The 70,766-nt window shown below is 50.5% G+C and overlaps 1 protein-coding gene across 1 annotated transcript; it reads right to left on the reverse strand.

Annotated features, from left to right (window-relative positions):
• Nucleotides 1-4,395: 4,395 nt before the first annotated feature.
• Nucleotides 4,396-41,547, reverse strand: MYT1 (myelin transcription factor 1). Its single transcript, XM_067307457.1, has 21 exons — nt 41,493-41,547; nt 39,668-39,698; nt 36,336-36,398; nt 35,262-35,509; nt 33,638-34,507; nt 32,900-33,034; nt 31,481-31,571; nt 29,924-30,037; nt 28,010-28,224; nt 25,160-25,365; nt 24,089-24,358; nt 23,241-23,395; nt 20,321-20,383; nt 20,044-20,112; nt 14,206-14,268; nt 13,573-13,656; nt 8,515-8,736; nt 7,828-7,919; nt 6,696-6,799; nt 6,434-6,577; nt 4,396-4,955 (listed from the first exon to the last, which is right to left on the reverse strand). Exons 1-21 carry the CDS (start codon nt 41,545-41,547, stop codon nt 4,815-4,817), a joined length of 3,435 nt encoding a protein of 1,144 aa, XP_067163558.1. The 3' UTR covers nt 4,396-4,814.
• Between the last annotated feature and the right edge of the window lie 29,219 nt (nt 41,548-70,766).

The raw sequence follows: 70,766 nt of genomic DNA on the forward strand, positions 1-70,766 counted from the left end.
TTGAGCAATTAACAGTGGCATCAGGGAGGCCAAATAATGCTCTCCTTGGTCAGTGGTTTATTGACGTGTTTAGAAACAACCGTACACTGACAATTATCTTCTCCCTTTCATGCTTGAAGCGAAAGACCTGCTCTTCTCTACCGTTCAGCTCTCTCACCCTAAGCATGCTGGAGGAGACTTAAGAGCTCTCCTAAGCACACCTATAAACTTACAGTGTACCATCTTAAACCAATTCAATTCCCTTCCCTGCGATAAAGGATGCCAGTTCAGGGAAGATAACATCTCACAGTGATGGCTCCCAAAGCTGCAATTTAACACAAATCTAACCGCTCTGTTATGCAGCACAGCCAATTCGTTAAGAAAGGACAAGCGAGCATGTCTATTAGCTCCATCATCATAATCAAATATTGGCACAACGAACTGCTTGGCGGTGCAAAGTCTATCTAAAAAACTCCTGAAACAATTAGGTGCCCTTCAGAATAAAAAAAGCATGCCAGCCCGTTTTAGATCGCGCGAGGGTCTGCCCGCTCCCCCTTGGAAGATCTGCGGCCCTTCGCTGCTCCAGCGAAGCCACGGAGCGCCCTTCCCCAGGAGGCTTCGGGAACCCGCTCCGCAGCTGCGGGTGGAAGCGCAGGAGAGGCGAGCCCAGGTTTTTCAGCTGGTGAATGGCAGCGTTTGGGGCCTGCAGACACTCTTGAGTTTGTAGCTAGAGTGGCTTTCACGCCCTGAAACTATGGACAGGTTTTACAGCCTCATTTTTCTGGAGCAACTCCGGCCACTCTGCTTGCGTGGTTGAGCACGGTAGCCCAGGGACCTTTTAGTCTCAGGTTTCTGGCTCTGGAGGCTCCCAGCTCAGTCCCCAGGCCAGTCACTGCAGTCGCCCTCGGTTCCCAAGGCAGCTGGGCTGGGATCCCGCAGTCCTCGCTCCTGAGCCTATTTCTGCTGACACATTTGGGCCTATTTGGCCAAGGGATCCAGGTCAGGTCCTAAATCTGACAGATCAGAGGGAGTAAAGCCAAAGATGCTGGTAGAAGAGACTGGAGCAAGAGACGGGGCAGGGACAGGGGGAGCGTGTGCTTTGGGCAGAGCTGAGCAGCCCTGGAGCAACCATCTCAGGCTGGTCTACACGTGAAAATAAACTGGGACGGCGAATATGCTCATTTCCTCCTCTGCATGCGCGTCTTCCACTAGAAGTCTGGCTTTGTCCACTGTGAAAGTGGGTTAAAAGCAAACTACAGAAGTGGCTTCCTTGTGGACAGTGGTGCCCGATAGCTGCTGAGCTTTGCCCTCACCCCTCCGCTCACGGTGCGGTAAATCCACGCTTCCCATGACCCGGCGAACAGGGCAGAGAGGCCGGAGGAAAAGAGCTGCCAGGCTCCAAACCAAGGGGTTAAGCAGCCATTCATGCATCGACCAAATAAGCCCTGTGATTCTTCTGCTGAGGGAGCTGCTGTCCCCGTACCAGGCGGTGGGCTTTGACCCAGTGGCCGAGGTTCCCTCACCCTCTCCTGCCTCGAGTGATGTGGGACAAGCCTCCGTTTCTTCCCATCTCCTGCCCTGGCAGCACTCCTGCCCCTTGCACGGGGACATTCGGGGAAGTTCAGGGGGTTGATAAGGGAAGTGAAGCTCCGGGTGAGGGAGCTGCCCAAAATTCCTGTTTGACCCAACTTACTCAACTCCAACTGGCCTCAATACAATTTCCCTTATTTCACCTTGGAAGCTGCAACTACAGCAAAGCTAAACTGAGTTTAGCCTACTTCGGAAACGATACCTTCAATGCAACGGACTAGAATAATTTCTCTTCATTGCCACAGCTTCGAAACACAAGCTGTTCTGCCGGGGAAGAAGCTCAGGTCCGCCAGGAAGCTCATGTGTGAACGTCACGGCCGGGCGGGCGCGAGTGAGGACGCCGCGTCAAGGGAAAGCAGCCCTCCCGGCGCCCAAAGCTGAACCTCGGGGATCGGCCGGGCAAAGCGGCTCCGTAAACCCAGAAGGTGCCGTTGCCTCCTCTTGCCCCCTCCCGGGTCCCACCAGCCGTATTTCTCGGCACCGGTGCAGTTTCCACTCCCCGCGGACGGTGAGCAGCCCGCCGAGCCCGCGCCGGCGCTTCCCGCCGCAAGAAAGACCATGGGAACTCCAGGCACAAACAGAACCGGGCGTTTATTACAAAAGGACCCTGCCGGTACATGAGGAAGTTCTGTCTGCAAAATACATTTCCTGAGGAAAGTAGATCACAGTATTCGTTTTCACAGAATAACATGTAGCCCGCTATAACTTTCAATGCGCCTCTTTATTATTTAAATATGAACAGTATTCCTGCACATGAACAAGTACTCAGTCATCACGTAACCGACACACAAACGACAAAATAAATATACAACAAGAGCACAGTTCATTTTGGACTTAAATATTAAATAAATAATAAATACAGAATTTTCATTTCCTGTTATCAGTGCCTGAAACCATACGAATGAAAAAGAAAAGAAAAACCGAAAAAGTCTCTCTTCCCCCCGGTACCCCTGCCCCCTCAAAAAAACAAACCAAAAAATTATCAAAAAGTCTCAGTTATAAAATATCTTTAAAAAAATTCCCATCGTTAAAAGAATAAATAACAAAATATATAAAAAATAACTTGGTTGCATCAAAATTACAAGTAGGAGTTGTAGATAGGGGGTTTTCTTTTTTTTTCTTTTTTTTGGAATATCGTTTTTTATGGTCAAAAGTTTTAATTTTTAATTTTTTTTTTGCTTCTTTTATCTTCTTTTCTATGGTGCGGTGTCCAGTTTAAAATAAGTATAAAATTAATAAATAAAAAGTTAAATAAATAGCAAAAAGTTAACATAAGGTGTTGTAAATATAAATTACATATATCTTGCCAAAATTAAATAATTTACAGGATAATTAAACTAACTACTTTTTTTTTTTCTCCTCTCTTTCTTCCAGGAAGTGCAATTTCTCTACTTTTAAATACTAACTGAATTGCAGTCACAATCAATTTGGACTCTATTTACATGTTAAGAACATTGTGTTTTTAACACCTCAAAAAAATTTTTTTTTCCCCCTTTCTTTTGTAGTTTTGCACTTGGAATGGGTTCTAAAATAAGTGAACTCATGGAGTCTGATCCTGCAAACACTTAAGCATGTGAGTAAATTTCCTCACGGGAGCTGCCCCGTTGACTGCAACAGGGGGACCTACGCGAGTCGAGTTGCTCATGAGCTTAAAGGCCGGATCCAGTGTCCGCTGGAAGCAGCGGGAATCTTTCCACTGACTTCTCTGAATTTGGGATTATGCCCTAGATATCTGCAGGATTGGGCTCAAAATGACACCGACAGTCTCGCCTTTAGTGTTGGTCAGCAGACTCCACCCGGGGCTCTGCCTCCCGGCGCCAGCACCAGCTCGGGGACGAGCCGGGACGAGAGCGGCCGCGCGGGACCCGCGGGACAAGCCGATGGCCCAGGCCCGCGGGACTCGCAGCGGCGGGGAGCGTGCTCCGTACCTGCCGGCACCCCGTCCCACCTCGGCTCACCTGCTCTTCGGAGACCTTTGGAAATGCCCCCGCCGCTGGGCTGGCCAAGGTGCTGCAGATCAGCTTAGCAAAGACATTCGTGTAGTTGTTCTTTAAGTGCACAGTGGGCTGCGTGTACCGAACTGCTTACAAAATGCTTCTTTGGAAGAATACCCAATACCTGAATACTCTTTTTTTTTCTTTTTTTTTTCTTTTTTCCCAGAATGGCTCTTGCTCTGTAATTTTGCACAAAATCTAGAAAACCAAACCAAGAAAACCCATTACCATGTGGATATCTCTAGGAAATCAACTGATTCACGTTGGGTAAGCACTTTGCTGGCCATCAATTAACATCTCTCTTTTTGTTGTTTTTTTTTTTTCTTTTTTTTTTTTTGTGTTCATCACAATCTCAAACGTTCTCCGGCATTGGTGTATGATCTCTGGACTGGCAGTACTGCGCCACTGTTAGGATGATCACAATAATGAAAAGAACCAGAACTGTCATCAAATAGACTTCCAAAAAATCATATACACTGGACCATGACACATTTAGAATTCTTCTGTATGAAATATCTGGTATTGGCCTATTCATAATAGCTATTCTCATATTTAAGACAGACAAAGGAATACTGTAGTTGCAAACTCCAAAAGCTTCCCTGAGAACCTTTTTTCCATTGCGCTTTCCACTGGAGATCCAGAACTGCTCTTCAGATTTCTTTCAGAAAATAAAAATAAGCTACTTTATAATACTTAAGAGTTCCCATGCCCAGTGGATATCTGAACACCTTGGGTTGGGAGGCCCAGCACAGGTTCAGATTTACAGGTAGCTTGCAGCTCCAGCGCTTATAGCAACATATAACATAATTCATGTGTGAGTAGGTGATCTGGACATACGATCATAGACAACATGAGGGTTTAAGCCAGTCACACGCTAGTCTCAGATCAGACAAAACCTGTTCTTGCAACGTTCTAACCCTTGGATCAGCTCTGCAAAAGCATGGCAACTCATGAAAGACGCCTGCTCTTCACCAGCTACCAAGCCCCACAGCCTACTGGAGAATTTAACCTTCCATCGTGATCTACCTTATGGTCCAGGTAGAAAAATCCCACTTTTCTCAAGAAGGTCCAAAGTTAAGTAAACGAGAACATTGAGTTCGATCAGTTCCACGTCTCATAAATGGCCTCTTGGTTACGTTTTGGTCCTTTTTTTTCATTCATTAAACAAGTTTTCTAACTTGTAAACCTGAATACTTGGAGTGAAAGTTCCCTCTTACAGTTCGTTCGCTCACTCGACTCTGTCCCGCGGCACTAAACCTGGATGCCCTTTACAGCTTGCTTGATGCTCTCCAGCAGGTCCTTGTTCTCGGGGTTCTGGTAGCACTCCTGGTTGGTGTACATGTCCGTCAGCGTGTTCACGTACGCCTCGAAGTTCTGCTCGCTAATCGGCTCCTGCAACCGACACAGCAAAGCGAAAGCGGTGTTATTAGCCCGCGCGGGAAGAGGCTGAGATGCCACTCTGCGACTAATTGCCCGGGCGTAGAGCAGCATCTAAAGGTCTCAACGTCGGAGCCTTTTAGTGCAAGGCACTGTACACATTCAGTGACTTATTCCCCACAATATTGGTGTCTGGTCTCTGATCCGGCAAGATTTTATGCGGGCGCTTGGTTTTACGCATTGGTCTGGTGGAACTATTAATAGAGCATCAGTGTGTGCAGACGGTTTGACAGGCTTGAGGCTGAATTAAGCCAGGGAAATGAAAGCCTGGGGGAAGAGAGGAGGCACGGACTGCTGAGGCATCACGCTGGGAGTCAAAGGCAAAGCGAGGACAGGCACCCAGTCACCTCGGTGCTGTGCTTTGCCCACCCCAACGCGCTGCTGCAACGCAGCGGGTGCTTCGGAGGGGCATCATGGAAACCCTGCAAATAGCTAACTCAGAGTAAACGGGGGAAAAAGAAAGAGAGAGAGGAAGAAAAAGAACAGGAATAAAATGAGCATACATGTCTCGTGGGCATTATTTAATTGGAGTTGCCTGAAACCTTGAAAAAATATTTGCTGAACAGTTTATTTGACCTTTATGTGTCAAATGCTTTACAGAAAAGCACTCAGTGAGTGGTTTTCTGCCAGTTAGGCAGCTGGGTGAATACCATCCAAAAATGCTCTGCTGGAGAACGGCTTGTCTCCAACAAGCCTGAATTTAAATGCAAACCCCAATGAAAAGGATTCCCAAAAAATGATGGCAGGAAAATAAATCAAAAGCTCATTCCTCTGATCATCCTGACGGTCTTTATTATTTGTAAGAGGACAGCTTCCACAACAACACACGGACCCCCATACACACACCTGTTTTTGACAACAGTAATTACATTCCTGGGAATAGAGAGAAGGTAATTAATAGCCTTTTGTGGTTTTACTATTTTAATGCAGTCTTTTCATTTTGTAGTAACTCTATGGTAACATGCTGTGGGCTGTTAGACCTTGTTAAATTAAACAAAATACATTCTCTTTAAGAATGCTATTCTTTGGCTGCCAGCTATTCAGAACGGAATTGAAACTACCTGCATTATAATAGGAGCTGTAAGATCTTTCTGACGTTGAAATCCAATCCCTCCTGATCTCTGCTTGTGCTGTCTTAGCCTAAAAGGCGCTGGGTGCCCTTGATAAAGTTTCCTATTTTGTGATAATGCTCCCAGATGTAATGAGACAGAACAATAGATACAAAGGGAGATCAGCAGAAAATGACAACAAAAGGGAGATACAATGCAAGCTTCAGAGATAAGGCAAAAGAACTGATCTTATAAAGGAGAGGTAGGTGCATAAAGAGAAATTCTCCCACTCTTTAATTGTACATAAGCCTTATCGTGAAATTGGATTTCACCTGGCTCACTCGATCGCGCCGATTAGAAGCCAGAGCTGCGGCAGTGTCTTACCATGTGTGGAAGGCGGATATTGGCAAGACTTTGGATTAGAGCCTGGCTCAACCCTGAGAGCTCCAAGAACAGGGCTTCGTTTTGCTCCTCGATGATTTTGTTTTCCTCCTCGATGTTCTTCAGGTTCTTCTCCATGGTGGATATCTGCAGAGCAAGGAGCCCCGGAGAGTTACGCGCCGTGGTCGAGAGTGCCCAGGGCCGCGACGCAGCGAGCCCGGCGCCTCCCCGGGCTCCGCACCGGCACGTGTCCCCGCACACCCACCTGCGACTGCAGCTTCACCATGGCTGCCTCCATCTCCGAGTTGGACTCGTTCAGCTCGCTGATCTCCTTGTTTAGCTGCTTGATCTCCTCGTCGTTCTCCAGAACTGCAGGGGGGAAAGTCGCAGACGGTCAGCTAACGCTCTCGGTCGAGAAGAGGAAAAGCAGAAAGGCCGGGCTGTCCGCCGACCTCCTTGGGCCCGTGCGAGCCTCTTCTTTGGCGCGGACATCGCAACTCACAAAATCGTTGCCTTTCCTTTGACATCTTCTAAAGGGGATGCACGTTTTGTGAGTTGCGATGTCTGCACCAAAAAAGAAAAAAAAACAAAGAAAAGGACTATTTGTGATGAGTAATAATTAAGAGTAATAATTAATGTGCGAGATAGATACATTCCCTTCATTTTTCCCTCCACAGTTAGGGGGGAAAAAAAATCGTTAAATAAGGATTGAATATTTATTCAAAGCAATATTTATGATCTTGAACTCTGTAGGCAAAATACTTCTATGAAAACATGAAAAACAAGATATTGAGAGAAAAATTAATTTTCAAGTACATAAAAAGCATGACTGCAGAAAGACACAAGAGTATAGGGAATAGACTGTGCAACCCATATTCACGGTGGGCAAGATTTTACTTCCAAAGACGTAAATGTGCCCTCTTCGGCACCACAAAACGCGCACAGCCGGGCACCGTAGTGGGCAAGCAGGCACGGTTATTACGTGGCTACGCTTTTGTTAGGTGTCCGCTGAGTCCTCGAGTTCACATTTGGGTGAGAAAGGCTGATAATTAATGAAATGTTAATCAGCACATGAGGAAATAGCCAAATTTATTAAACATTTCTATGTCTATATCAATGGCCTGATTCTGTTACCCTCATTCATATAAGTATTCCCAGGGATGTCAACTTACAGGAGAAAGCGTGATCCAGTCTAGACAAGGAGGCAAGAGAGGGCCTCAGGTATGTTTTTGGGTGTTCAATGACAGCTTAAACATGACTATTCCCTTCCTCATTTCAATCAAGAACAAGCATATCTCATCCATTTGGTTTCCGTGATAACACACTCTAGATAAAATATATAATAAATATTCCACTTCCTGCCACATCTGCAAGATAAAAGGAGTGAAAACCCTTACCATCGCTGGTCTTGAATTTTGTGTTGAGAATTTCGTCCCCTGAGAGTTTTCCTTTCTTCCCAGCAAAAGTAGCTCTTGGGCACCCTGACAAACTGAAAGGCAAGTAAAAATGGTTTTCATAAACTCTCGGTATTTATAGGTGCTTATGTTCCCAACAAGAGTTCATACCATTTGGTGGAGTTCATGCTGTGAGACAGTTCTTCTAAAAGCTTTTTATGGCACAGAGGAAATTGCTTTATGAATAATGCCACAAAAGTCCTCATTTATAAAGTAAGAGCAATTTTCTCCGAGCAAAAATAAGAAATGCAATGTTTCCTAAAAGAGAAGGCATGACAACCTAGGAAAGTGAAACTAATCTGGCTGCTTTTGGTGCCAAACCCTTGTTTTGGATGCCAAAGTCTTGTTCTGGCATGCTAATAGAAGAACGTTAAATTATCACTTTTCGTGATTTTTGCCCAGTTCACATCTCACCATTTCAAAGTAAGAAAGTCTATGCACTTTTTCTGTGCAGAAAACTCCAAGCTTACAGGAGCCTGACTGAGCGCAGCATCAAAAGCAGCAATTACCATGCCTTTCATGTTCCTGAAGATCGGGATGATGTTAAAGCAGGTAGGCAGTCCAGAAAACCCCACCAAGTTGCCATGGCAATGCTGTCACGCTCCAGGGGGTTTGAATTTTCTTATTTACCTTCTGTGAGTGAGGAAGCTCCCGTTGGCGTGCCCTGAGCCGTCACAGCCTGGGGTAGGGCAGGTCGGGCCTTCATTCTTCAATGACTTCCAGGAAAATGAGGAGCCATTGAGTGATCCTTCTTTCTGCCTGCGGGCTGCGAGAGGGCACCCCGATGCGCTCCGATGAGAGGCATATTTGCCGCTGATGTGGCCAAGCCCAACGCAGCCAGGAACCGGACACCTAGGCATGGAGAATTACCAAAAATTACAAGATGGGAATGAAGAGAGACATAAGGAAGCTTGAAAACAAAATTAAGGATGAGCAGAAGCAAGGAAATCTTGGAAGTGAGCCTGGACATTTGGGCTTTTCAGCTGGCCTTTACGTGGGAGAAGCTTGGTTGATGTGAACAGTCACAGCTCCATGGCCCTTTCACATCAGCTGAGCATCTCTCCTTCTGTGTGTTTTAAGACTCCACATACTGAAGGAAAGTGGTGCAGAGGAAGATGTTGATGTTCTCCAATTTGACAACTATTGGAGAGGCAGCGGAAGAATATCTCCAACTAGGTTATTTTCAAATACTGGCAATAACTTTGCTTTTAGGTTCCCTTACTGAGAGCTTCAAGCTTTTTTTTCCATAATCCTCTGGGCTGGAAAGTTGCTTCTGAGCAAATGAATAAAGAAACAGAAACTGAGATCCCGTCCAAAACATGGCATCCAGGACATGGGTCTCTGGACAGGGCTTTTAGTGCTTATTCCATGTGCTGGCTGGGCACAGGTGCTTTTCCGAGTGAAGGCTTGAATGCTTTTAGCATTAGGGCTTTACAGACTTCTGAGGACCAGTCCTGAAACAGCCAGCAGTCACCCGAGCTGCACACTGCAGCTTTCCGAATGCCGTCCTGGCACAGAGCACAGGAACTAAGTCAGGATTTTTGTACAGAGACGATGCACCGCATAACTCGGAGTGAACTTTATATGTTATTCTAGTAGCTAGAGATTATTAACTGCACTGAAATCAAATTGAGAGCTTTTGTCATTGTTGGAGGTTCATCTTAAGCTGAGAAGTAGGGAAGGAGGACAGAAGAGCGGGACCAAGTCAGCGAGAAAGCCCTCGCTACATCCCTGCTCGTGCTGGGGAGCAGGAGCTACAGGAGTGGGTGAGTGTGGGAGGCGAGGTGCTTTCTAAGTCCAAGACCAGAAGGGAGGAATAGAAATATTTAGTTACTTCTACCAAACATGTAATGGAAAAATCCCTTCAGAGAATATTAGCATTGTTTTTGCAACAAGAGATATGGCAGGCAGACAGGAAATTAAAAGTTACGACTGGCCCTTGAAAGAACCAAAGAGAACCAGCATAAATCCCCCAAAAAGGAAAACACACAGTGGAGGTCACTTCGCTCTCGCGCTTGCAGCCAAACAGCTGAAAAGCAGGTCACAGAGGTGTCTTAAAAAAAAATGACACATTTAGATAGCATCATCGAAGGCAAAGACTGCAAATCGGGCTGCCTGGCTTTGGGCTCCTGACACAGCCCCAAGGCCGACATGCTTGCACCAAACCGTCACGCATTCGCAGCAAATCGCGCCGGGTGCTGCTGCTGAGGACTGCGGGGTTGTCCCTGTTATCACCCGCAACTACAGCGTCATCAACACGATCGCAACGCAGCTCCGCGCACACCCCGCGGGATGACCCTCTTCCCCCCTTCGGGTCGAGGAGCGTTTCCTGCACCCGCGGGGACACAACCGTTTCCCACGAAATGGGTCCGTGGGCTGGCGAGCGGGCTCAGCCTGCAACGCCCCGAGTCGTCACCCTTCCGGTTGCCCCACGCGGGGCTGCAGGCAGATCGAGCCGCCTCTCCGACGGCACAAAAGTCCGAATTATCAGCAACGCGAGGCCGCCTCGCAGATGACATTTACGGCCGGTAAACATTTCGGAGGTAGGGGACGGGTAATGGAAGTGCTGACACGACTTAGGCGAACGGTCGAGCGGATGAGTGCCGCTATAAAAGGACCCGCTCTCCTCGCCGCCCGCGACCCCTCTGCCTAATGGCATCCTCGCTAAATTCCATCATTCACCAAAGCCCGGTGCATCTATTAAGGTTTCTGCTGTGGTTCGCATTTGTTTAAAGACGCTAGTCAATTATAAATACAGTTAAAACTTTATTACTCGAGGGAGAGCTACCTATAAAAGGAAAATTAAAAAAAAAAGCAAGTAGGTAAGAAACGGCAAAAATAACCCTCTTGTCCTCTACGTGAAGGTAATTAGGGACTTGGAGTTTTCCTAGCAAAACACCCACTGAACTGCTCCTGAAAATCGCAAGCTGCGTTGCAGCGCCGAAATGAGTGCCCTTATTGTTTATATTCCGTACCGCGGGGAGTTGACAGCTGAAGGGGGGAGCTGAACACCCATTATTTTCCCAAGATAATTTGAAAAATGCTGATCTCGATTTTAATCAGCTGCAAATGCAGCACAATTCACTTATAATATCCCTGCCAGCAGGATCCTCAGTAAATTCATAACATCATTGCTTTTATATGATCACGAGCAAATTACTGAATCCTCAGGAGGAAAAAGAGAGGGGGGAAAAAAAAAAGGAGAGCGAGAAAGAGACAAACCCCAGCGTTTAGTGTGCGCCGTTATGGCCCAACCGTTACATATTTTACACTGTTAATTTAACTTTCATTACACTTTTATTGATAAAAAATAAGCCAGAGCCTTATTGTGCAAAACAGCTGGCTTGGACTTTTTTACAATTTTTTTTTATTATTATTATTTAATGGGAGCACTAGCGGCGCTTTGATCAATTAGGCAGCCCTTGATGTTTTTGCCTGATGCCAAGGCTAGGCTGAAGGTTGAGGTGATCTGCTCAATCACATCTGCAGCAAATTACTTGAAGGATGAGCAGCAAAACAACAGGGACTGAATTACTTTCTCCTCGGTGGCAACGTGCAAAACTCGGACGCGCTCCAAGTGGCTTTCGGTAGGCAGATGGAGTAATGGAATTAGAGTTAAGCCTCCTTAATGCGAACCTGCAGGGACCTTCGCTGGAGCGTACCTTGTCGCAGGAGACTAAAAGCTAACTTTCCAAGGGAGGGGGTAACTCGGCAACAACGGGATCGTTGCACCGTATTGCTTTTTTGCCCGTCTCTGCTCATCTTGTGAATAACGGAGGACTGGGCATTGCTGCCTGCGCCGAGGGGGATCCTCGGTCCTGCTGGAGATGCTCTGCGTCCCCTCTGCTGCGCTTACAGCTCGTCCCTCCTTCCTACACAAGCAGCAGCTGCACCGTGCCGTAATGGTCATGCAAGAGCCCCTTTCTGCTTTGCACTGAGAACTGGCCCCTTTGCAATGAAATTGCACCTGGGAGAGGTGCTTGGCACCTCCCTGGCCTGTCCCTGTCCCCGTCCCCAGCCAGCTACCCGGCAGCCCGGAGGCGAACGGAGCAAGCCCGGAGGAGAAAACCCACGAACGCTCCTGGCGCTGCCTTTGCTTTGCCACTGGTTAACGGAGCGGCATTACAGCCTTCTTCCCTCTCCGCAACCCCTGCACCGGCAATTTAGGACTTTGCAGTCAAAAAAGGTTGTTGTTTTTTTTTTTTTCCCTTGTAGATTCTCGAGTAGGTTGCTTAATTTTTAATAAACTCCGCTAACTCCCGCTAATTATCGCACAGCTCATTTAACTCGGAGGCTTTCCTTCCTGTAAACCGAAGACTGAGAACAGAGCAGATGGCTCAAATATCATCGGTTTCTTAAATGTCCTTTCTACCCGCTATCGCATCCCTGTTCCAGCAGGCGCCAGGGTGTACGATTGCACAGCACTTCGGGCTCGTTACGCACCCCCCTATTCCTGCACCTGCAGAAGAGTGGGAAGCGCAAACAGCTAATTAATCTGTCTGATCGGAGGCAGAATTCAGTACCCAGAGGTGCAAAGTATTCACCTTCGCTGTTTTGCAAGGACAAAATTTCCTTCAGGAAAGGAGGAGCTAAAACGGGGGAAAAAACATGCATTTGGGGACAGCCTGCCTTGGCAGAGGGGTTTGGCTGCAAGCGCCGGCTCTCCTGAGCCGTTCCAGCACGTCCAGGAGCTCCTGGAGGCGGCTGATAAGTTTTTCCATGTTTCTTTTCACCCCCCCCCTTCCACCTGCACTTGCTGGATTAGTGGATGGACTGCAGAAAGGCTAAGGTTATTCCGGATTAACCAAAAAGTGGATTCTGGAGCCAGGGCTGGCCCCCGCCCTCCAGTAAAGGCTTCGACATCCTGTAACTGCGTTTGGCGGCAGAGACCGAGACCTCGCGTCGGGCCCCGAACGCAGAGCCGGCGAGTCTCCAACTTGCGAGAAGTCAGGACAGCGGGTTTCACACAAGATGAAACCTCTTGGAGCAAACTAAGGATTTGAAATCTCTGCTCCCCGTAGGACTAAACCCCCTGGCTGTTTTGAAAAATTCAGCCGGAGGCAGCAGGGAAGAGCTTTTGCAGTTTTCCCCTTTGAATACTCAGCTGTGGAAAAGACTACAAAACGCAGCGTATTCAGCGTAACCAGATCCTGACCCTGCTCAGCACTGGGTATTTTTCATTTCTCTGCCGTTCCTGGGAGTTAAGTGAACCCACCAGCACCCCAAACTGACTGTCACTGCCCTGCAAAACCTGCAACAATTCACCCATTTTCACCCCTCATTTACAACGTTACTGATTTTTTGCATTAATTATATAAAGCACAGACAGGAGAGGAACCAGCTGTGCTCGCGCTTCGCATCTGGAAAACAAATAAAAATACACTGTCACCTTCCCCCCCCCACAATTTTCCAATCAAATTTCAAAATTGCAACAACGCTTTGGATGTCGGGGGAAGGACACATCGGAATTAAATGGAAAAGCTTCCACAGCCCTCGCTCCAGCGTCACGCGGACACCCCGAGCTCTGCAGCACGGGGCCGGGTTGCGCCGCCGGCTCGCGCTCCCGCTCGGCTCCCGGAGCGACGGGAGGTTCGGGGTGCACGTCGGGAAGCTACTCACACGCGCGGCTCTGTGCAGCCTAAAACCGAGCTACTGAAAGATCCACTTGGGGGTTTTATCCAGACTTACTTCATCAGCTCGGGGTCTTCTTTGTCATCTTTTGTTGGGGTTATCTTGATTCCACTTTTCTTGGCACGAGGGCAGCCTGACAGACTGTGTTTAAAAAGAGAAGAAAGGGCTGTCTCACTGGCAGAATTACTGCATTTTATATTCCCCCGCTCCAGTCATCTTTCCCTTGAATTTAGCACAGTGTTTTGATCTCGCTCGTTTTGCAGCTTCACATCACGAGGAGAAGTCTTGAGAAAAAAACATTTGAGGGAGATGGACAGTAATTAATGGTGTCTAGATAAGAAGATATCTGCTAACAGCCTGCGATGTTTAATGGAATTGTTGAAACAGAAGGCTTAGATCTCCTCTATTAATGTTCTAAAGTGATAATAGAAGTCATAAATAGGTAGCATTATTAACAGGAACATTGCATCAGCTAAAATCTGACCCTTTGTCTTTTATTCTACTGAAGGGAGCTTCTAATCAGACGCTGGAAACATCAAAAAAAAAAGTAGTCAGATTAAAGAGATGAAAATAGGCTTCAGTTGTCAGTAACATTAATGTTTTATTCAGAACTTTACAACTCTGCCCACTGCAGAGAAAAAAAAAATAGAAAGAGGCTACGGAAGAAAATAATTTAAAGGAAGATCTTACCTTCTATGCGATGCATAATTTCCTGTTATGTGACCAGAACCATCACAACCAGGAGTAGGGCACCTGCAGAAGAAAGGGAGGCTCCGATTAGCCCGGGGATGAATACGGTGGATCGAAGCACCGGGATAGCTTATTTCGAAGAAAAATCTAGGGACCATCAATGTGAAAGCTTCTTTCTTATAGTTCCCTCTCCCTCACCACAATAGTCTAAGAAAGAATAACGTCCAGTCCGTAACGCCCACAGCACAAAAGTTTCTGTGCTGTGAGACGTCGGCGTTGGAGAAGAAGGGCAGCAGGAGGAGACAGGGTGTCCCGGAGCATGGCCCGAGGAAGCTCCCCGTGAACGGAGGCCCGGGGGCCAGCGGCACCTGAGCACCACTGCTCCCAAGCTCAATGCAGGGACGGCTCACAGGATGCAAAGAAAGGAGCCAGAAGACCTCCCAGGCAACGTCCGTCTTCCTGAGGAAGGCGTAAGGAGCGAGCAGTTACCATCTGGCTGGATGCAAGTGTAGACAAGAAACCAGAAAAATACCCTGCAGCCTTGGAGAACTTGTCCATCCAGCTTTCTCCTCCTGGGATCACCTTGGCCAAGGCCAAGTGAAGCCCATCAGAAGGTCTTAGCTCAGATCTGTCTGCCATGGCGGGGGGCTAAACTCGCTGAGGACAGACACCCCATCCCAGCCACAGGAGGGTCCTCAGAGTCCAAAACCGGCCACTTCCTCTGACAGCCAGTGATGAAGAAGGAATGAGAGCATAAAAGGAGTCAAAATAAAAGGTGTTGGATGGGGACAATGAGTTGTGCTCTCCAGGCAACATGCACCGCTCTAGGAAGGATCCCAAAGAGCCAGTGATCACGGCCTAAAAAAACCCTGGGAAATATGAAGTGAGCAGGGAAGAGAAGTAGGCAACCAAGACATGGCTATCTCAGCAGTGCCAGGAGGACGCATGGTGTGAAGACAGGCAGCTTGAGGGACTGAGCCCATCTATTTGCAACAGAGCAGGTACAGAAATGGTCAGAGCACGGCAAGCGCCCGCAAGTGCAAAGAAATCGCTACGTCTGTTTAGCAGTTCCTCTCATTTGAAAGCCCTAGAAGGTCAGAATACGCAAAGCTTTCGGTTAGTGCGGACAAGGGGGCACTGGCGCCCTACGAGGAGCAGAGAAGCAACTTGCCACAAGTTACAGAGCAGGTCGGTGGCAAAACAGGACCCCTTTGTCCTGGCTGGTTGGGCCGTGACTCCTCCCTGGGCCGAAAGGACCTCAGTCAAACGGTATTTCAGTTAATCTAACAGTCTGCTGAGGTCTCCAATACTGTGGATAAGAGACCTGAGTGTTTCTCCGGGGGGAGAAAACCACTTCCCACGAGGCCCTAGGCTGGAAGTCACCAGGTCCTTTCACATGATGTACCAGGAGTTTTTTGTGTTTCAGTGAAAAAAATCTCCCCCTCCCTCCTCAGCCTCTGCCCGTTACAAAGGAATCTTTGAAGGTACATTTGTGATCATCGGTTCGAAGGTAAGCATCCAGCGCTCGAAGACGTGAATGAAATTAAAGCACAGAAGAACACTTCTGTGATAACATAAAACAGCACAAAAGCTAGCACAGGCTCCAAACATTATCAAGCAAGAAAGAAGATAATGGTGCGAGTTAAGCGCTGCATCATTAAGGCCACAGAAGCGAGAAAGGTGATGGAATACGAAGTACAACGAGCATAAAGATCTGCTGCGAATGCTGTAGGTGACACGCAGACATAAAAGTTGTCATGGGGACAAGGAAAAGAGGCGAGTAGTCCCAGCCGAGGATGTGCATGCCAGCCTGCCAATTAGCTAGCGCTGTTCTGAGTCAAGTGTTTAGTATCTGGGGAAAAAATCCACGCTGCCTCTGCAGGATGAATGGGAGAGGGTCGGCCGCTCGTTCCAGCGGATGCTGAACGGGAGAGAGCGCAGCTCACTGCTGCGACACTGCACAGCTCGCTGAGAGGAGCTTCACCTGGCCGCACCGGGATTGCATCAGCGTCGGCCGTGGTGGCACGGCCGTGGCCACTCCGTGTGCCCAGCCCAGCTGCAAGCTGCAGATTGCCTTTCGGGGGGAATTTTGCAGCGCCTCTACTTTCTCAATCCCCGTTTTTCAAGCCACTAGTGCTTGGTACCGTTGGTTGTTTGGCTGCAGCAGAACAGGGATCATTGTGTAAATGCCCAATATCTCCAGGACACCTCAGTAAACTGATGGGCGACTGTGTGGCAGATGTACGTCCAGCCTCCAAGGCCAGTATATTTGGGAAAAGCAATATGCAAATTTTCCCACATTCGGAAAAAATCTGGCGCCTGACCTAGAGTGTCAAGGTTCATTTAACACTGCCGATCATCCATTCAGATGAGCATCTTTGGCTAAGATGATAGCACATTGGCCAGTGGAAACCAGTTTTTCCAGCAGGAAAACCCTGGAGTTGGATTGCTAGTAGAGGGACTCTGGTCGTTTGCCAGGATTGATCAGGAAAGTCCCTGCCAAAAGAGAGGAAAAGGGATTGGCTTTCACCACAGGACAGCGGTAACAGAAGGAAACCAGCTGGAGAGACAGGAGGGAGTCCATAAATCAGAAAAGAAAAGAAAGCACATTTGGGGCAGAGGGATCCTGAGCTCTTTGGAGGACTCTTCTCAAAACTTAAGGAAAGCTTGATAGAAAAGTAAGGAAGAGAAATAGATGAGATAGTTTGCCATTTTGTCTTTCTTCCTCTTTCCTGCTAGATAAAGCAAAGAATGAATGATTTTTTGGAGACGTTACAAAACATGTGAAGCTAAGCAATCATGAAAACCATGTTCAGGAGTGAACACATGTCCCTGAGAGAGGGGAGATGTAAATCGGGATCTCCTGCAACACAGGACCTTCGGGAAGGGATGCAGTTAGCAACCGGGGACCAGCTCAGGGGAGGGCGGAAAGAGCCTACAGGATGGGACAGCAGGGACACATGCTGGTCCCGAAAGGATGCCTGGGAGACTAAGTAAGGAACAACACAGCCTGCCCAGATCCAGGGAAACACACGCAGGTCCAGCGCAGTAAGAGATGAACTGAAATGCAGCAATGAGATGGGCCACGGCAGAGACAGATCTAGCAGGACGTTGATGAAATCCTCTGTATCATTTAGAAAATACAGGTTTAGGAGACTCCTGTGTGTTTGTGACATTTGGCTGTTATACACTGTTAAATTAGAAAGCAAAACTATTGCTTTGTTGTTCTAGCTTCAGGGGTGGGATGAAACTATGAAAACACTAACGTCTAATTCCTTTTGCCTTTCAGTACTTTTAAAGAGGTGAAAGAAGTGATTTGATTTTTATTTTTAATTATCTGGAGACAAATCATTCTGACAGAGACCTTTTATTGGATGTTCCAGCCTGGAGCTATTTTTTTATATCAGGGATATTAACCCCTGAAATAGAATTTATAATAGAAATGCTGACATAGCCTTATCTGAAGTTGTGGAAAAGATACGACTACGGTATCTGCAAGATCTCTGAATCCTATTCCCTTCCTCCCTCCCTATGCTCCCATCCTTACCAGGATATAAAAACAAAACAATATTTGGGAAATAACATTAAAAAGCTTTGTTTTGGCCATGATTCTCCTATTTTATATATGATTTTGGTAAATAGTGTTAACATCAGACTCCTGAAAGGTTCAGGGGAACGTGTCAGGTTTGGACACCCTGAACAGCAAACGTTCTGAGTGACTCAGTCTCAGAAACGACTCTGTTTTTTCTCCTGGCCCATACTGAAAATGGACACTGGGGCTGACAGCTTTTAATATCTTTAATAGTAATTGTACGATCACTTGGCTATTCTTCAGGCTGCTGGAGAAACACCACTTCAGCAAAGCTCTCTTAAGAGGTGCTTTTAGAATGTGTATTGGCTATAATGCACATTAAGTATACTTAGCACTAATCATGCATGTCCTTTCCGTCCACTGGAATACGCTATTAATATTGACTAATCCAGCTTCCTTTTGTGCCTCTGTGATACCGAATCCTGGCACCGCCACCCGCGGCAGCGGTGGGACAGCAGAGCAGTCCCAGGCACACGCTGCCTCTGGACCGCTGTAAGGACATCTGGGGCTTTCTGACCACCCTCCAGTGAGCAAAGGGGCTCCCTCCTGACACTACGATTTCTCCTTAGCACGGCTCCGAGCATCACCAACTGCATCTCTGTTTTCCACAAACATTTTTCACGCACAGAAACGACTGCTCGTCAGCAATGGTTTTGCTTAAGCTCGTGCCTCAGCCAGCCCCATCTGCTCCTGCGAGGGCAGCTTTGGTGTCGCAGCCAGATGTAGGTGCGAAGGTTCAATATTCACCCTTCAAGGGCGTAGTGTTTCCTACGGTTGGGAGGAGAGAAAGTGGGCTCAGAGCACGTACGTGCCAGCACGGACTTCAGCCCCTGAAGAAACACATCTCTGAAACCCAGTTTTTCTTGCATGAAGGGACTCGGTTGCCCTCCCGCAGCTCTTTGCGCATCGGCAGTGGGAGACCGGAGATGCGGGCTGGAGTCTGAGCTCGCCACGGACACACTCAGGCAAATCCCTTCATCTTCCTCTCCTCCTCTCTTCCTTTCCTCTCCTTAGGACATAAAGCTTTTTATGATAAGCCTTTGCAATGCAAAGCCCCCCTATGAGGTTTTACTCTCAGTAGAGGCCTCTTCAGTTGTATGTATGATTATGAATAACTTAGTGTCCAAATAATCCTAAAATTGGATTTGGCAAAGCAGGAAGTGGAGAATCAGCCTCGAAAGACAGGCTGGCTCCGTGGAAGAGATGTTGAAAACAAATTCACAACTGGTTCTCCCCCGAAGATCTGGTTTGGACTTTAGTGGAGAAGTATCCCCGCTAAGTGTCTCCACCTATTTTAAATACAATTTCTATTAAGCCTTTCTTTAGGGGAAGGAACGTAAGAGAACATTTGGGAAATTCTCTTGTGAGGAATAAATCCCCTACCGAAAATGAGGCAGCTTTGGGAAGAAGTCAGCAAAGCTGAAAACAAGATTTGGAGGAGCAGATTTGAATGAAAGTTTCGAGACTGGATTCCCCCGTTTGGGAGCGGAGATGGAAACAAAGAAGCCGCGAGCGCCTCTGAGCCGCTTAGCGCCGGTTAATTGACTTGGACTCAACCATGCCTGTTTGCAGCTGCTGAGGATCCGGCCTCGCGAATCATTGTTTGCTCTTTCTCTCGCTTTCATTCCCCCGCAAATCAAACTCCTATTGAAATGAATAGAAATCTCTGTCACTGGATCCTGAACAGCCCCTAAAATTTAGCACGTAATTAGCATACCAGGTTCTCCAAAAGAGTTGGCTTCTTTCTGCTACGTCCTGGTGGTATTTTCCCAGCTGTGCCTCTATGCAATAATAAAGCGCATGCTTTTCTCTGGGTTTTGTATTATTTGATGGCTACACAAAAACGTTGAATGAAAAGGGTTATGTCACAAACTAGGTAGCAAGAGCTTGGGAAAAGACTCCAAATGGAAAAGAAAATAGCATATTTCTATAGCGCCCAGAGAAAGCCTGCCAGGGGTTTGGGTCAATTCTGAGTGGCTCTGTGAGCCCTCTCCCCAAAAGGAGCCTTCCCAAGCATTCGTATTTGCACGTGAGCCATTGCCTCTTCCCAGCATGATAATGAGAGACCGGACTCTCCACCAGGGCTCATCACAGGTGGATTTTGATCAGCTTTTTGAATGGAGAAGGGAGGGGATGAAAAAGCAAAAGCATAGCACGAGGAGAGGCGGGGTGGGGAGGGGAAGAGAGAAAAAAAAGGGGGAAAAAAAAAAGAAAAAAAAGGAGTTCCAAGTTGAGCGCAAACATACTTGAGGTCAGCAGAGTGGGCAGCCATGAGGTTTCTGAGGCTCTTGTCAGCAAGAGGACAACCAGAAAGGCTGAAAGAGAAGAGATGGAATATCTGGATAAGCAAAAAAAAAAAAAAAAAAAAGGAAGGGGGGGAGGAAAAAGAAAAAGGGCTGGGGCGTGGGGAAGGGGAACAGAAGTGGGGAGGAAACAGAACCAAACCATCCACATGGTCAAAAAAAACCACACTAAAAAAAAGTTGTCTCTAGAGTCAGAACCGCGAAAGAAAGGTCAACCAACCTGCGGTGAGAGGCATAGTTTCCTGTGATGTGTCCACTGCCGTCACAGCCTGGCGTAGGGCAACTGAGCAACGACAACAACAACAAGCATCAGTGCCAGAAAGAAATGAATCCAGCCAAGACTCACATCTGTGCAAAACCAGCTGGGCCTTCCTGGGGTCTGCCTGGGGGATCACCCTGCTCAGAGGTGGCCCCAGCCCAAGGACAAGCCTCTGGCTCCTCCGGCTCCCTACCCCACCTCAGCCACCACCTCAGCAGCTGTTTATACGTTTGCATGCAGATAAACCAAATGTTTCCATTCCAGCCTCCTTTCTTTCCTTTTTTTTGTTCCCAAAAGATCACAACAAACCTCCGTGAGAAGGAATTTGTGGCAAAATGTGAAGAAAGCGTTAAAAATATTTGGTTGCTTGGTGGCAGTGGAAGACTTGAGACAGCCTGCTGGATGGCATGAACAAAGAGTCAAATTTACTGCCTGGGTGTTGCCAGTTCAGATGATTTTTTGCAATATTAAAGCTCTGGCTACTGGAATCAGGTTATTCCCTGAAAGCCTCAGTTTTCAGCTTTCTGAAAAGACTTTTTTCAGCCCTCATAGCTGCAAAGAAAAGATTGAAAATGCTATTCACTCCAAATAGGAATTAAAAGGAACCTCTGGCTCTAGTGCCTGGGGGCTCCTAGATTGAGGACACTCAAAGCCCGCCGCATCCCTGACTGATGGCTCAACCTGGCTGCATTTCATACCTGTCCCTCTTCCCTGACTTCCTAATGAATTGCATGGGTAACGGGAAAAGGCATCGTAGCTTCATGGTGCCCAGGGATCAAAATCATCTGTCTCATGCCTGAGCAGATGAGGTCCTTGGCCAGCATCGCCCTGCCTGCCCCGTGGCTGAGGACAAACACGAGATAGCAGGTTTGTCCCGGGACACGCAGGGAGGCCGGTGCCAGCCTGGCCTGGCAGGTTGAGGCTCTGGAAAGGCTCTTCCCTGGGAGGAGCCGGCATCTGGCTTTGGTCAACACAAGGAGCTGCAAAGGGGACTGTGTGGTCTGGGCACTCGCAAAATGCAAGGGATGGAAAACAGGCATGGGACCACTCTGGGCATGTCTATATCCCCAAAATAGGGAAAGACAACCCCCATCAATACATAGCGCACAGGAACCGGATGGGTTTTGGTACTAAGGCTGGAAAACCAGCTCATAGTTTGTCCATGTGGTGGTCTTGGGGATCCTGTTTCTGATGCCCCATCAAACAGCATGTTTTATACCCTCTGCTGTTGCTGCCTCCAGTTGTCCCTCTGCATTATGGGACAAGGAGCACATGCAAAGGTTACTCACAGCAAGGAAAATACCCTCAAGTCCTTCACAGCCCCAACACCTGCACAAAAGCAGTGAACCCTGCAACTAGCACTGCCATGAAGATGTTCAAGCAGTGGTGATATATAGCTATGTGGTACACACTCTTGTACAGGTAGGAGGGCTACAAGACGATGGAAGTGAGGAACACCTTCACAGGTATTGCCTTTGGTACCCAGAGAAGGCCCAAGGACTACACTTGGACATGAAGAATCAAATATACACAGCACGTATATACAAATATACAATCTGCTCTTGAGTTAACTTCAGCTAATTCATTAGTCGTTGGGTCAGAAAGGATCAAGGATGCTAAATGGGGAAAGAAGGCTCAGTGCTGCCCACAGCACCATTTATTTCCAGTGATGTTTCCACTTAGGAGATTTCTCTACCTTCATAATACAATTAAAGCACGAAAAGACTTCAGGGCTTTACCTCAGAAATTGCTACTCACATCACTGCTGAATTAAAAAAAAGAATAAAAAGCCTTTAGAGCTTTGTATAGGGCAGTTAATATGTGTCTTGCTCATTTAGGGAAGATACTGTTCCTGCTCTTATTTGCCCCCATGGATCTCTTTCCTGACTATCTACACAGCTCGCTCAGCCTGCTGCTTGCCTAGCCAAATAATGAGCCAAGTTGTATACAGTCAGGGAAATGAAGCCCACCAACTCTTTCGCATTTAACATACAGAAAGGTAAGCTGTACAGGAAAGAGGTCTAAGCACAGCAGATGGGAAAGGAGACCTCCCACCACTACTTCAAAACTGATCCTGACCTCCCTTTAGATCTGAGCCAGATCCAAGCTGCAATGTTTGAGTCAGACTCTAAACATTAACTATTAGTTTGAGGAACTAGCATGGATAAGGAATGATACTGTATCTTATAGAAAAGATCTGAATCTATTTTCCCCCTCAACGTCATGAATACATAGGTGTGAGCTTGGTTAAGGTCACTCTCCAATTTTAAATGCAGCACAACGGCAATCTCACTGTAGCCATAGCTCACATTTTATGGTCTCTGCATTTTCACGGTTACGGGACTCAGTGCTCTACATTAAGTAGCCAACAAGTCCTGACTTCCCAATGAGGCATCTCGTGGCCTATGGTTCAACATCTCCGTTGAGAAGGTACTGAGCTCCCTTGAGTCTGTTGGCTGCAAAGGACCATCCGTGTCCCATACGTGAGGGGGCAGAAAATTGGACAGACCCCCACCACTGTGTCAGAAGAACTCTTGTAGGAAAATACAAGGGAAAATGGACACTGCAAAGATGTTTCCATGGCCACATCTGTGAATCCCCAGAACACAGAGCTCCACAGAAAGTTCTCTTCATCAGTACAGAGCTTCCAGAAGGCCATGTGGGAATATATTTTGCCTCAATGATCAGAAGTTGTCAGAGGATGGAGTTTCTCTTTAAGCTTTCATTTGAAGTGCTTAGATGAAATAAAATCATTGCAGTAAGAAGCATGGCTAAACTAACTTTTAAAATGTATTTATTTTCTAACAACTTCCGTCTACCTGCCTGACTGTCCTGAGGATTTTAAGCATTTTGGAGGAAGAGACAAGAAGGCAGCACTTACGTGAGCAGCTCTTTCTTGATGTCCTTGGAGAGGAATTTAAGCTTGAAGTTGGTTAAAGTAACTTCCCCTGGGTATTTTCGTTCTTCAAAGTTTTCCTCTGACACTTCTTGCTCATCAGCTTCCGAGGAGGCAAAAGAATGGGCTGCAGGCTCTGACTGCAAGAAAACAGCCAGAAAAAGTGGTTGCAGTGGTGCTCGTTGATGCTGCGATTTTCTCTTTTTGCAGGAGAAATGTGTAAAACATCTGTATAGAGACCGGGATTTTCACCTGGGCTTCCCAAGGTCTTGCAGGGATAGGGATCACTGTGACTCCCCCCATTCTCTTCCTCGGCACTGCCTGTCTCCACCTTGCCCTATGGGCAGGGAGACATTGCATTGCTTCCCGTGCCAGGAGCTGCACCCAGTCAAGGAGTAATGGCTAGATTATCCCACCTTCAAGGACTGGTGCTAACGGCACAAGGGGCCGTATCTGCTAATGGCAGATATAAATCACCCTGGGGAACAGTGTCAGAAGCACCACTAATGCAAATATGCTGAAAGGTTATATAGTGAAGGAAGCGATGTAGACCCAAAACTACGGAAATGGGGTGCTTCCCTGGCAGAAGCACCCCAGTGAGGCCAAGAGCACCCACCGGCTAAGAGGGGCCATGTTTGCCCCCAGGATGGCTCTGGCCCTGCCTGGTTGTGTGCAGCTGAAGTCTGGTAGCACTGAAGCCAAAGCTAACAGTACTTCTCTCCTAGGCTCAAAGGGTAAAGTAGGGTGTTTGGGTAAAACAAGACAACTGTGCAGCAAACATGGTGTTTGGTCCCCCACAAAGTGTTAGTTAAACATCTAGAGTTGCCACTCACCTCTTCTGGCTCCTCTTCCCGCTGACGATTTGGTTTAGTGTAGTCAATGGGTCCATCCCATTCATCCTGGCGGGAGGTCTGGCTGGACTGGGGGGAGGTCATGGTGCTGCTCGTGGCACTGGTGCTGTTTTGGCGCTGGGACACATCTGGGGACTTCATGCTGGGACTACTGCTGCAACTGCTGCTGCTGGGAAAGGTGCTCTCCCGCTTGCGATGCTTGTTCATACTCAAGTCCAAAGTCCCATTTTCATCCACCTCAATGTCCATGGACTGAAAGTTTGGAAACAGGCCCAAAGTTAGCTGCTGCTAGCAATTCCGTAAAGGGATTTTGCCCCTATTTGTCCTTTGCAGTGCAGGGGGCAGGTCATTCATGTCCCTTCCTCTCTGCAGTCAATTAGAAGGAACTAAATGGTAGGGGATGCTCCTTCACAAACATTTTCAGAAACATGCCATGCAAATGTATGCCTCTGCTAAAACAACCCAGGGTTTTAACTCAATTGCCTGAACACAGACACCTAGTGACATTTATGATGCCCCAGGGCATCCAAGACATCTGCACAAGGCTGGGGGTGCAACATAGGACCTCTGGAAAACTGGTGTTCTTTGCAGAATAGCTGGAGGTCAACCTGGACACATGAGGCAATCTCAAATAGCATCTGATACCTACCCATGAGCAACTGAATCCAGCCCTGAGAATCTGCTTGAAAATGATGATTGTCTCAGATGGGTAATTTGAGCCCTGATGCATCTCCATAACATGCTCATAGCCAAGAATACCTCCCTCAAACAGTGCATCACCCATGGCATTTCAGGAGTGAAAGGGTTCAGTCCCTACTCCTCGCTCTGAAAAGTCTCTGCATTTCCTCTCTGTTTGTAAGATCAAAATGAGAGGCATGAAAAACAAACTAAAAGTATTCCTTGCATCCAAAACGTCAAGTATTAACCCACTATTTTCTACATCAAAATTAACTACCAGCTCTGCTGCAGATCCGAAGAGCCCGTCCAAGCTGGCTCCCCTCTGCGCTGACACCAGTGGTCAGTGCACCCTAAGCACAGATGCGCTCAGCTCACCTTGCTGGGAGCCTCTTGCTGCTTCGTACTGAGATTTTCAGGCATTTCCCAGCAGCGGGTGGATAGGTTTAAGATGGCAGTGGCAGCCATGTGCGCAGCCTCGGCGTCGTGGGAGTAGTCGAAGCCTGTAGAGGAAGATGAAGTGCTCTTCACGTAACTGCTGGAGGGGCTGTGGCTGGGGGAAGAGGCCTTTGGAAAAGGTTTGGCTGGAATGAAAAAAAAGAAGGAACAACACAAGGCTAATGTATAACTGGCACAAGTAACGGTGAGACATTAAGTCAGTCTGACACAGCTAACGTATTAGCAGTTTCAGTGGCAACCTGTATTTATTATAAAGCCATGGGCTGTTTTATTGCTAGGGACGTGCAACGGTAGCAGTGCTGGCTGCAGCCAGGAACTTGTGCAAAGGTCTCTTGATGTGGAAAGTTAATTCATTAACTCAGCCATCAAGTCCCCAAAACACAGCACTTTTCTTCATTAAAACTATCCCTCATTGGAAGACTTCAAAGGAGAAAGCTTAGGGAAGCTTCCCAGCTCTTTCCTTGTTCTCCATATGTTCATAACTTATCTGCAGAGCTGACTTACAGGGAGGTTTCTTGTGTCACATATGAAAACTTGTAATGTAAAAAATTACATTAATAGCAAAACGTGACCATGAAATATGAGCTTCTGATAATGACACCAATGAAATATGGATGTTCTGACAGCTGTCATATCATTTAAATATATCTGAATAATAGGATTTATTGCACAGCCGCATGCGATCCCTACACTGCGCTATTCATTATTGTGTGTCATAGCCCACAGCACTGCAACGCTGGAGACGCAATGCTCCCTCCACACCTATGAAACGGAAGGGAGTCAGTGAGACTCAGTATTTCTCAGGGTTAACCCCCAATAAACTTGGCCTAATCTTGAAACTGGACCCGTTCAGAAGGGCCCTGAGGCACATGGAGTCCCTCAGAAGTCAGTGGCTTCACTGGATGCAGATGGGATCATCTCATCTCATACACATCACAGGGCTGCGGGCTGTATTCTGAATCGATCAGCAAAATCTTCAAATTCTTAATTCATTTCACTATGTCCTTATTTAGGGAAAACTTCCACCCCCTTCAGTGGGAGTCTTGCCCAAGGAAGACACGTAAGGTTTGGCCCGATGTTTGTAAAGCAGCTAGACAACCTTGGTTGACGTTGCTACAGAGTAAAGTGATTTTATTATTACCATTATGAACTCGAAATATAAGACACTATAAAATGCTAATCTTCTCAAGGACTGCTTTCTTCCTCATTGTGTGCGTATATAATGCATATTGACATTAATGGGAGTTATGCACACACATGCAGGGGAATATAAATCCCTCTGGATGAAGATCTCTTTAAAATAAGTTCTCAGTGAAAGGAACAGATTTCCCTGCTATGATTGGCAATCATATTCATCTTGTCGCTTTGATTAACTCATTGGAGGCTTGCCCAAATGGTTATCCTTGTGTATTACTGCTTGTTTTCAAGTCTGGTTTAATCCATGTCTTTTCGGTGGGGTGCGGGTATTTGCGAGCCCAACCTGACAGTATCCAGGATCATGAGATGCCAATTTCAATTTCACACTGTAGACTCAGCGGTGCTTTTCCATTTCATAAGTATTTCTACCACTAATAGACTCGCAATCAGCAAATTAGTAAAATAAGTGATGAGAAAAAATAGAAAGGATTATCCTAGTGGGTCTGCTGGAATTATTTTTGTCAGTACAATTACCCCGAAAATTCTTTGCTAATATTGCAAATAACACAATCTATTCAGCAAGAGAATCACTTGTGCTGGGAAACAAATTACTTTTCCATCAGCCCTAACCCAGGATGACAGTGGCAGTTGTGCTCTCTGGCCTCCATCCAATTTCATTGTCTGATCCTTTACAGATTTAGTACTGTAATAAAGGGAGCTTCCATTGTAGTGCAACCACCGGGATGCTTTCAAGTATGAGCACTTTTTAGAGAGCAGCTGCATCAGGATTAAACAGGATTCTGGAAGTGGGATTAGCCAGACAGAAAGCCCTCTTGAGGCTGCTGACTTCTGCAAACTGGTTTCCTAAATCTTTCTTTTTTTTTTCCCTCCTTCTTTTTTAAGAAAAAGATTTAAAAGATGTTGGGAGTCGAAGGGAGCGGGGATGCAACCATGGGTCCTCCCAGCGCAGCTGTGCAGCAGGCTGTCCCCCCCGTGCATCTCTTCTCCAGCTCCTGACAGCCCATCCTCTGAGGGTTTATTTAGCCATTTCATTTTCACCCGCACTGCGCTTGCACAGCGCTGTAAACAGTGCAAGATCCTGGGTAAAAAACAGAGGTGGGTGGCTTGGATATGAAAGAGCTGATAGCTAGAAGGTGTATGATCGATAGGTGGTGGAGCTGGAGAACAGGATACAGCAGAGAAGACAAATGGCTCGAGTGGGTCGTATATAAGATAGAGGAGAGGAAAACTATAATCCATTTAGCTAGATGAGAAAAGACAGATCAATAGATATGAACTGCAAAGCAGTGGGGACCAACTGGGGACAGCTGTGTAACTTACCCCACCTAGAGACATTGCTCAGATTAATGTTCCCCCTGCTTGATGCAATTCTTCCCAAAACTGAAGCCGAGGAGGCTTGCAAAACATTCCCAGCATGAGACTCAAAACTGGAGCCCATGGCTCAAAATCGGAGCCATAGGCCCCTCTCTGCACCAAAAGCAGGCTCCGTGGGACCTGGTTTAGCTCTCCCGTCAGCCCAGACCTACGCGCCTGAGAGCCTCGTGGCACGCGACACAAGATGAGAATGTCAGAGAGGATTCAAAACCCAACCCGTCCCTGCTTCCAACTTACATTTAAAGGCTTTAGGTGAGGTTTCGCTAGTCTGAATCTTTGGGGCAAGCATGCGTTTGCCAAAAACCTGAGCATCAAAACTTGCATAATCGAAGGTGACCTTGGAGTACTTCTCCAGCTCCTTGGCCAGGTTGGCCCGGGGGGTTGCTGGGACCATGTTGGGCCGGTAGCTTCCATACTGAGGGATCTCCAGCTGCTTCACAAAGCACATAGGCCTGTGGAGAAGACAACGAGCAACAGTGATTTCTCCTTTCCTTTCCCTTCCCTGCAAGCCATTCCTGGGGAGCACCCAGACTAGTCCCTGCCTGAGGTGGTGGGGAAATATTAAACCCGAAACAAAGCAGAGCCCTTTCTTGGGCATTTTGCCCTCTCCATCTCCTAATGCTATCAGGGCAGATTAGCCCAACAGCCGTGCCCTTGGACGCTGCTGTGGAGCTGCGCCAAACTCTGCCGGCACCGTGCGGACCCCACTGCTGCCAGATGTACGCGTGAGCGACAGGGACGGTCTGCAGACGCGGCTGTTCGGGGGGAGTCAGGCGCGATGGGGACGCTCAGCTGCACCTCGTCCCCGAGGGGCTGTGGGGGTAGAGCAGGAGGAGACAGCCCTTTTGCTCTCCCTCAGTAGATCCGCGCAAGAGGTGGGGCTCTTAGATTCCCCCTCTCTTTTTTTTCCCCATTTTTTCGTTTTTAAACCAAACACTGAGGTGTCGATCTCATGCAAGACAATTTTATTGCAGGCTGCTGTGGCATGGCAGCGCTTTTCCAACGGTCAGAAAGACTTGGGTGTCACTCTTCTGCGGGGGTCCCAGTGCAAAATGGCACACACAGGCGCGAGGACCCCAGTTCAGCTCAAATCTCCACTGCAGACTTACTGCAACAGAGAGCTCGACTCCTCGACTCCCTTTTAAAGACCCACTTCTGCTGGGCTGCCTATCATGAATCAATTTGTCTTGCATATAAATTGTATATAAATGCCCTATTGTTATTCTCCTTCCCATGACCTCTTTCCACCAGCTTAGTCCTCGGAGTGGGGGCTCCTCGGAGCATGGACTGTCCTCGTGATGTGCTCAGAGCGCACTGCGCCCGTCGCGGGCTCTGCTGCAAATAAATAAGTAATCGCCCTAAATGGCCTTCTTTTCCAAGCACTGAGCTCTCAGCATCAGTGCACTGGGGTGCTCGGCACTCCTGGGGAGCAAATAAATAAATTAAAGAGCCTTTGTTGCCTTTGGGGGGTGCTTTCAGCCGCGTTTTGAAGGGTCTGTACTGGGGATTTTATCTTCCTGCTCTCATTACAGGATAACTACCCGTATTACAATCCATCTGTAGCCTCGTGAATCACAGCAGCTACGGAGGCCAGGATCTATCAGGGATGTTCTCAGCGTCAGACAGCCCTTTCTCGCAGGAAGATAGACACGAGCAAAATAACAAAATAAATGCACGCGTCGCAAAAATGACTGGCAGGTTTCTCTCCTCTGAACCGCGGAGGTGAAGAAAGCAAAGCGGGTGTACTTAAACGAAACTGCAATCAAGTGATTTATGTGCAGCCTAAATCTCCTCCTCCTCCCCCTCGCCGAGCCCACCCTACTCATAATGCTAATATAATAGCCATAATTCTCCGGCAGTTTGCATTGCAGCGCGAGCGGCACGAATGCCTTCTGCTGCACGGGTAAAACCCTTTGGCCTGTAGCCTCAGCGTTAATTGATGCTACAGAAGCAATTCATTGTCCTCAGTGCCCTCCCTGGGATCATCAATTAAATATCTCCCCACCTTGGCCGGACCTATGATCGTAATAACAGGACTCAGCAGTAGCAGGATACAGCCGGAGCGAGCTGCGACGGCTTCTCTCGCCAGCCCCGCTGTCGGGGGACGGGGGGGCTACGCGGCACCGCGCCGCGCTGCTCCCACCCGCTCACCTGAGTATCCGGTCAGAATTGGAGCTGCTCTTCGAAGGATCACCAGACTGGGTTTGTTGCTTTTCGTGCGATTTGGCTAATTTTTCAGCAGCAGCAATGGGGCACCCAGACAAACTGTGCGAGTTAAAAACAAAACAAACAAAAATTAAAAAAACAGGGAGAAAGAGAGAGGGAAACTGAGCACGAGGGACATGCATGAAAATCCTCACTCACTTCAGAGACCCAAATCCGCCCCAGAGCTGCACTGAGGCCCATACGGAAATCATTTGCCTTTTCTTATTTATTTATTTATTTATTTATTTTTTAGTTTAGGCAAGCAGCAAAGCAGCCAAACGTCAAGTGCCAAATCTCGCAGGGACAAGAGCCCCTGAGCTTCCTGAAGACTTGGAGACGGATCAAACGGGTAGATCCACCGGGCTGAGCTCAGCAAAGGCAGACAGGGGACGGGCTGGTTTTTCCGAGTGCTTTTAACCGATAAATGGCATTCGTGATTTGTATGTATTCAGCTCTTTTGCTGACCCAGTTTGCAGGAAGCCATCCGAGGGGCACTTGCAGGGAAGCATTTGCACTTTTGATGTGCGCAACCTCCAACATCCTCACACCTCAGGAAGGAGGTCGTGGGAGACCAGGACCCACTTGCAGGGGCTGCAACCTTTGAAGTTACTGACAAGAAATGATTGGGTGGGTTTTTTGGTCTATTATGCCATTATCATAAACACCGTTGTTCCCACCAGGGTTTGGGTCTGAACTGTGGTGCTCCATAACCCAGCCATCACCACCAGCCCCGGCGTCATGCAGCAGCAGCGGGGCTAAACACAAGCTGAACACGCACTCGTCTCTCTGTCTATTCCAAATTGAGCTTCTCAATTATCTGAGCACATTTTCCCCAATTTTCCTCTTGCAACTATGGCTCCGCTGAAGCACTCATCAGCTCAGCATGCCCCCCGGCTCCCGCAGGAGCAAGTTGTTACGCACGCCCACCTCGCGCCTGCAAGCCCATCGGCACTGGCGCTTTCTGCATGCCAACTACACGCGAGTGCAACGGATGCTACAATCCTAAATGCACGAGCATATCTCCGTAGCACAAGCTAGTCTGGCTCTTTGGAAGCTTTCTTGTTGTGAAAGTAATTTTTAGGAGCACCTTCCATTCCAACTGCAGCGGTCTTATTTATGGAAAGTGCTAGAGTTTGAGCAAAGTCAGAGCAGGGGGTACAATTATGGTTCTCAAAGTGCAAAGCTGTTCCTGACTGCATCTGGGCTGAGATCCTACAATGGGGGGACCTAAAATAACAGGCATCATGGAGTAATTTCAGGCTAAATATCACGGAAATCCCTAAAAATCCCCCAAAGTGCCATGCCACCAGCCATAATTCACTGTCACTTTGGTCTTGCCTTCCCAAATTATTTTTTGTCTTCAGTCATACCTACTTTGCCCATCTGAGCTGCACCACACCTCAGTGTGAGGGCCCCTATGCAAGGTAAAAATGATGGGTTTTTGGCTGTCCGCCCGCCGCCACCCTTGCCCTGCCGTTCCGGAGAGGCCCTCGGAGCAGGTACCTGCGGTGCGTGTTGCGATTGCTGTTCACGTGGCCCTGTCCTGTGCAGCCGGGCGTGGGGCATTTCAACACGTTCTCGTGCATGGCCAAGACTTTGGAGCGAGAAGGGGGAGGGAAGAAAAAACAACTCGATAAAAAACAGAGCGGAAAAAAAAAAAAAAAGACAAAATCATCAAGTCTTGTACGTTGGCTTCCTAGAAATCAGGGAATGTGAAATGCTGTAATTAGAATTTGCCTGCATAGAGGAAAAAAAAGATTTACAAGGCAGCGCCGCTCGGGTCAGCACTAGATTAGCATCTCTGTGCACAGCCTGGGTTTTCTCCTTGTTTGCTGATTGCAATCCGGTTCCCCCGGCCAGCCCCTCCCTCACGCCATCATTTTGGAGCCAGGCCTACCAATTTCAGGTAGTTTTAAGTGATTGAAGTTATATCTCTGCTTTTATCCTTAGGACTAGTCTTTGTTTGATTTCTTTTTTTTTAATTTTAATCTGCAGGATTATTGCTTCCTGCAGTGCTGACCTTAAAAGTAAAGAAAATAATTTGATTTGCAAGCCTTTCTAAAGCACACAGCTTGTGTTATTTATTTATTTATTTTCTCTCACATTCAAGCTTGTGTGAAGATAACCGTACTTTCTCCTCATTTCCTGCCATTCTGTGTTTATGGCAGGTCTGCAACCTTTGAAATTACTGATAAGGAAGGATTGGGTGTTTTTTTGGTCTATTATGCCATTATCATAAACATACAACATTGATTTTTATGTATATGTGCAGAGAAAGCTATTTAGGATGCTGGTAGAGAGGTAGAAATGAAATCTCTCTCTCTATATATATATGTATATGTTATATATAAAATCTGTTATGATGATGATGAAAATTTTCTGTAGAATTGATGAATTTCATTATAACGCTTTGTGAGTTTTACGGTGATAAGAGCTCAGGAGGAAAACCAGCGATCACGAGCATCCTGAGCAACTCCTTTCGTTTGCTGTATGGCAATGCCAGCATCATATTTGGGCAGGGAAGAACGATTTCCTCTTCTTCCCAGCATGCTATCTCAAATAGGGAAAAATATAAGAAATTCAGTGTAAAGACAGGGACTACTTAAAACACCACCGGAGGTGGGCAGTAATTTTTAAAGCACCTCTTTGAATTTCAGAGAAGGGACCTCAATCTCCACAGGATGGTGCTAAAAATCTTTAAGCAGGGTATGACTTTCCATTAATCTCCATAGCATTTCCCCTAAAGATCACCACCACTTGGGTGCGTAGAAGCATCCTGGAACTGTCTGGAGTGCTCAAATGGCACATTGGCCTTGAGATGGCTCTGCCCGTCTGGTGTGACTTTCCCCCTTGGAAATACAGCTTCAAACTAATTTAAGCAACCTCTGTTCTGTCACCCGGGCACCCCGGCCGTGTACTCACTCTCCGGAGGGATCCTGTCTTTGTGCGGGCAACCGGACAGGCTGCGATGGTGAGGGTAGAGTCCCGTGACGTGGCCGGTCCCATCGCAGCCGGGAGTTGGACATTTGATTTCGCGTTTCTCGGGTCTTGAGGGATCTAGGGGTTGTAGGGAAAGGGAAATGGAAGCAGATTTGGAGGAGAAAGCAGGAAGGGTTAATAAAGCTCCAGATAAAAATTTCTGTGGACATTTCCCACAACTTCTCCAGGCAAACGGGGAGAAATGGTTAACCTTTGGGTTTGGAGCTTGTTTTCCGAAGGTGGAATTAATACCATCAGAAATTTCAAAAACTGAATTAGCAAAGCAATTTTAGCAACCAACGAGGCTAGGAGTAACTGTGAGCAACCAGGCCACCGGTGCCTACTGCTCGCACCATGGCCATGGCACCGAGCTGCTCCATCCACCAGGCTCAATGCCCAGGAGCCCTAAGGCACAGGCTGACATTTTCAAGGCCAGCAGGAGAATTTAGCCAGCAATCCCCCTGCTGAGGCGTATGGGACACTATCATTATCTACATTCACCGCTGATCCCCAGGATGTCCCCATCTCTGCAGGCATTGAGGCCAGGGGGCTAAATTCCCTCCATGGGCTGTGAAAACCCCCAGTCGCCTAGTTTTCGTGGGGTGCTTAGCAGAGAAGTTCATCCCTTTCCCTGAGGATGGGAAGGAAGGAGACACGTGGAGGCCCGTCCCTGTACCCCACCTTTGCCGTAGTAGCTCTTGCGGATGCTGTCCAGCGGTTTGCTCTGTTTCTCGTCCACCTGGAAGTGCTTCACGTGCTCTCCAGGCAGCCGGCTGGGCTCCCTCACGATCTTCACCTGCTCGGCCTTCAGCGCGATGGCTTGTTCCAGCAGCCCCAGGTTGCCCCTCGTCATCATGTCGTACATCTCTGACTCGTCGGTCACTGCCGATTTCTGGGAGCGCGCGTCGTCATCTTTGTCGTCGTCCGACCGGACCTCCACGATGACTGAGTACTCGGGCTTTGGGCTGAACTGCCCTTCACAGTGGCTTTTCTGGGTGTCCTGAGAAGCGTGAGGAGTCTCTTCGCAGATCACTTCGGGAGCCATCTCCTCCTCTTCTTCATCCTCCTCTTCCTCTTCGTCATCCTCCTCCTCCTCTTCCTCCTCCTCCTCATCTTCATCCTCCTCCTCATCTTCATCATCCTCTTCCTCTGCTTCGGCTTGCATGGCCTTTTGCAGTTTGCAGGACTCCTCGGAGTTTGCATCGTCCCGGTGCTCCGGACACAACTCACTGCTGCGTTCGCTGGTGACCTCGATGACCTCCTCCGCATCTTCTGTCTGGATGATGATTTCCTTGTCACACTCCTCCTCCGCTAAGTCCTCACCTGCGTCTTCATGGACCAGGTGCACGACATTAGATGGTGGCTTGGAGACTTGCAGCTCTGCTTCAGGCAGCTGCCCCTCTATCGCAAGGGTTTCCTCTGCTATTTGGCCTAGGTTTAGGAGAGAGTTGGCGATTATTTCTTGATAGCTGCTGTAATTGGCCTTGCTGGGCCCAGATGTACTCGTTCCTGTGTTTTGTCCATAATGGGTTGATTTTGCTGGGCTTCTCTCTGAGGTGGGAGGAGGGAAAGAAGGAAAATTAAAAAAAAAAAAAAGAGAGAGAAAGAAAAGCAAAAATTAAAGGAAAGAAAGAAATAATACGAGCTCATAAACATTTCTTTGTCTTCCTTAAGCTTAAAAGGAAACAGAGCCTTTCTGTAACACCCCTGGAGCAGCCTGATCTATTGCATTTGGAAATGGCAGGTAAAAAGGGGATTTCTGCGTGAGAGCTGCTCGCAGCGCTCAGACCCGCGCTGCCTCCTGATCCCCTGCCCACGAGGACCCACCTGGCACCTCGCTGCCATTGCCTCGCTGCAGCCCAGGGATGCTGGCACTCCACAAGCCAGCGTGGTGCCGCTCAGGGCTCCCAATCGGGCAGCAACAAGTCGGAGAGCGGCAGGACCCGGCCGAGGGAGACTGCTCCTGCGTCTGGAGGAGCCAGCCAGGGTCCACCTTGGGCACCGATGCGGGACCCCACGCTGCCTTCCCCCTCGCCATCGGAGTCACACGCAGAGCTCCTTTCATGTTTCTTTCCACAAGGAGCATTGCTGATAGAAAAGCTCTCGTTTTTAAGACATTGGAGATCATCTGGGAATATCCCGTCTCAGCCTAAGCAGAGCTTTTCTGTTGTGCTCCCACTGAACGCAATAATTGAAGAACCCATCCCGTACATAATTCAGAGGAGCTATAACTCCTGGTTATTAACACTCACTGCCCTTTACTCGTCTGCAGAATACAGCTCTGCAATCAATAATGATAAAGCACCTTCTGCCGGCTCGGGGCTGCGGGTCTCCTCCTGCTCCACCGTCTCTGCCTCTTCCTCCTCCAGCGTCCCCTCCGACTCATCAGAGCCAGACTCCTCCTTCGCCTCTGTCTCCTCGCTGCCATCGCTGTCAACGTTGTAGCCTTCATCCAAGGCCAGCTTGAGTGGATGGGATTTTCGCTTCGACACCAAATGTTCGGCCTCTGCATCCTGAAGTTTCCTCTTCTTTGCTAGAGGGCAGCTTTGCAAACTGCAGATGGGATCAAGGAGCAGAGAGGAGGCATTGCCTCGTGAAAAGGCAAGTCTACGGCACGGAAGCAGCTCAATCAGTTTGGCAAAGGCAAATGGGACAAATATGCAAATATTAAGAAAGGCGAGCAGCGGCCCAGATTTTTAGCTGTTTTAACTCATCACGGCCAGAATATCTGATTTAAGACCTTAACTTTGCACAGCTTTGCTGAGAAATCAGAGCAAGTTTGCCAGACTCACTATAGCAATTTGGCCCATCAGCACTTAGTGTCCAAAGAATAGCAGGAACAGTGGCTCCCCATGCTGCAGCTGCTGACGGCCACCAGTGCTACCCACAAAACCAGACTGGGGATGCAGAACCAGCCCTGGGGCACGTTTACCCGTTGGCACCAACTACTCAGATTTCACTCTTATGGGGTGTGATGAAAAAAAATCAGTTAGCGCTGGCATGAAGTCTGAGGCAGCCCACGTGCACTCGTTTCCTCTCCCCAGCCACAGGGGCAGCGAGCAGACGACAATCTCTGCCTGAAGATGCTCCCATTAACTCCAGGCTCTGAGCTAGGTACCTACGCATCGGTTTGGGGTGTCCATCAAGGCCAATGCTAGCCTGATGAAGCAGATCCCCCAGGATCCCTTATTATATCAGTTGATCGAGAGACAGAGAGGGGCTCCTCGGTAGGTGGATTGGGAGACGAGTTAGGTTCTTGCTCCAAAGCAACCTCCAAGGAGGCAGTCTCTCCCCACTGAACATCCCTCCTTGGATTTCTTGCTAACGTTTTTTCCATTCCCACCACCTCGGAGCCCACATCTCCCAGACCCAGCCTTACCTTCTGTGTCTTGCATACTTTCCACGGATGTGTCCAGAGCCGTTACAACCTGGGGTTGGACAGCTGGAGAGGGAAATGAGCAACTGTCAGGAACAGCAATAAGATTTGGAGACTTCATTTTTAATTAAAAGTGTGTAAACTATGGTCAGTTAAACAGGTTCCGTGCAGAAGGAACAAAATTAACTGCAAAAGGGAAGATAATTTCCCTCAAATGGTTCAGCTTGTCCCTTTGAATTCCAAGTGAGGAGGGCAGGAGAGCAGCTTTGCAGTTTGCTAAAAATTAATGAAATGACTCACCCCATTTAATTAGATGAACGGTTCATTATAGTTTTATGAGTATGTTTAATTAAAGATTTGCATGTGTAAGAGCAAGCTTTTAAAAACCAGACAACTACTGCACTCTGCCTCCCCACTGCCACTCTTCAGTTTTCCTTTCTTTTTTTGCTGGTGTAGGAAGAAAACATGGGCTTTTCATTCATTTGATGGCTTGTCAAGGATCTGGGGTTTCTTGAACTAAAAAACGGGTGGTCTTTTGAAAAGAGCGGGCTGGGAATGGATTGTAGAGATTACATTTATAGCCAGAGCACAGTGGGTGAAGTTCACCAGGATACAAATCCTCAAAAGCACTTAGGAGCTTCACTTTTGGGAAAATGGATGGGATTTAGGTGACCAGATCTCCCAAATCCCTACGTTTGCTGTGGCCTGTCTGCTCTGTCCCTTGGCACGATGCTGTGGGCTCTTCCCCTGCAGAGATAACTAGTCCCAGCTCCAGGAACTGTGAGGGCTCCTGATAAGAAACATTAAAGCAAACAGTTTCTGGCAAAACCAGATAATGGCATTGATTATGGGATACCCAAGTGACTTGCCTGCTGTCAGAGGAACTCTGGAGTCACATAGGATTAATAACCCCTTTTAGCACCTCAGCACCCTCAGCCCGGGAAGCTGGAGGTGCTAATGAAATCTCCTGACGCCAGCGCAAGGGTAGAGGCATCGGCAGCCCACGGGGGATCCGGCCAGCCAGCACGAAACAGCCCCGAGTGCCAAGTCAGGCTTGAGGGATTCAGAAGAACTTCTGCTCTCAGCAGAGTGCTTGGTCTGTGCAAAAAGCTACAGAAAAGGAGGATCCGAGTGTACAAACGGATCCCACAACTCTGGGTGTACCAGTGGGTTGGTTATTAATGGCTTGATTGCCCAGAACACCATGCATAGTTCAGACCATTGTGTTCAAGGAAGATAATTCAACCCAAAACCAGGACAGAAAGGGGCTACTGAGCTGCCGGAGGATCAGGAACCCTTCCTTTGGAGAGACTGGTGTGCTTTAGTGCAGCAAAGTAAGTACTAAGAGGGCATAAGAGGGCAGCGTGGCCCCTAAGGAGATGTGGCTCTGGCCAAGATGAGGTGGACGCATGGCCGTGGGGGCAATGGTCAGAGGCCGTCCGCCGCCCCTTGGAGAAACGCTCAGCTTTGCAGCGCGCACATGAAAACGGAGCCTCACCACTCTGCGGGGTCCGGTGTCCGAGTACACGCGGCCCTTTCCTAGCACAGCGCGCGAGACCAGATGCAAAAAGATCTCGTCCCGCTAACACGCATAACTGGAAGAGGGGGCTCCCCCCTTCCCTGCTCCCTCCACTGATGATCTTAAAGTCTATTTAATTTTAATTGCCTTCGGTCGTGACTGAGGCTGCTCTGTACTGAGCAGCCCCAGACACACGTTAAGTGACTGCGCGCGGAAAGACAGAGCCGTGTTTATGTTACCAGCGACTTGCCTGAAAAAGGCCTTATTCAGCGGGAAACAAGAGCAGCTCTGATGATGTTACAGGCTTTTATAAGCTTTGCTGAATCAATTAAGGCCGATTTCCCCCCCCCTCCCCGCCCCGACCCTCCCATTTTTAATGTACTAAAATGAGGCCTGCGGTAAAAAAAAATAAGTAAGAAAGAGCCAAGTGGCTCAATATCCAGTTTTTCCAAAGGGGTAGGGATTTGGGATGTCTGGTTTCGGAGCCTCGATTTAGGGCCCGTTAAAAAGCACCGGCCACAGAAATCGGGGTGTCCAGCACGTTCCGGCTCAGGCGCCCGCGTTGCTGTCCCCTGTCCCCAGCTCCCCTTTGGGGAACGTTTCCAGCCTTTTGGCAGGAATCCCAAAAGGCGAAAGGGGCTTCCTGGGTCCTTAAAGCCGCTCTCCTTCCCCGCAGTCGTGCGCTAACCTGCTCTGCCCCCTCCGCAGCCTTCCTGCGCTCCACAAAAGGCTCCCTTATTGTCATGCAGACCATGCCCTGCTTCCAATTAGTCGATTAATCGTCCAGCTAATCAGGCAATTAGGTGACAGCTGCGGAGATGGCTTTGTGGCGCGCTCTGTCCTGCCCCTTCTATATGTCACCTGCTCCAATTACCACCTCCGCTGGCGTGTTCGGCAACAAAAGTTGGAGAAGTGGCGAGCCCGGCGCCCGCGCCGTCGGAGCGCGGAGGCGTGGGAGCGCTCTGAAATTGGGCTGCCCGAGGCCCAATTACGCTCGGACACACGCGGCTTGCTAACGTGGGGCCGCCGGGCAAGGCAGCCTCCGCTATTAGCGCGCGTCCGGGTTAAAGGCTCCCGCGTCTCGCCGAAGCGCTCGGGCAGGGTTTAAAGGGAGCCGCGAGGCCGCCGAGGCTGTTATTTATAATGAGGCGCTCGGCAGGGCTGCAAAGACGCGCGCCGGCTCCTCCGGCTGCTGCCGTCGGCACGCCAGGCCCGCCGAATGAACCAACGGCGACGGGGCCGGGTGGGAGGACGCGGCGGAGCAGCCAGCACGGAAAACGGCGCCGCCCGGTCTCGTGTTGGGACCTGTCCTGGCCGGCAGGGAGGAAGGAGGGAAGGAGGGAGCAGAGGATGGAGGAGGTGGAAGCAGGAAAGCAGGGAGGGAAGGTGCAGGTGTGGGGGCAAAGAGAGGACGTAAAATACATGGAGAAGAAACTCTGCTCCGGAGGATGTTGTCCCTAATGACCTTGCGACACAAAACGCGGGCGTCAGGCTCTGCCGGGGTTCAGCTCCGGGGAGGGACAGAGGGTGGCTGGAGGCTCGTTGGTCTGATGCGACCCATCCAGAGCTGATGCTTTCACCACCTTTAACTCCCGCGGTCCCCATGGCGCGCATGGCCAAGCGGTGCCCAGAGGACGTGGACGCAATGCAGGACCTACCCTACCGCCCCACATAGCCTCTCCAAGGACACCTCTCCCCAGCGAAGTCCCCACGTTTGCTCCCTTTCCCGGACTCCCTGGGTCTCGCCCGGCACCCGTCCCAGCACCGGGCCTCCCGCCTCCCCCGGGGTCCGCGGCTGAGCGGGGCCGTTCCTTACCTCACCTCCTGGCCGATGAGCTCCGTGGGCACTGAGCGACGGGCAGGGTGCGGGGACGGAAACAAACACAAGGTCAAAGCCACGGCGGAGGCACCCCTGCCCTCCCCAGTCCGCCCCGCGCACACGATGGGAACGTCTCCCCTCCCCGGGGGGATCCTCTGCCACCTTCTGCTGGGTTCCTATCGCCCTTCAAGCATCCCGTTTGGGAAAGAAAAGGCAAATCTACCCTGCCGGCACCTCCGAATGATCTCAAACCTCTGCGGTGCAGTGTCGAGCATGGCAGCTTGCAGTAAATCATAAACCTGCAGCCGCCGCCTCGTAAATCCTCCTGTCTGGGCTTAATTTTAAGCACGTGGGTGCATGCTTGCTGCATTAGGGGCTACCTTGCCCTGTGGATGCTCAACAGCTTGAAAGTCAATGGAGCTATACTGATTTACGTGCATAGGACCCACGCTCCTCTGCTCACCACCCTGGGAGGACGTGGGAGCCCTGCCTGTGCTCGGGCACGCAGGAGCAGATGTGCTATGTGGGGTGGACAACAGTCTGTAGCTTTTTCAGGAATCGCTCCCCGCTTGCGAACAAGAGAACATCCCGCTGTATGCAATAGCAACATACAACATAGCATCGCTGCTGAGAAGCTTGTGTCCAGCCAGGAATCCAAATAGTCGTGAGGAAAAAAAAAAAAACACAAGCTAAATTCGCCCAGGCTAAAAACCATAACACGTTGCTCAATTTGTTTGAGCTAATTGGGTTTCCTGGGATCCAGCTCCCACTGGGGTGACTCATGAGCTTCAGCAAACTGGAGGCAGTGGCAAGGCCCATGATGTATTCAATAAATTACCTTTTCACATCAAAAGACCCAGATTCAAGCATGGTGAAGGCAGGGTACAGGAAAAGAAGTAGGATCAGGCCGCTCTCATTAGCAACCGCAGCGAGCATTTTATATACGTGCTACAAAACAATAAAACCTCTAGAATCCACCTTGATTCAGCATAATTGGCTGCATCTGGGTTTTGTTTTTTAAGAAGATGCAAATGCTGCAAAGAGCAAGGACAAGGGTGGGTGAAGACAAAGTAACATGGTCCAGCACAGCTGCGTGGGTGAAGTTGCAGAGCACCTGCAAACATCTCCCTTTATTTTAGCCGGCCCTATTAATTCCTCACTTCCAGTGACCTTGGCAATTCATCAAATCCATGTACACAAAATGGAACAGAGGTGGGAGGCCGATCTCTGACCATCACATGAGGCAAAAGTGCCATTGGAGGTGATACCATGCTCTGCGTCAGAGCACCTTTCCTTCTCCCAAAGGAAAAAAAAAAGCACGTAAAGAATGAAATGCGCTTTTTTTTTTTAAGTTAGAAAATAAATAGCAATCAAGCTTTGAATTAACAAGTCATTTGTCCTCGTGTCCCTGCCGTGCAACGGCCCTGTTTGCTTCTCCAACGCGCGCTCCTTCTGCCAGGCGCTCTCAGATGTGCAACTTCAAAGGCGCCAGCAGCGCGTGAGTGATGAAAGCTCGGGAGCTGAGCTGAAGCTCCCGCGAATCCCATCCCCATAAAGCGGAGCGTGCAAAGGGGCTTTTCCTTTTTGCCTTTTTTTTTCCCCCCTAGGCATAGGCAATGAGGGAAGCAGAGAAAGAGGGTTAAGCGTCATGAGGAGCTGCAAAAGTTTGTGATTGGGATTTTTCCAGGCTTGTGGATGAATGTTGGTGGGGTTGGAGAGGAAGCAGTGAATATAACCTGAAAAACTGCCATCCTGGGCCTGACAAAAAAGCCCATTTGGAACAAGCGAAGCGCACGGCTCTCAGGTGTATTAAACTGCTCACCTCTGATAGACTTCGATCGCGTGCGTGCTCTCTTATCATCATTTTCTAAACTCATCTGGAACGGAAAGAAAAGATAATTATTAAAACATAATAGGAAAATTGTCATTAAAGAAAAACCTCACACGTGGTGGGAAAAGTCGCTCTGTGTAAATCTGTGGCTCTGGGCAGCAGGGGAAGCTTTCACCTGTTTCAGACACTTTCTAGCGTTGCTTTTATCATTCAGACCAAAGATACTCATTTTAAAGGTACGAGCCCTGATCTGCTTTCGAATGCCCAAATTTAGGGACTTTAAGCTGCTCCTCACATCCCATGCCCCAGGAGGGAGCCTTTGCTGGCAGGATGCTGCAGAGCGACAAGCACCCGGATGCGCCGGCCCGTGACGGAGAGATCTGGCTCGCGCCACGACGTCTCTTGCTAAAACCAGAACCGATTTCCCTGGATTTACACCAAAGAGGTGCAGCTGAGGTGCAGCGAGCAAAGCAAGCCGCGGGTCTCCGTGCCGGCCGGGTCCTCGCTGGCCGGGAGCGATGTGCCCTTTGGCAGGTAACCAGTTTCATTGCTTGGAAATCTCTGCGTATTCAGTCGTGCCGATCTCATGCCCGGGACGGTAACTTTTTATGTCGTGCTCCGAAGAGCAACCTTTCCTCTGCACTTAAATCTGACACCGAAAGGGGGGCTGCGTCCAAACAACCCCTGCACTGTGGACATCAAACGCCAAGTCCTGCAGGGAGTAAGGGCATGAATAAGTAACATCGGGGACTTCAAAGCGCCCCGTATTAATTAAACATCACAGCGTGCCGGGGTAGCGGGAGGCTGAAACGCAGCCGCCTCCAGGGCGCGATGCAGCCGCCCGCACAGGGAGCCTCGAAATAACCCGGGCGCCGGCAGGGTCCCGCCAGCCAAGGGCCGGCGGCCTTCGGAAGCGAGGCACAAACGCACAAGGCGGAATAATTGCTGGTGCCACCTTCGGAGCCATGCGGCCAGCGTCGCCGCGGGGCGATGCTGCACGCGAGCCCCGGCGCATGGGGCAGGGAGATCCCGACCCCGCGGCTCCCACCGGCACGCCGCTCCGTTTGGGCGTCCACTTTTCCAGCCCAGGTTTTGGGAATGGTGTCAAGGGAGGCAGGTCATTTTGCAGGAAGCGATGGGTGATGAAGATCCCCAGCGGAAAGCGTGAAAACACGCCAAATCGGAGAGATGAAATTCCCCCAAATAGCGGTCTCCCACTCCCCCCTCTGGAAACACCGTCCAAACCCACAGTGACTTGTGCGATTTGTTAGATGGGGAGAACCGGGGAAGGGGAGGATAAAACCAAAACCCGGAGCTACTTATGCATCCCGCCAGCGCCGAGCTGGCAGCTCCGCGGCGGCGTGCTCCACGTTTATTACAATCTTCCCAATAACGCAGCAGACAATTACTATAATTTCTATTTTTAAAGCCCCGGTTCCCTGCGGACCAATGGCTCACGTTTAAAGTGCGGAGAGGAGCAGGTGTCAAAGGGACTTCATTACATTTATGAGCCTTTCAGGGCCGGCGTGCGCCGCGCTAGCTAGCTAATGCCTTCCGCCGCGCGCCGCACAATAAGCCTAATACGTTTGATTGCTGGGAGCCTGCGTTCAACCAAAATGAATTTCAGAGCTGGGGTTTTTTTGTTTTGTTTTTTTTTGCTTTTGGTTGGTTTTTCCCAGAGAATTGGCCCGCGTCCTGCCGGTGCCCTGGCAAGTCGGATTTCCTGCAGATACATTATTCACCGCCTGCAAACGCCAGCCCCGAGTGCCATCGGCCTCCGAAACAGCCCGGGGGAAGGACTGGGAGCCTGCGGGGAAATGCAGAGCAAAAGTGCGTTGTCCTTAAGCCTGACCTTCGAGCACAGGCCGGCTGGGAAGGGACCAGACCGCTTGCTTGCAATGCCGACAATTTAGCGCCGGAAGGGAGAGATCCTATTTCACGTAACATTTGCCTTCAAAAACCTTGGTATTGCATCTAAGCTAACGTCCCGGCTTCTCTCTACTCCACAGCACCTCGACAGAACAATCCCTCCCGCTACCTCCAACGCCTCTTCCGAGCCGGGATAAACCTGCCTTTCAGGGCACCGGTTCCTCTCTATTAACTATAGGGGAAAGCAGACTGGATATCTGGTATTTAGGATCCCAGCAGACCCCAGATTCCCTGTTCGAGTCCACCAGGAGACACCTTGTGCCGTTACATCCCTGGATGGAGGAACCATCTCGCCGACGCGTGCACCCTGGCCCCGGGCAGCCCCTGGCCGAGTTTGCACGGGCAACCGCTTGCACCTGAGCACCTCAGCCCTGGGCAAACCGACTTGATTCCTACATTTGGTTCAGAGCAAAAGCCCCGCAAACAGGCGCCCGCTTTGCAAAGCCCAGCGGCTGGAAATACACCTCTTTCCGAGCGTGAGCCCAGCAATTAGAAACGCGCCTACTTCTAAGCATGAAATTTCCGACCAAAGTGTGGAAACACATGGAAAAAAAAAAATCCCTTCTGGGCTTAGTGCCTGCTGCTCCCAGGCAACTTGAATTAGCTGCTGCTGCCATCGCGGTGCCTCCGGAGGTCCCTGCGGTTACCGCGCTCGCGCGCGTGAAGGTTACGGGGAACCGTTGTCCTTCGGTGTTTGCCTCATCAGCGAGGAGCCCTCTAGATGGATCGCTTTAACACGAAATTCCAGGTCACCCAGTGCGTGTTTGCAGTCTGGGAGACTGACGGGGCATTTTCATTTGTTCTCGCTCTTGCTCTCGTACGAGCCGGGTTGAAAAGCTCTCCAGATTTCACCGTTATTGTTTCAACTTGGAATGGAAAACGAAGCTATCATCTCCCCTACCCCAAAGGAAACCCGCAGATGAATTACTGCTACCGGCTGCCAGCCCCAGAGCACGTTAGTCCAGCGCAGCGTATCAAGGACTCAACCAGGACGAGACAGAGGTTTATATCGCTCCTCCTCACCTAATCGCTAGAGCCCCTCTCGCATTAATCCAAAATGAATGTCTCGGATTTGCTAACCCGGCATCGCCAGACGAGCCGGTCGGAGCGGGTCTGGGGATACTCACTTCGGGAGCCCCGGAGAGGCGGGGAGCCTCGAGCACGTCGCTCCATCCCCGGGCGCCCCTTTTCCCTCCTGCCCCTTCCTCTCTTCTGCCGACGGTGCTCTGGTGCAGGGGCTACGTCCTACCGCGTGCTTACCCCCTATACTAAGGCGCTTCCTGCCACCGCCGTAGTACGAGTAACACCGAGGGTGCCCTGATGCTGCAAATCTAAAGCACCGAGGTTCAGAGAGATGAACCTGCAAGACAGTTTAACCTGAGCACAACGTGAAATTTGGAAATGTTCTTCCACCATAACTGTCTCGCTCTGCTGCCAAGACTAAGTGACGCAGTGTGGGAAGAGCAGCACGGATCTGAAGTTTAATTGTATGGACTGTCTGCAGAGCTGCTATTTTCTTTCTTTTTCTTTCTTAGCCTCATACACGTTTCTTTCCCAGCAGAAGACCAAAGCGCTAACGTAAAGCTGCCCGAGCCTCCCCCGCTCCGACACCCGGGTGCGCGCGGAGCCCTCGGCCGCTGCCGTTTTGGCAGCTCGATGCAAATGTGTCATTAAGGGCCAGGCGGAAACTCCCCACGGTCAGCGCTAACACTTTATACGTATCCGGGAGCCCCACGGAGCCCGGGGAAAATAAACGCACCGAAGGAGCCTTCGGCTGCACGAAGGGAGGCGAGGGGGCACGATACTTATTTTACTCCATCACTGCTCATTTGTGGATATAGCAAAGATGCCATTTGCAAGAAGCCATATCAGAGCTTTAGAGGGACAGACAGACGGACAGAGAGAGCTTCTATTTTTAGCTAAAAAAGACAAAACCTAAATTTTCCAACAGCAGGTAAAGCAGGAGGAGGAAAATTCCAGAAGAAACAACGTTTCTCCCGCAGAGGGGTTGAACAGTGGTTTTCTGCTCGAGCCTTCCTGTCTCCCACGTCCAAGGAGCCTTTTCTTTAGTTCCTCAAGGCAAAGAGGGCAGGAGCCCCCGCACGAGGCAGGACTCGCTCTGCCCTGGCCACGCGGGTGCCGGTAAAGCTAAGGGCAAATCGCTTCCAACCGGGCAGCCAAAACACCCCTCGATACCCACCAGGCAACAAGGACGAGCTCGAATGGCCTGCCCTGATTTCTCCTCCCATCTGGGGGGGGTTTTGGGGGGGGGGGTTGATTTTTCCCCCCCCACGAGGAATCCCCCTCGGCTGCTGCGGGCAGCTCTTCCCAGCGAGCCCCCGGGGCGCTAACCGAGCCTCCTAAAGGCAGACCTGGATGCAGGTCTCCAAATCTCTGCCCTCCGCTCTGCGGCACGCCGTGTCAATCACCGCGGGAAACGGAGAGGTCTTGGTCGTGCTGCACCCTCTCCAGCTGCTAATTTGGAAAAATGAACCAACAAGGAGCGATGGAGGAAAGTCAAAAGTCCCCCTCTACTTTTAAAAAAAAGGACTGAATATAGCCAAAAGCCTCCACATCAGCCCGGTAGCTCCCAGCTGCTATTTTATAACCACTCCTGGAGGTTGGGGTTTTTTTTTTCCTTCCTCCTTTAGGGTCTTCCCTGCTGCTTGATTTAAATCCTCCTGACGTTCCACCTATTGTGAGCCCCGGTCGCAGCTGAATAAACTCACGTCTGCCTTTTGCTCGCTCACGGCTTTCAAGAAAGGACACCCTGTGCGGTATTTGCCCGCTCGGAGCCTAGGGAGGATTTTGCCTTGACATCCTTACGTGCAAAACCGCAGCTTGTACCAACCCTCAAATTAAGAATTACAGCTGTGCCATAAACATCCTAATGAAGCTGCGCTGTCAGTTTGCATTTGCAAAAAAAACCCAAAAAAACAAAACAAAAACAAAACCCAAAAAACCCAACGTTGCAAATGAAACATTTACTGAGTGCTAATGCTCTCCAGCGGGAGCGGAGGCATCCTCCGCGCAAGTGAAGCGGACCAGAAAAGATGCTCCCGAGCATCACATCGCATCTGACACAGCCCCAGCTGCAGCACGCGCCTCCGCAGCGCTGACATTCAGGCGTTAGGCAGGGGTGATTTCAGCTGCCGTAGTTTAAGTTGACATACATATACTTTCCTCTCGACTGTTTGCAAGTGCTGCAACACGCAATCCCAACGCCATTTCATGCGCCGGGAGACCGGAGCGGTTCAGCGCGTGCAAACAGCTCGCTCGTTCCCAGGAGGAGGGGGAAAAAAAAAGCAGTCCCCAACCCCGTTGTTTTCGAGCTCTGTAATAAGCTGCCATTTGTATAAGATCACCCCTCAAGTGGCGCAATCGGAGGAAATTGCCGAGCCGATGCTACGTGCCATGGCGCACCGGAGCCCCCGGACAGACGGACAGTCCCGGCCGGACCCGCGCAGAGCACCTCTCCCTAGCGCCCTTCGGAGATCTCATTTCACAGCCGACACGGGAAATCTTATCCTGCGCCTGCACTTCTCTCCGGGCACAAATAAATAAAGAAGCGCGCCCCGCGTCCGATCGTCCTTTGCCGCTGTGCATCCGGTGGATTATGAGCCATAGCTGGCGTGAAAAACTGCATTTAAATATACTCTTAATTTACAAGCACATGTGCAAGTGGAAGCAAACGCGCATGTGCAGGTTCACCGGCAAGAGAGGGCGGGGGACCGCTCCCTCCCCTGGGCAGCTCTGCCCTGTGCGGTAGAGGGCTGCGTGTGCCCAGACGCACGTTATCCAGAACAGAACTATCCCGACTCCCGCCTGCCTTTCCTGGCAATACAGCAGCTGTGTATCAGCAAATAAAAATTTCACTGCACCGATGTGCAGAGATACGTATTTTATAATTTTCCTAAATAAGAAAGAAATGCATGGGGAAAAAACAGCAATAACGAAAGACCTGATTTCACCTATCGCTTCCCAGGGGAACAGCCCTCGCTCCTGCACCTTGTGCACAGAGGTGCGCAGGATGGGGCCCGTGCATCCCTCCACCACCCCGGCTTTGCGGGACCGGCACTACCATCTCCAGGCACTTGCTCCCCAGGCTGCGGCGCTCCAAACCCTGCTCCCACTTCCAATGCCCCCTCCGGCTGCTTCCTCTCGTCCCCCCGTTTGGTTGCTCAAGAGGAGCCACAACGGAGGTGAGCGCTGCGAGAAACAGCTAATATCAGTAACGCGCTTGGAAAACGCACGGCGCTAGGCAAGCGCCAGGTAGGAGGAATATTACCTTTTGTAATCATTGCTTTATTAACACACAACAATCTTATTAAACTTAATCGAAGTGCTTATTTGGCAGGTTCAATAGAAAAGTCTTAATTGAGCTCGTGTTAAATATAGCAGCAACTGCTTACTCTGCTTCCTAAGGAGGTGTGAGCTTTCCCGGCGACACCTGCTTACAGCTGGCAGCTTGTTAGCAAAGAAGGGGTTTTTAAAGGTGGATTTTTGCTGGGTTTTGGGTTTCCCAGGGCTCAGTTTATTTGGGGATTTAGGAAGAGTCGGTGCCATCGGTCACCCATGGACGGTTCTCCGCTGCCCAGGGCACCCGTCTGCCAGTCCAAGGTTGGTGCCTCAATACCAAGAGGCCACAATGGGGCAGGGAGCCTCATTTGCGTAACGAGCAGCCCAGTTCTGTGTTTAATTAAAGCTTCCTCCCTCTGCTGGCAGTGGATCCGCCGCGGGGTTGGACGGCGCTGGCTGGAGCCCTTTCATCGAGCCCAGCTGCGGCGGTGACTGAGCGGCTCTGTTGGGACCAGGAGCTGCCTCCTCTCCCGCGATGGACCCGCGCGAATGAATGACTCGTTTGTCCCCTCCGGAGGCATTAACACTTCACCTGGCGTACGAGGGTCTTCTTCCGATCAGCCGGCGCCTGAGAGAAAGGGCCTCTTTTTTTAAGAGGCCTGGGATTGACCTAAATACCCAGATCTGAGCTATCCTTGAAGGATGGGACCTGAGAGGAAGGGAAGGATTTAAAAATCTGGACCCAAAGCCAAATGGTGGCAGCTGGAAGCCCTCTCTGCTTTTATATGCCGTGCCTGAGGTTCAGCTTCAAAAAAGGGGACAGAGACTCCCAATTCCCGCTTTGGAGGCCAATTGCTCCGGGTAGCGGAAAGGCTCCCTGGGGACCACCTCATCCCTAAGGGCTGAAGCCCGGTCTGGCAGCTGAGGTGAGGTGGGGGGGACCCGTATTAGAAGAGTGAGGTCTTGCGGGGGCGGACGCCTTTTCGGGGGGCTGAGGCCCCCGCCGCTCACCTTGACGCGTGTGCCGCCGCGTAGGCTGGTCGCTCCCGCGCAGCTGCTGATCTTCTCTCCGCAGGTCCACCGCTGGTTCAGCAGCTCGCCCCGAAACTCATTTTCTGCAGGGAGAGGGGAAAAAAAGAGGAAAACAGTGTCAGGAAGCAAAGTCAGGCCAGCACCTGCTCCACCGCCTCTGCCAGAGAGGGGGAAAGGCAATTTTTTTTCCCTGCTTGCTTTCTTTAATTGCCATTAAAGCCACAGCAGTGCCTGAGGACCTCCCAGGGCAGGACCCCATGGTGCCACCCCAGGATTGAGTGGCCACAGCCATGACAAATTCGCAGTCTGGATGAACGAAGGCTCAGACCTAATGACTGCCCGCACACGGGCTGAGCTGCAGGAGCAGCCTGTGCGCCCCTAGCACAGCGCCGCTCGGCTCAGCTTGGGCCTTAGCTGGAAAACAAGAGAGCAGTGGTGCCCACCGCTCACGAAGGGGCAAAAGGAGGGTTTTGGAGTTAAGGCTCCCAGAGGCAGAGCCGCATCGGGCACGAGGGAGAGCAGGAGGAGAGGAGCCTCCATCCGGCACAGCCGAGGGCATCCTCCCCTGCCACGGGGCACAGGGGCATCATCCCACCAGCACGGGAACGGGCTGGCCTCGGTGTCCGTCAGCAGCAGCAGTGCGTTTTATTAACACAGCGTGGACCCGCCGGATGCCTTATCTGCACGTCGGACTCAAAGAAAAGCTGGAGGCAGCTGCTCCGTGATGTCCGCGCCGCGGTTCTCTGCCTAAAGGTCTGCAGATGCTCCAGGGCTAGAAGAAACTCCCCTCATCTGAGCACTGTTTCTGCCCCCACTGCTAACCTGGTCTCTGACCTTGGAAGAGATACTTTGCCTCATCTATTGAGGTCAGGGTGGGGGGAAGAGAAGAGAAATAAGCACTATGACTTAAACACTTAGAAGTGCCAGTTATTAGTAGACTTACTTAGGAAATAAGCTAGATCTATGGGAAACACAAAATGCTACAAGTGGCTTCTCAGCACATGCCCTTCATCTAGTACAACTTCACGTGTGGATTCAACGGGCCAACACTGGCCCTGCTGCAAACCGTGCAAGCCTGTGCCAGTTCACGCAGGCGGAGAACGTGCCCCCGACGTGGGACCCACCACGCGCGGCGTTAGACGGCTTCCCCTTCCCCGCTCTGAGCTATCGCCGGCAGTAATGAGCTCAGAAGCGTGTGCCCCCAGGCCCCCAGCGTCACAGCTCACCTCGGCCAACCGTTGTCGCTTTGGGCGACGCGGCCGCGAGCCTTCCCTTGAATCTTTAATTGTGGTTCCCTGTGGCATTGAGCGCTGAATAATTTACTGCCTTGTTCTCCAAGCTTCGCTCCATTCATCTTCTACCACCGGTGCGGAGGGAAGAGAAGAGCATCCCCCAGAAGGAGTCACGTGAGGGAGCTCCGCGCTCTGCTCACATTCATTCATCTCGGGCTGCTCATAGCCGAGAGAAGCGCGCACAGCACAGATTTCATTTCTACCACCGTAACAGGCTCCTATGCTTCCTTGCCTTGATATTTCTACCGCTTGGCTAATTTCAAAGATACCCGAGGCAGGGAGAAGTCTCGCACCTTAAAGAAAACCTGTGGATGGCAGGTGCTTTCAGCAATTGGGAAGGAAGGCTTGATGAGCTTGTAGGACAGCAGCCTAGCGACTTCGGATTTGCTCTGCCACAAAGCACCTTTTAGGAAGACGCTCAGCAAATAACTAGGGAGGTTAATCCTCCCCTACCTATGTCTGTTCTTTACGTACGATACGTTAAGGGACGACCAGTATATGCTACAGTGCTCTTGCGAAAGACTAGGATAATTAGATCCGATGGTGACATATAGTCCAAGTTAGTACCCAGGATAGATGATCATGAAAGTGACCTTCATGCTATTTGTCCTAAAATAGAACTATTCTGAAGCCAGGAGGGCAGTTTGAGACACTTTTCTAGGTTTCATTTCAGAAATACCTATGTTGCAGACTACAATCCAAAGACGACTGCCTGAAGAACTGTGTTGTTCTGGTTGGGACCCACAGGAAAGTCATGGGGCTTGGGAATTAAATCCAAGAGCTGCCGAAGCATTGGGCTGCTTTGGAGAAGCTACAAGGAACGGGAACAGGGAAACACAGATGGCCAGGCAGATGATGAAAAATGAAGCAAAGCATGGGAAAGAAGCTAGAGAGGAACAGAGGAAAGAACAGAAAAAACATCAAATAACAAGAAAAAAAACATGTTTCTATAGTGCATACAGAGGACACTGTGGCCTGCCTGCTTAGCTAAAGGGAGATGTTTCCTTGACCAGCCTTTTCCCAAGCAGCAGAAAACCATATTTTGGAGTAGCAGCATCTTCCGTGGGAGGCAGTGGGGGACGGAGAAGGGAGTGGGCTTAAATTACAGAAACAATAGTTTGCAGATGCAAAATAACTGCAGATCCTAAAGATAGCTCGGAAGGTTTTTGAAAATTCGAGAGGTCATGAGATTCAACACTGAGGAGGAAAAAATAGCCAAACGCCCATACTCTTTGGGCCTGTTTTGCTCATGTGTCTAAGTTGTAGGCTACAAGTGACCTCTGGAAGCTGATGGGGTAAGTCTGGCCACGAGGTGCCGGCGTGGACCTCATTAAATGCTGCGGGAGCCCTGTCCCCACCTCCTGGCTTCTCTGGCCATGCCGTGCCCAAAGTGGGGACGGGGCTGCTTCAGTGCGACGGACCCAGGCTGGAGGCATGTGCCGGGTCCTTGCTCATCCCTTTCGCCTGCCCAGCCTGGTCCGGGCGGCTGAGACAGCACTGTCAACACCTGCATCAGGTTCCCTTTGCTCCGTGCTGCTGAAATGCATCTGATCCCCAGGGAGGATCAGCTCGCACGCTCTAGCTGTGTCCCTGCCACCTCGCCTCGGACCCCGGCTTCGACAGAAGCCCAGCTCACCTGGTTATGTGAAGGACACTTCTTTTAACCCCTACCTAGACCACGCAGGAGGAGACACAGGATATTGCTTAAAACCCAGGTTTTCGTCCATGGGAACCAGGCCCTTGAGGGTCATTTTGTGTTGTGTAAAATCCTGGCACGGAAAAGCACATTCTGCAAAATTTTGGATCATCCTTATCAACTCCAAACAAGAAGATTAGGAAACTTTGGAGAGAGTCCACATGTGCTTTGGACTGTTAATCAAGTACCAAAGATACCCTGCAGACTCGCATGTGCTTTGCTTTCCATTTTCAAGGAGAAAAGAAAGCATTCGTTTGCCAGGAAAAACCTTTAAACCCTCCGAACAATGGCAGAAAGCTCCTCAAAAAAAGAACTCCCCAAAACCTCATATGAAACTTGGAAGTGAAGCAGGTGGAAAACAAAACAAAACAAAAACAAAAAAACCCTCCAGCACCCGAAGCTCTAGGAGGAGGGTGTCCTCACCGCGCTGGCCATGGCAGCAGTGGCAGGGAAGCCCAGCTTGCACGCTGCCGGCTGCCTCCAAAAGCAGAACCACTGTGTCTGGCAAATCTATACAGAGGTTAAATTTGCTATAGCAAAGGCACAGGGTGAAAGACAGTCCTTGGAGAAAAGACAGGGGAAAAGGCTTCATTTTCTCATAAGATGCATCACTGCATATTCAAACTGAAAGACCAGAAGAAAAACATATCAATCTTCATTTGCTCCCCGAAGTGCAAGAACAGAAAAAAGAAGAGGGTGAGATTTTTCTTCATCTCTGTTCAGGCCCATTTTTCATGGCAAAGGTAAGCCCTGTGCGAACGAGGCAGCGTCACGCTGAGAACACGCTGGGTCCTCGGGCTGAGCTGCTCCGCTTCCCTGCTGGAGCACCGGCTCAGCTCTTGGAGCAATTACAGGGGCAGAGGGGCCCGAGGCGCAGGAGTCTCTCCGTGAGCCAAGCCAAGGGAAGGCCAAACCCTCGCGCCGAAGCGGCAGCCTGCACGCTCCTTTGTGGGAGACGTGCACGGCCTCCACCAGCCTCTAAAAGACGCTAGCTCCTTCACCAGGACTGGAAAGAAAAGGGATTTTCTAGCTTAATCATTAGGTACTTGGATGTCTCTGCAGACTCCCCTGCAACTTTGTGCAGAAGGCGCAGGGGCGTGGGATGAGATAGCTCCAGTGTCCCTCCGGGAAGGCCGCTGGACACCTTCCTGCCTTTGCTGCCTCCGTGCACACGTGCACCCCGTGCTTGCACCCAGGCAGCACGCGCTATAAAGGCAAAAAGGTCTCAGTAGTAGCTCTAGAGTAGCAAACACACTGGTGCAGGGCTGCTTTTTTTTTTCCCCACTTGAAAACCCTCGAGTTGCTAATTCCCCTTCCCAATATCTCTAAGAGAAGAAGCGTTAAATACCAATTAAGAGGCTTGCTACAAAGAAAAGCGCCAGGACTCTGCCGGCCGCCCTTTGCGGCCGGGGAAGGTTTCTCCCCGCGGCCAGGCAGCAGCTACCTGGAGAACACCGATAACCAGAATTTGTTTTCCCGCGTGGCCGCAAACCCATGGCGCAGCGAGGGCTTTTTCTTCCTGCAGGCAACATGAGCGAGTCTTTCATCTTTGATTTAAGGCTTCAGTCTCGCGGCTCCCAGCTGCACCGCTGAACCCCATTATACAGGCACCAGGACTGAGCGCAACGAAATCCAGCCTGAAATGCGACTAATTGCCCCGTGCTCCTGCTTAATCCTTCCACGCAGAGAACACAGATTTCCTTGAACGGATGCGCTGTGCGAGTACGTACCAGCTTAGCCTTCAAGCACGTGGGAGTGTGGCAGCTATGCATCAGGGTGCTTTTTTCAAGGGACATGAATTAAAACCCCCCTAAGGATCAAAATACCCTGAAAAGGTAGAGCCAGGCTACTTGACTAACTCTTCTCCACTCTTGTTTCACGCCACGAATGTTGGTGTAACCCCCTCTCAGGGCACAGCAACACCACATATTCAACGCAGTTACCTCTCTTTACTGCGGCATGGCTATGCTCAGTGCTTCAAATTTAGCTTCCCAAACATGCATTTAATTTAAGATTTAATACCGGATGTTAACTGTATATTGCACAGTAAACGACTGATCATTAAAACATATTAATTGAGGTTTAACAGCTGTGTAATAGATATTACATCTCATACTTATCAGCAGATATGATTTAATAATCAACTAGAATGGGATGTATGGATGGGAAACGCAGCAGGTCTAGCTAGCTTGCTGGCTGGTCTTTGTTTTTTATTTGTTCATCTAAAGATACTTTTCCTTAGTGGATTTGGAAAGGAATTTCGCCGCTTGCTGAGGAGATGTTGAGCTTTGATGCTCTCACATGGAAACCTTACCTAGACAAGCCCCAGAGAGTTTATAATCTCTGTGAAAGAACGAGACGTGGGAGCCACAAACCATTCCCATTCTGCAGAGCCAGGGCCAAGCCTCAGCAAACTCATCCCACAGCTACATCCATGCCGAGCATCGGCAGCAGAGCAGGCACAGGCTCTGTGCTGGGCTCCGGGGCTGTTCAGGTGAGACCCAACAACTCATCACACTTGTGAGCTGCATTTTTGATCCCCCTGCCCCACTGAAGACACAATATTGACTTAACCCACTGCGCTATCGAACCACCAGCTCATGCACTGCAACGTCAAAGCCCATGAAACCTGTGCTGCACGCTCTGATCTTTTATTTTCCCTTTACCCGAGGGAAAGGGAGGTTTGTGATTTCAGGAGGATCAAGTCTCTTTAGTGCTTTCGCTATCGAACGGATGCGTCCGGCACAGCCTGCATTGCCAACCAACGAAGCAACCAGCCCGGCGCGAGCACAGCTCAGAGGTGTTTAGTGCCGACGGCTGAGTATAACCCAGTCCCGCTCTGCAGGCACCGGCGGGATGGAGGAGAGGGAGGGGAGCACAGGGAAGGGGAAAGGACAGGTCGTTGATAGCCCAATGCCACCGTTTCTCCATCTCTGCCCTCCATTTGGATATGCTTCCTATAGGTGCTCAGCAGCAAAGCCCGAGCAAGCCTCCGGGCCCATCCCCGTTGCCTCAGGTGCCGTCTCAGCCCTGCTGGGTTGTGGGAGGAGGTTGCTGCCTCCGCACTTCACACCCTCGCACATCCCCATGAGCCAAAACTACTTGTATCCAAAGTTAAACCTCCAGGTGGAAGAGGTGGCTGAGGGCAGACGTGGAGCATCTCCGGCTGCCCCTGCCCATCTCCATCCCCTCCTTCCCTGGCCCTTCTCCGTCTCTGCCCGGTAGCTCTTACGCCGAGCTGCGAAGCGCTTTATGGCAAGACCAGAATTTTGCTCTGTTTCCGTATCTGATCCGGCACACCAGGAGCCGAAGCCCCAAGCGCACCTGCGCGCCAAAGGAGCCCGTGAGGCTGCAGCCGCTACTCATTAACAGCAGCGTTCACGCTCCGGTGTTCACGGCCAGTTAATAACACTTTTTATTAAAGCCTTTTTTCTTCTTCTGCAGAGTGACAGAGGTACATTTAAAAATGCTGCAGAAGACTTGAAATAAAGCACTTTTTATCTTCCACCCTCGTGGTTTTATCACTTGTGTATTCTTCAAGAGAGGGAAAAAAGCCGCGTGCACGCAGTAGCACTACTGGTTTTCTGTGTTGTTTCTTAACTACACGGAAAGGAATAAAGCGTAAATGCCATTCAGCATCCCACCTTCCCTCGGCTCCTTGGGTTGTGGCTGTCGAAACGCGGAGCCGCTCTGCGTGCGAAGAGCGCGGCCCCCGAGAGCAGGGAAAAGGGAGGCGCTGAGGTTCACCACCGGAGCATGAGAGCTCTCAGGTGGAGCGAACAGTGCCGGCCCGGCCTCCGAGTCTGCTCCCAGTCGTGCAACGCTCGAGCCAGGCTCTGAGACTAAAGACGGGGCTGCGTTCAACTGCTATTGCCAAAATAGCCTACGTTTCTCTGCCTCTGCTTTGAGAGGTTTCCCAGGGAAGCCCAGATACCTTTGCTAGTGTCAGAAGATGGCCAAGTCAACAGTGCCGTGGATGAGAAGTGAACCAAAGGGATGGGAATGCTGCGCACCAGTCCCTCGGGGTTCACAGGGCGCAGGGCGATAGCAGGGAGGCTGTAGGAGCTGAGAGCTGATGCTGACCCCGAGACACAAGCTAGGCCCAAGCTGCGGACATCTCAGCCTGCTGCTTTTACTTTGGGAACCACCAAGAGTTGCCCAAGCATCTTGCTTCCTACTGCAACAGCAGGAACTTCCTACGAGCCCAGCGATCAATTCCTCTCCAACCATATCCGAGCCTGAACAACATCAGACAAGCACTGGCTTTTCGCTTCCGAACGGTGACCGCCAGCCTCCCTCCGCTGCCGGGTTCACCCGCTGCACAGCCCGTTCCTGCAGCCGGCTTTGTCTCCAGCGGCCTTTTGTGCACGCCGAGGGAGCCCTGCTCAGCGAGGCGGGTGCGTTTGCGCCTCGCGTGCCGGGGAGCAGGCGCGCAACGCATCAGGCGTGCAGAAGAGCATCTCCGAGAAGCAAGAAACAGGATGCTGCTTCTTTATTCGTGCACATTTTCTTCATTATTTTGTTCTAATTTGGCTTTCCTGGTACCTTCTCTATTCAATAAAAGCAAAATGCAAACTGCGTCCCTTAATCTCCGCAACAGCAGCTCACTGCTGAGAAAATAATATAGATGTAACTTCCAGCATCACACACTTTCTTTTCCATTTATATGCAAATGCCGACCTTTCACCCAAGCTGTCTCAAAGAAGTATTTCCTTAAAAATGCAAATAGCATGTTGCAAGCAGCTACTCCGGCTGAGTCTTTCTTATATTATTATTATTATTTCTTTTAACCTTACCAGCACTGTAAAAAACAACTGCTAAACTGCACCCCGGTAATAATTACTTTTCATACCAAATCGAAAGCCTCCATGGAGCAAATGTGTCGAAACACCAGCAGGAGAATTCATTGCAGATAGATTTTTAGAGACAATTTCGGATAAGCATGTCTTAGGCAAGCAGGGAGGGAAGCGACTCCAGGAGATATTGCTGCTGAGAAGAACAATCCGGTGGTACAGGGTAGAGGTACGAATACGTTTTTTGTCTTGTAAAACTTTTTGCATGTGCAGCTGACGTACATAAGCCCTTGGGAAGCAGTTTTTGATGTGGACATGGCCCTGGGTTTTTGCTGCACCTCTCAGCAGGAGGTTTGTAAGTGCTTTATAGTTGGGGAAACTGAGGCATCACAAAGGGAACCAAAATGACCTGAACTGCACCGCAAACTCGGCTGAAAATGACCTTCCCGTCGCAGGGAGGTTGCGTGGGGTGAGCAAAGCCAGCAGAAGGGCATCACAGCAGCAAGTCCCACGGCACTGACCCACCGCAGCCCGTGTTCGACAAGGATGTCCTTCTTGCCTGAGGCGGTCCCTGAAGACGTGAGAAGATCTCATGTGTGCATGCCATGTGCCGGTGCTGTGCCAGGGGGCCCTGGTGCCATATTAGGACTTCTGGAGCTAAAGACCGACGAGCAGCAAGGGCAGCGGAGGAAGACGTGGGGAAGGAGTGGGGAAGGAGTGGACGAGGAAGCGGCCACAGAAAGGGAAGAGGCATTGAGAGGAGCAAAGCCAGAGGGGAGGATTTCAGCTCCAAGACCCCTCCCCAGCTCAGCTGTCTTCTCTCCCAGCCATTGAGGAAGGTGAACCCTGGGGAGATCAAGGCTGGTGCAGCCTACACCTCCTCCCACCCGGCACAGCCGCGATCCCAAGGCAGCAGCGAGGCTCCCACGCGGCAGCCAGCCCTTGGCTTGCACCTCCGCCCGGCCGGGGGCCGGGTGCTCGTGCCGGGGCATGGGGCTCACGCGCCAGAAGGGTGAGCCTGCCCCGGCACGAGCAGCACACCAAGGGGCTGAAAGGAGGCATCAGCTCTCAGTTTGACCCGCACGGTGCCTCCTGTTTCGCATGGTGGTTTTAAATGGTCTATTCCCGAACTGGGAGCAACTCCCAGTGCAGACAGACATCAGGCAGTTCGAAACAGATGCATCAACCCAGTGCTGGTATTTGACACCACGTGCCCAAGCCATTCCGTCATTAATATGGAAATCAAGGGAGAAGAGGAAGAAAGAGCCTAAGCATTGCGCTTGTGAATGGGGATGCAAGGCTACACGCTAAGGGAAAGCCAAACAAATGAAGCAAAGGTGATAAATGAGGTTCTCTGCATCCAGAAATAGCAAGTGAGAAAAGCCAGCTACAGACAGCTTTCCTGGGACAGGGAAAAGGGTCATCAGCTCAGTACCTTTCTCCAGGTGGCAAATACACATTTCCCCAGTCTGCAGGGACAGAGTGGAAGGAATAGGCTAGGTATGGACTGATCCTCCTCTCCCATCTTTCTGTGCTAACGTTTTAGCTGAAAACAACCGTTAAGTTTCTTAACTGGCCTTCAAAGCACTAGAGATGCCCCAATTCTGACTGTCACAGCCCAAGTGAATTTGAATCTGCTTCAGGACCTTACCCTTGGCCCATTGGTTTCTGGGCAAGAACGCAAAGCTGCAAAAAATCCCTTTGCTGCTGCCGCCTGAATTTGGCCCATCGCTCATGCCGCAAGATGGGGCACAGGCATCCAAGCGACGCAGAAGCGACTGAACCTTTTGGTCCAAAGACCCGGGCAAGTCTCCCAGGCAGCACCAGGTTGGTGCTACAAATCCCATTCGCTCGAGTGGGTGGTTTTCTGCACCGGGGGTTTCCGTTGCACGAGACACCAAGGCAGGTGAAGAGGAGAAGCTGCCTTTAAGGCGGCCGACGAGCCAGGGAACAGGCTGGCTGTTAGCGCCGCTGACGCAAAGTTCGATGACTAAGCGGGCAACTTCCCAACCGCCAGCTTGTCTTTATGGTATTAAGCCTTTCCTCTCTTCTGCCATATAAGACGTGAAAACTTGACACATAAGCACGTGTCATACGGAGGCAAATAGACAGAAGCAGTAAGGCGTAAAAGGAGGTGAGATCATCGTGAAATAAGAAGTCTCTTGGGGCAACACGCAGCGCTGCTCAGTGCCCTGTGGCGCTCAGCCTTGGAGAGGGGCAAAGTCTCCCGACGGCAGCTCCCCGCGTGGTGCTGGACCCCTGCCGGGGCACAGCTCAGGCTCGCGGGCACCCACCTGGGACCGACACGCGAAACGAAGCCCGTTTCTCCGCCAGCCTTTCCAGCAAGCGCGGGAGCGGTGGCTCGGCCGCGCACACACACGCGCTCGCAGGGTGCCGCGCTGCCCGACATGAAATGAGTCTATTAAGTGGCCGTGTTTACGGCCGTGGGAGCGGACAGCATTCAAATACCTCTATTAGAAAGGTAGCCTCCGAAGCGGCGCGCTGATTTGCCAGCCGCCGCGTTGCGGCCCGCCAGGATCATCGCGTGCCGAATGGCGCTTCTGCTGCGCGCCACTTAGAAACACGGAGAATCGTCAAATATGTTAACTTTATAGCCCTGCTGGCGCTGTTCTAGCGCTCCTGCAGACCCCATATAATTGAAATTAAATAGAGGCAAGTAATACCTTTCTGTCTTCCCTATTAGGCTGCACGGGAGCCGACGCTTGCTGTTAAGCACAAAGTAGGATAAGAGGCTCCGGGAGGGGGGACGGCAGCGACAGCCTGGTGCCCTGCCGGCGGCAGCGCTCTCAGAGCAGCTTCCAGCCTCCATCCCAGCCCCGGGCACTGCGATTACGACGGCCGCATCTGGAGTCGTTCGTGTGGGCTCAGCTCTCCGAGCCCCAGCATCAGTTTTGCCCCAATGTCCGTCTCCAGCCTGGCCTGGAGCAGGGAAAACCCAAGGCCTGGGGAAGCAGCACCCACCACGTTCAAGGGATCGGGGAGAAAAATGGGAAGATGCAAGTCCCTGGAAGGGTCCTGTCTCAGTACACTGAGTTGGACTGATCTTCTGTCCCCCAGCACCTCCGGAGGGCACTTTGGCATCACCCCACCACCTTCCCAGGAAGGACTGTGCCAAGATCCGTCTGATCCCATCTTTTCTCCAACAAGGTCAGAAAACGCACAAAAGCCACAGGAGGTTTGTGCAAACCCATCTCCCGAGCCCCTCCAGCGGCTGCAGATCAGCTCGTATCCCGTAACTTGGAAGTCCATGTCTCATGCAAGCCCCTTTTCTCAGCCCTTCTCCTTATGACATGGTCTCCTCGTTATCCTTGGAAATACGCCTGGTTTGGAGGCGGGAGAGCCGCGGGGATGACGGGGACCTGCCACAGCGGTTTTGCCGTTTCGGCAGCAACCTGCCTCCCCGCCAGCCGGAAAGTCTCTCCTTGACAGAAGGAAGTCGGAAGTTTCTGGGGGGGAAGCACGAGAGGAGATGACAACTCCCCGCGCTCCTCCGAGACACCGCGGGCAAAGTTAACTGTTTAGGCTGTCATTTTTTTTTAAAGCAACAACATCGCTCCCAGGCACTCTCTACCAGAGCAGCTCTCTCCAGGAGGCTATTAATCCTCCCCTGTCACTTATGTTCTTGGAGAGAGCATTTCTCCGGGCAAAAGCAGCTAGTTGCTCGCTGACTAATTACATCAAAATATTGAGGGCAAAAAACAAACCTTTAACTCCGCTTGCCAGAAGCTTGTTAGATGCAAAGCTTCAAATTCAGGGAGGAGAAATAGATGCATCGGCAGGAGAACCTGGGTCTCCAGCCTCACTCCTGACCATAAGGAGCAGGGCCGCCCCGTCACGTTTCAGAGGCACGAACTGTTTTCCTCTCTGGTTTCTGCGGAACCACTTCAGCTGAGCTAATTTTGCCCAAGCTAACTTTACCCAGAATTTTGCCCTGACCGCTCCTGCTGAAGCCAGGCAGCTCCTCTCAAAATCCCCCACTAAACCACCACTGTGTTTCAAGGGCATTTTTTCCGACTTGCAAGGCATAACCTCATCTTGGCTGCCTAAGCAAAATGACCAGGGAGAGGCGGGTTTGCCCAGAGCCATGGACTTACTTGCCTGAAAACTCAAGCTAGAAGGTCAATGGCGGAGGAGAGGCTCTGGTGACACAGCAGCGAATGCGAGGGCCGGTGCGCAGGGCCCGTGATGTCGGAGCCTGTAGCCTTGTTCACAGTTTCCTACACTGTTATTCACGTATTTTGGCATCTTTGTTTATTCCAGCTGTGCACAAAAGCAGGATCCCCTTGGGGCATCACTTTGCAATCTAGATCTTTTCCTTCCCCAAAACTTTCACCTGACTTTCAGCCAAAGTTTGAGTTTTTACTTCATTTCCACTCCATCGCCCCATTTTATCCATATGGCCTAGACCATCTTAACAACTACTTCTAGCTCGGCTAAACATTTCTCTCTTTCTTTATAAAGCAATGCTTCCAATCCCCAACATTTTTGCTGCTCTTTTCCGAGTTCTCAATCTATTAACACATTTCCCATAACATGCAAAAGAGACAGGTAACAGCACACAGGGAGGTTTCTCATGAAGCAAGCTCATTGCCAGAGCTTTCCTACAGTTTGGACACATTTTCAGAGATGTTCGTAGAAACGGTCCTGGCCCCAGAGAAGTGTCGGTCTCAGACACCTCTGAAAACAGGCTTTGGTGTGCAAATGCCTGGATTTTTGTTTTAATTCCCTCCCTTTGCCTCCCAGAGGCGAGAGGCAGGGGAAGCCTGCCTGCGCGGGCTGGGGGAAGCTGCGAGCGGCTGCGGAGGCTGACCGAGCTCTCCGCCTCCCCTCGGCAGCGAGCCGGCGGCTCCGGCGGCTCCTCCGCCCCCTTCCTCCGCGTGCAAGTGCGTCTCTCCTCCCTGGCTGCCGTGAGTCTGCATTTCACCAGCGCGGACCATCTCCGAGTCACGCCGAGGACCTGGAGTAGGAGGCACAAGCGCCTAAAGAGGAAAGCCCAAGTCTACATTTAGCTGCTGAACTTGACGTTCTTCCAAGGGGATTTGAATACCCGAGCACCGAAACGAGTGACTCAAACGCAAGCGGTGGCTTTGACCCAAACTCCCCGTCTCTCAGCTGAAGAGCCAAGGGCAGGAAAAAGGCGACAAACTGTGGTTCGGGAGCGCCTAGGGCCACACGGGCTAATCAGAGCCAGCTGCTGAGGAGGTTTCTGTGCCCTACAGAGGTGTTGCTACGTACATGTAATTTGGTACCCAGCACAAGACTTAACAAGCTGAACCTGGGGATCCCAGGGTCAAGCAAAAGGCAGAGTTATTCAACCTCAAATTGTTGGGTTTGAGGGATTGTTTAAAAAAGTGCTCTGAGTGTCACCTACGGATTCTGCCAGCAATACCTCGGTTTTTAAATACTGTATACATAAAAGCTCCCCCAGGGACACCTCTTGTACCTTATAATAATATTCACCAGGGAACCCTCCTAATGCAGGGTTTGAATTTGTTTCTGTTGAATACACCTGACTCCTTCGCTCGCAGAGGGCATTCAGGTAAATACGCCTGCGAGTTGCTGCTCGAAGACAATCACAGCTCCCTGCTTTTGTTCCCAGCATCGATCAGAAAGGTTCAGCCGTGCCCACGACTTCCACAAAAGGAGCACGGGCCTGACTTGCAGATGCTGTCCTAAGAAAAGCCACTTGATTGCCAAATGGCTTCGAGCAAAACAGAAGAAACAGAAGAAACCTGAGTCTCTACTGCAGTTTATATTTAATTAGAGCAAGGCAGCTTATGCAGCAGTTTTGGAAACATATTGTCTTACAGCATATTGGATATTTGTATCTTAACAGCTCGACATTGATTTCTTTTATGTAAAGGAAGAGGGGGAAGAGAACTGCATGCCCTAAGTTGTGTTAGCTCCAAAGAGACGCCTGCACTGCTTGGGCTAATGTTTAGAGTAATCAAAGGCGTGAACTCATGTATTATGTATGGGAATGAGAGTTTTCAGTCTTCTGCAAAAAGGAATCTCCAACGTTTGGTATTTTGTTAGCATGCTGGCACCATATGGCTCTCCCCTGCTGATATTCTTTCACACCAGAACTTTATGTTCAGATGCTTTAGTTAATATTTTACCCAGCAAGCATAAACAAGATGCAAAGATTGCAGTCGACAGCAACCTTCTCTTAAACCATACACCCATGTTAATAATGAAGGATGCTTTCAGCGAGTAGTTTACTGAACACATGCCTGGCTCCCCCCCCACCACGGTCCAAGCTGGGCCATTTACTTTGTCTGCGTTAGCATCAAACAAAACGTAAGCAGCAAACCCAAGACGGACGGTTTCACTCCCTTCCTACTTGGCTTTCTGGCTGGACAGTAGCAGCACCTCTGTATTTATATATAATCTGTATTTGTCTGTATTTATATATAATCTGTATTTATATATAATTTAGAGTCTCTCTTTGTTTTTCCAGTCCAAGCTAGCTTTTATCTCAGGAGGGCAGAGCCGCCTCTTCTCCGCTACGGAGGTCGAGGTGATGTTCACCAGGGAGGTGCAAAACCCCGCGTGGGAGCACCCTGCCCTGGGCCCTGCCTCCCCGCACACCCGTGGACGGCACAACACCACCCAGCAGTCAAACAACCCGCAAACGCGGCGTGCAGAGGTTGCAAGCTTTAGAGCGAGTCCTCGCTCGCCCCTTGGGGAGTTTTCCGCGCTGCTCCCGCACCGTTTGGGGCTCACAACCGCACTTCCCTCCAGCACCACGGCAGCACGCAGATGCTGAGGCAAATTTGGGATGAAGCCCCCGGCATGCACCCTTCAGCCAGGCAAAGCTCACGGCCTGCCGGGAAGTTTCCCCTCAAGAGTTCATGCCAAATTGCCCGAGCGGTACTAAAGGTTTTGAGCGTCCTGCTTGACAGACTTTACTAATATTGCATTCCCTCCCCGCTCCATTTAGGGCACATGGAATCACTTCGGAAAAGTGCAGCTTAGAGATTTGGCTCTAAATGTTACATTTAGGTTTTCTCCTTCCCTCCTCCCCGCCCCTGCCACATAATATTCTTTTTATTCTGTAATATTCTTAAAACAAACAGGACCTAACAGATGTCTTTCAGCCTGCACTCTTATTAATGAGAATATTGGAAGAATGGAAATCAGGTCACAAATGTTTAATACTTTGTTTAAAAAGTCTTCAGCTTCTTTAAAGAGTTCCACTAATCCCAACATGACAGATGTACAAGGCAGTTTTGCTTGGGGCAGATTAAAATTCTCGCTCTGATTTGCTCTTTCATTTGGTCTGATTAAAATAACATTGCATTTTTTTTATTGTGCTGACTTCAAAATAAAATAATAAAAAAGAAAGAATAAAGTGACCAGTAAAGGCCAGTGTGATCACAATAAAACCAAATTTATTGTTGTTAAGATAAAAAGGCAACACAAAAGGCAATGAGGGACAGAGCCCATACCCAGGTTAGCATTAAAGCTTTCTGTTAAAGATAAAAGGGGGACCTTTTCAAACTATGCTTTTCCATTTGAAAGTGTTTATTAATCTATTCTCTCTGAAGCAAAAAGTTCAAATGAAAGGCAAAGATCAAAAGTATTTTAATTCAGGTGAAAATTATATCTTTTAAAATCTTTTTTTTAAAAACTAAACCAAACTGCAAAGTGGAGTATTACAGAGATGTGTCACTTCACTGTTCTGTTGTAAAATCCTGGCACTCGCTGGAAGGCGTCCAGCCGTTCCGACGAGGTGACCTCAGCCTCTTCAGCTGCACCTTTCCTCAACAAAACCGCGCCTGGCAATTCGCCGTTTGCTTTCCTGACATCCTTTCGTACCAGACCAGATCTCCTTCCAGGCCTTTTCCTGGACGAGCCTTTGCAGCTAACTTCATTTACGTGCTGGTACAAAACGCACAGGGCATCTGAGTCACGTATGGAAGCGTGGATTGCAATCAATACACCAGGATGCTCTAAACGGATCAGCGGAGAAGCAGGTATCCAGGCCAGTTTCAGAGAGGCATTTCCTCCCCAAAGGCTCTCGACTCTCATACACAGAGGCTTTTCTCTAAAAAACAACCAGTAATATCTGAAATACAGTCCCCAAAAGGGCAAACTCCAGGTCCTCCTGCTTAAAGGGACTAGATTTCACACTAAGGTCCTATTAGTCCAAACCCTTCCGGCCCAGAAGACTTCTCTGTCCCCGCATCCCCAACTGTGAAACAGCAGCAAGGTCCCACAGCAGTATTGTAGGTGTTATTAGCACCAATGATAGAAAACTGCTAGTTTTGTGTTACATATGTAGCCGCATTCCCTGAAAACTCCAACTCATGCCTGCTATAAGAATCCACAGAAAATGCAAAATCCTTCAAGTTTCCAAGAAGTCAGCCCACTCAGGTAATTTTGGGATTCAACAGATGTTAACCATCCACAGGTTTTCACGGGCCAAAACAACCTTCCTCCAGCCCAAGATGCTGTGGCAAAGCAGCTACTTGAGAACTTCACAGATCCCCATCTCCACGTGACATCCTGAGGCGCTGCTGTTGTCACGTGCTTGGAAAGCTGGAGAAAACTGGAAGGGGAGGATACTCTAGAAAGCTCCTCTTCATCTGCTATGTCTCAGGCCTGTCCCAAAGGGACAAGTCACAGTGCAGCAAACTCAGAGGTCTACAAGGACAAATGGTGCTTTCAGAAATCCAGACTACGACCAGTTACAAGCAGACCCACTTCCATGGGCTCACCTACCAAGGGGTGAAGTTTCCCCAAATATATGTGCACTAAGCACTTTTCTCCTTGACAAAAATAATCGGGTGGGGGATGGGGGGAGAGGAGAAAGTGTGATAGGTTTTCTTTCCACATCTGAAAAAAATAGAAGGGATGCCATGGCCCTGGCTTTTTGGTATTATTGATGACCTGGCTCCCAGAGTCTGTGAGCAGAAAGCCCATATAAACTCATTTAATCTAGGAACAAGGTGGTTTGGGGGGTTTTCTCCCACCCCAGGAACTTATCTCCACGTGTGCTTATCACCACGCTGCTTTATTCACACCATGATCTCCCTTTTTAAAGACTAGATGGCAGCTCAAGTTTCTACTTTGCAAAGGTAAACAGCCTCCAAATTGATGCAGAGTATTTTAAGATACGATGTTTCACACAAGCCAGCTTTAAAGAGAGGCCAACATGCACTGGGGGACTCTACATCACGTGTCCAAGGGACACCAGCATCCTTGCGTACGCGATGGAGTTGTTCTTTGCAGAACACACCAAAACCCACGAGGAAGGTGCGACAGCAGGCTGGGAAAGGGGAGCTTTCCTGACAGGGGCTTCTGCCCTGTCAATTCTCTACAAATACCCGGGAACTGCGAGGATGGGCAGGAATTACCCCCCAGCCCCTTTCAGACAGCAGCTATAGGTCTACCTCTCACCCACGCAAATAAACCTGGGGCCTGAGGGCCGCCTTAGCCACCCTCCTGGGGCTCAGCATCCTTGTCTACACAGCCAGAGGGTAAACAGCATTTGCACAACAAATAACTGCAGAAGGGATTTCACAGGGGAGAAAAGGAATGCAAGGGGGGGGGGGGAAGTATTCCCAGCTCCCTAAGTTTGCTGTGTGAATCCTCTGCCTTCAGCTCCGTGTACGAGAAAGGGGAACAGCTACAAAGTGATGGAGGAAGATGTCCTTTGTCGTTGGGGGAAGAGGTCTAGCAATCGAGCTGCACAGTTTATGGCCATAAAAACAAGCCCTTCCCATTTACCAACTACCACACGCATGCAAAGAGGAGGGGAGACCGGGTCCCACCCCCACGTTGCCATTAAACTCCAACGCGTCTGACTTCCCAGCGGTAACACGATGCCTCCCCCATTCTCCCTCCCCTTTCCACGGCTGATTTCATGTCTTCTGGGAAGCCCAGCCCAGCCGTGGCTATTTCCCCCGCACGCTCCGGGCTTTACTGTAAACCCGCCGCTTCCCCCTCCTTGCTCTGCTGAGGGGCAGAGGGTCCCCCAAAACTTTCCAGTGGGCAGATGCAAGTGCTCCTTTGCAAAAATGAGTTCCCTCTAGGATGCAAAAGGAGGATGTGTCCCTCGCCAGATAGGTGCAATGAAAAATGGTCCCTAGCTCCCTATCGGTTTGGGGGGTTCGGGAATATAAACTCTCCTCCCTCCCCCAAACCCCAACGCAGTTCCGCGGAACTGCGTTGGGGTTTGGGGGAGAGAGGAGAGTTTATATTCCTGAACCCCAGAAGCTGTGTAATTCAGCTCGTTTAGGGTGTATTGCTCGCCCCCCCTTCCCCCGCCAAGATCAAAAAGACAAGGATACCCCCATCCCCACCCAGGAGCCAAGTTTGGAAGCGGCACCCCAAACCCGAGTCTTACAGAGGAAAGGGGGGAGGGGGGGGGCTTGTTTTAAAAATGTCTGCTAAAATGGCAGCTGCTCTGACGCCGAGCTACGTCTCGCAAACTCAGCCCTGCCCTCATCATCTGATTGCCAGGAAACGGGGCCGATCCGCTCGCAGCGCCGGGTCCCGCCGGGGGAAGCGCTCGGGCTGGGCGCCGGGGGAGTGCGGGGCCGTGATTTCTGCCCCCTTCCCCAGGGCGCTTGGGATTGGGGGGGGGGGGGGCTCAGAAGCACAGCGGCGTTCGGAGGACTTGGGCTTTGCGTACCCTGCTCCGGGATAGCCGGCGCACCCGGGAAAGGGACAATTTGCAAGCGATCGGGGCTGGCTCTAAGCTTCGGGAGCCCCAAAGCCGGCAGCCGCCGAGGGGCTCTAAACTTGGGAGGGTTTTTTGCAAACCTCTCGCACTCGCCGCTGATGCACTTTCCACCCCTTCCGCGCTTTCCCTGGCGGAGCCCCGGCCCCGCACAGCTCGCCCCTGCGCAGCCTGGCCCGCAGGTTGCGGCTTTGGTTTGTTGAAGTCCCGACCCGAGAGAGGCTCGGCCCAGCTGCCCTATTCGCCGGCGTAATGACTCCCCCCAGCCCCCGGCTGGAAGGCACCTGGGCCCGCTGTGCTCCCCGTTTCCCCCCGCCTCTCCCACACCCTCGCCTGGGGCTAGGCTTAACCCACACAGCCAGCTTCAGAAAACAAAAGCGGGAACGGGAGACACACGCCGCCTCGACTCCCGGGCTGGTCCCCCCGCTCCGTGGGAGTCTTTTGGGACGAGAAGGAGCCCAGCGGGCAAAGGGAGCGAGGCGGAGGTCTGGGAAGGGGGCCGCGCACCGAGGCTGCACAATACGAGAGCAGCACCGTGCGGGGGAGAAGGAAAGGGGAGGTCTGGGCTCGCGTGGGGGGTTTCTCCCCGCTTCCAGCCCAGGGGTTTGGCGAAGCGGGAGAAGCACCCGTCCCAAAGTCACCGATGCCACCTTTCTCACTCACCCTGGGCACCGCCTGCTCCCCCTGAGCCGGACTGTCCCCCGGCCCTGGGGACCCTGCCTGCAAGTTCCTAAGAGGGTGGGTGATGTGCCTGCATTTTTGCCCCCCTTGCCACCCCGAGGGCTGCCGTGCGCCGCCGGCGAGGGAGGCGGAGGGGCTGCGACTCCCGGGGGCCCTGCTCGGCGGTGCTGGCAAGGGACAGGAGGGCTCTGCCGGGACAGACGCCTCCGGGCAGGGCTTTTCCCCGACGGGACCCCCGAGCGTTTGCTGCCCCGCTCAGTGTCGCCTGGCCCACGGCGGCCGCGCACCCCCGGGCCAGCACCCTCACCGCTCCGCAACGCGGCCCCGGACAGCCGCTCCGGTCCCTCCCCGCCCGGGGACACGGACGAGCTACTAATGGACGGCCGCGGGACCCAGGGGCACCTCCCGCCCGCTTTTAGCAAAGGCATAAACCCAACTTTCTAGAGTTTTCCTACTCTTCTCGCCTTTGTTCCCTCGGATCGTTACAAACTTTCAAAAAAATAAAACCAAAATAAGTTATCCTCGGCCTTCTCGAGGCAGGAGAAAGAGGCGAAGGAAGGGGGGAAGCAGGCAGCTTTATGAGAGAAAGAGTTCAAGGAAACAAGTTCCTCCGTGCAAGCCCGGATTTCTCGGGCAGCAGGCGATGGTTTGTGCTTTGCAACATGCGCCTGCTCCAATCTGCGCCGCTCGGGAACAATAAACAGGATCATACAAAGAAGTGGAAAGGCGGCATCTTTGCTTCTGGTTTCTATGACAGCATCAGAGACAAACCAACTATAAACTCTAATTCCTGGATTCCTCCTCCCCCCCCCAGCCCCCTTTTGTCTGCCATTAATTAAAGTGGCCATATGGAAAAGGCTGATAATAACAGCAGATGAGCCAACGAGAGAGAGGGAAAGGGAAGAAGAAAATAACTAAAAGTAGCGGTAGAGCGATGGCGAGGGTTTTGCTCGGGCTTTTTGCGCTTGCATGAAGCGGCTGCTCGGGGAGAGGGGGCTCAACAATAGCCGGGGAGAGCGGAGCGGCGGGTGCCACTCGCCGCCGGCCCCCGCACTTTTGCGGGGCCGTGGCTGTCCCGCAAAACGCGGCCCAAGCGCCCTGCCGGGGCCAGGCAGGGGAGCGGGGAGCAGCCTGCGCCCCCCGCCCGGGCACCGCGCAAAACCCGCTCCGCAGGGGCGCAGCGATGGCCCGTGCCCCGCGCCCTCCTCGGGGCTGTGGCCCCGGGGAGCATCGCTCCTGCCCGCCGGCAAACTGCACCCCAAACTCCAGCCTAACTCGCTGGGGTCAACGGCAGCGCAGGCATTTTCTCAAGCATCAACCCCCCTTCTCTTGCCTCCCCCCGATTTACCCGCAAAACAAAACTTTGTCGATATCGATAAAGAGATTAGCCAAGCAAAGCCTCTTCCGAGCTAGCTAAAATTAACAACTCGCAGATTTCTGTCGCGGTCAATGTAGAGAGCGAGCCACAAACATGGCACACTTCCCTTGTTCCTCGCTACTATAAATAGAGAAGTCTAAAGTAGTCAATAACGGGGGGCGGGGGGGGGGGGGGAGTCTGCTAGTTGAAAAAGCGAACACACGGCCCTTTGAACACCGCAAGCGACTTGACCGTGCAAACGCAAGCCCGCCGCGGCCGTGCCCCTTCCGAGGCACCCGCGCCTATGAAATATTTACAGAAAGAAAAACTACCTTCACTTCGCAGCAAGGAAATTCAAAGCTCGTTAAAGATTCAAGAGTAAGAAAACTGCCGACTTGAGATACTGGCCTGTAGTTTTCGCGAGGCGTGAAGGAGGGGCGGGGGAGGCCGGGTGCAGCCGCGGGATCAGCACCTCCGAGAGCTCCGCGCCCGCGGAGGCGGCGGCGGCCGCGGCACCAAACTCTTCCCCGGCTCCCGGGAGCGTCTTCCGCTAGCAGCGCGCACGCTTTCCTCCTGAGCAACATCCACCGAGCTCTAGGTCCACAAACCCAGCAACCATCCTCTTCCAGAAATATTCAGAAAGTTTCCCGGCTGAATGCGATGTTGTGCTTGCCTTTTTTTTTTTTTTCCTCCTCCTCCTCCTCTCCTCCTTCCTCGTCTTATTCAACCTCTTTTCAGTCAGAAGCATAACATGTCCACTAGCATCTCGCAGCGAGCGAGAGAGAGAGCGAGCAAAGATGGACCTAGGAACATGATGATCATCATAAAATCCCCTCGGTTCTCCAGTGCAATTTTCAAAACAACAACCCAGCCTTCATGCTCTAAAGGCGAAAAGCCTGCGTCTGTTTACATTAACCGTGTGCTCCGAAAGCCTTTTCCCTCTGTCTCAATCCAAGGGAGGGGGGAAAAAAAAAAGAAAAAAAAAAAAAAGAAAAGAAAAAAGCCAGCATTATCTGCCTTTGTCAGCGAAAGAACATAATATTGACTTACCTTTCCCCACAGCTATTGTCTGCCCCTTTGCAAAATGACATCACGGAAACCAATCATGAAATTTGCATGGGGGAGGTTGTGGGGGGAGAGTTCTTGGAGGGCAGCCCACTTCCCTACACCAGTAACACGCGTGTAAGACGGGTTGTTGGTTTCAATTAAATATCTGATACTCCTTAGTGTGTGAACTCTTAAGCCTGCTAAAGGCAATGTCTCATTTACTTAATGACCGCTCTCATTAATGGAAATGGCACAGAGGGGGCTTGCTGCGCCTTCCCTTTGTAAATACACTACCCATGAACCCTTGGGGTTGCAATATATCTGTTTACTCTCTGAGGTGAAATAAATTTACAGTATAGCATCAAAAAGAGAGAGAGAGATGGAGCCGCTGGCTTGAGTGCTCGGAGAGTTGGGGCTCTCCCAGCCCC

The sequence above is a fragment of the Apteryx mantelli genome, chromosome 18 (assembly GCF_036417845.1).
Source record: "Apteryx mantelli isolate bAptMan1 chromosome 18, bAptMan1.hap1, whole genome shotgun sequence".
Lineage (NCBI taxonomy): Eukaryota > Metazoa > Chordata > Aves > Apterygiformes > Apterygidae > Apteryx > Apteryx mantelli.

Bases quoted from the DNA above. Each gene is read 5' to 3' on its own strand.
- MYT1 (XM_067307457.1), bottom strand. From the start codon at position 41,547: ATGAGTTTAGAAAATGATGATAAGAGAGCACGCACGCGATCGAAGTCT. The intron at 14,269-20,043 runs GTATGTTTGCGC...TTTCTTCTGCAG, and splicing joins GCCCACTCTGCTGACCTCAA to GTGCCCTACTCCTGGTTGTG. The intron at 8,737-13,572 runs GTAAGTCTGGAT...CTCCATGCCTAG, and splicing joins GAAGACCCCGAGCTGATGAA to GTGTCCGGTTCCTGGCTGCG.